Here is a 60,948-nt window from a genome sequence, read left to right as displayed (position 1 = left end):
CGGCCCCACGTCGCATAATTAAAAAAATGATGAGTACCGTGACGTCGCCCGGTATGGCGCAGCCGGGGCCCCACCCTGAGCCCGGCCGGGCCCCATGGGGGAAGGCCCGGCCACCAGGCGCTCGCATACGAGCCCCAACCCCGGGCCTGTCTCCAGGGTGGGGCCCCGGCTGCGCCATACCGGGCGACGTCAAGGTACTCATAATTTTTTTCATCATTAAGGGGGGTTTGAACCGCTCTTAGTCTGACCCGTCGCCTAAGACCTGTTTGCCTTGGGAGACCCTACCAGGGGTATATAGCCCCAGACAACATAGCTCCTAGGGTCACTCGGGTACTCAAACCCCTCCACCACGTTAAGGTGGCAGTTCTTGGTTGCAGACCATGTGCACCATTTCATGGCAATGGTATTCCCTGATGGCATTGGTCTCTTTCACAGGATAATGCACTCTGCCACAAAGCAAAACTGGTTCAGGAATGGTTTGTGGAACACAACAACAAGTTCAAGGTGTTGAACTGGCCTCCATATTTCCTAGATCTCAATCAAATTGAGCATCTGTGGGATGTGCTGGACAAAGATGTCAGATTCATGGAGGCCCCACCTCGCAACTTACAGGACTTGCTGCTAAAGTCTTGGTGCCAGATACCACAGCACACTTTCAAAGGTCTAGTGGAGTCGATGCCTCGACATGTCAGGACTGTTTTGGTGGCAAAAGGGGGACTTGCACAATATTTGGCAGGTGGTAATAATGTTATGGCTGATCGGTATATGTTGACATTTTTTATAAGAAAAGGTTTGCTAAAAAAGTTAGTCATCCCCCGTTCACTACCACTTCCGCCCTGCTTCCACGTCTACAATTTCAGACGTATGTTGGATAAATCCAACACATACACAAGACTACAGGTTCGGCAACTGCTTCTGCACTGCAATGCTACAACCCAATCACAGCGTTCCATTTTAAATGAATTTACTTCCAATGTATCACAGTGCATTGACTCTGTAAGTCTGATCGTGGCTTTACTCTAGTTTGCTATCAAATGTCAGCTAACCGCTAGCTAATAAAGTGTGACCTGTAATTTAATGCAGCGAAAATGAAGGCTGGTGACATTTAGAAATGTTGTTTTATTTTATTGAGTGGTAGAAGTAAAATGTCTAACATATCCTTTGTTTGAACTACTTACTGAATGTCAGCCTTCAACTGGTGGGGCTTCAATGATTCTCCGTACCTGGTCTCACCTCCAGTGGTGGAACCCCTGGCCAGCCTGAAGCAGCCAATGCCTGCGCCTCACCCGGTGCCAGCTCCAGGGCGCCGGATTTTTCCTGCTGCCCAGGAGCCACAGCCAGCGCCCCCCGCTGCTCAGTGGTTGCCGCCGCCAGCTCCTCCCGCTGCTCAGTGGTCGCCGCCGCCAGCTCCTCCCGCTGCCCAGTGCTCGCCGCCATCAGCTCCCCCCTGCCGAGGACTGGTTGCCGCCCTGGCACCCTCTCCAGTCTCGCCCGCCCCGCCTCCTCCGCCGTCCCGGCCGCTCAGCCAGCTCTCCCAGTTCCTGACCCTCTGCCGGTGGCTGTCCCTGCTCTTGACCCTCCTTTGCCGGCTCCGGCTCCTGGATCTCCACAGGTCCCTGGTCGGTGCGCCACGGGGGTGCCTCCACCTGTTCCTGTCCCTGGTCCCCGTCCCAAGGCGGAGCCTCCGCCTTGGTGCCCCTGCTCACCCTCCCCTTTGTATGTTTTGGTGCGTCCGGGTGTCCGTGACTTGGGGGGGGGGGTTACTGTAATGGTCCCAGCCCGATGAGACTGTTCCGCTTCGTGTTTTCTGTTTGTCCTTGACTTGTCTTGTCCTTGTATGTTCCTTCCTGTTCTTGTTTCAGTTTATCAGTCTATTCCTTTCACCTGCGTTTAGCCCCCACCGGTTTCTGTTTTCCTCGTTAGCCTGTGTATTTAGTTCAGCCATGTTCTCCCAGTCCTTGTTGGTCATTGTTTCCCTGTCTCTGTTTACGTTGTATGTCAGTGGTGAGTGTCTTTTTGTTCAAACATTTGCTTTACATTCAGTTTGTTTAATGGTGCTCAATGTTTATTTTCCTTATTAAATATTACGTCGACTGCCACTCCACCTGTGCCTGGTTCCTCCTCTCCATCATTACATCAAACCGTGCCAATTTCTCAGAAATTGTAGGGACAAATTTATTTACATCTCTGTTAGAGAGCATTTCTCATATGTGAAGACGATCAATCTGACACCATTAAACAGCATGATCATTACACAAGAACACTTTGTTGTGAGGACAGTAAATGGCCAAATGTGCTGTTTTTCAACACAACAAAATGCCATCGATGTCTCCGGCATCCAGAACTATTGCCAGCTGATTTAGTGTCACTTTTCTACTATAAGCCGCCATCAAATACAGACTGGTTTTATCATCCATGGCCCTTATTTTTTTAACAATGCATATCTGTATTCCAATTTAATAGGAAATCTATATATTAGGGACTAATAACTTCATTTTAAATGACTTATTTCCTTATATAAACTTTAACTCAGGAAAATATTTGAAATTGTGAAATTCTTGTGTCATGGCATTCAACATCTTTAATTAAGATATTCAACATAATTAAGATATATACAGGTGCTGGTCATAAAATTTGAATATCATCAAAAAGTTGATTTATTTCAGTAATTCCATTCAAAAAGTGAAACTTGTATAATGTATACATTCATTCCACACAGACTGATATATTTCAAGTGTTTATTTCTTTTAATATTGATGATTATAACTGACAACTAATGAAAACCCCAAATTCAGTATCTCAGAAAATTTGAATATTGTGAAAAGGTTCAATATTGAAGACACCTGGTGGCACTCTCTAATCAGCTAATTAACCAAAAACACCTGCAAATGGTCTCTCAGTCTAGTTCTGTAGGCAACACAATAATGGGGAAGACTTCTGACTTGACAGCTGTCCAAAAGACGACCATTGACACCTTGCACAAGGAGGGCAAGACACAAAAGGTCATAACAAAAGAGGCTGGCTGTTCACAGAGCTCTGTGTCCAAGCACATTAATAGAGAGGCGAAAGGAAGGGAAAGATGTGGTAGAAAAAAGTGTACAAGCAATAGGGATAACCGCATCCTGGAGAGGATTGTGAAACAAAACCCATTAAAAAATTTAGGGGAGATTCACAGAGTGGACTACAGTTGGAGTCAGTGCTTCAAGAACCACCACGCACAGACGTATGCAAGACATGGGTTTCAGCTGTTGCATTCCTCGTGTCAAGTCACTCTTGAACAAGACATAGCGTCAGAAGCGTCTCGCCTGGGCTAAAGACCAACTGGACTGCTGCTGAGTTATGTTCTCTGATGAAAGTAAATTTTGCATTTCCTTTGGAAATCAAGGTCCCAGAGTCTGGAGGAAGAGAGGAGAAGCACAGAATCCACGTTGCTTGAAGTCCAATGTAAAGTTTCCACAGTCAGTGATGGTTTGGGGTGCAATGTCATCTGCTGGTGATGGTCCAATGTGTTTTCTGGTGATGGTCCAATGTGAGGTCCAAAGTCAACGCAGCCGTCTACCAGGAAGTTTTAGAGCACTTCATGCTTCCTGCTGCTGACCAACTTTATGGAGATGCAGATTTAATTTTCCAACAGGACTTGGCACGTGCACAAAGTGCCAAAGCTACCAGTACCTTGTTTAAGGACCATGGTATCCCTGTTCTTAATTGGCCAGCAAACCCGCCTGACCGTAACCCTATAGAAAAACACAACATGACATGGGTGGCTGTAGTATTTTATGAGGTTCCGTGCTTTTCTAAGGCATTGTGTATGGTAGATGCCTTGCACAGAAGGGAGATGACAACCTATGATGCACTCCATTGACATCACCACCCTCTGGAGGGCCTTGCAGCCAGCAGTGAAGCAGCTGCCATTCCAGGCAGTAATGCAGACTGAGAGGATGCTCTCAATGGTGCACCTGTAAAAGTTGGTGAGATTTTTAGCAGACATGCCATACTTCTTGAGTTTCCACAAGAAGTATAAGCGCTTTTGGGCTTTTATTTCTTTTGGGCTTTTATAGATTTTACCGCAGAGTCTGCTTGCCTGGACCAGCTGAGGTCATCCTTAATGAACACACAGAGGAACTTGAAAGTCTCTACTTCAGCTCCATTGATGTGTGTGGGGGCATGATCCCTCCACCATTATCTCCTTAGTCTTGCAGATGTTAAGAGAGAAGTTGTTGTCCTGGCACCATGTAGCCAAGCCATGTACCTCCTCTCTGTATTCGGAGTGAATTATAGAGGTGAAAACCTCCACTAGCTGGCCAGCGCACCCCCTGAGGACACGGCCTGGAATGCCATCTGGCCCTGGTGATTTCCGAGGGATCACTCTTTTACAAGCTCTTCTCACATCAGACGTGGCTTGGGACAGAGTGCAGTTCTGGTCCTCAGCAAGCCTCACTGAAGGAATTGTGCTGGTTGCCTCAAACCGTGTACAGATGGCGTTGCGCTTGTCAGGGAGCGAAGTGGCAGGATGAGCATCACTGCTATTTCTCAGTTTGTAGCCTGTGATGTGTCGCAGTCCACACCACATGCATCTCAGGTCAGAGCTGTGGAAGTAAGACTCCAACTAATCCCTGTAGTCTCTTTTTCCATCTCTGATAACCTTCCGTAGGTCATATCGGGATCTCCTCAAAACCTCCAGGTCCCCAGGGCTATAGGCAGGGGTTGAACAAATATATTGTATTAAATGTTTAGGGACTGCAACCATTTTCATACACAGTCCCCTTATTTATTTATTAAGGGCTCAGATGTAATTGAACAAATTAACACAATCATATTTTTTTACATTTTCAATACAGACAATGACTGCTTGAAGTCTGGAATGCATTGACATCACCAAATGCTGGGTTTCCTCCTTTGTGATGCTTTGCCAGGCCTTTACTGAAGCTGTCTTCAGTTGTTGTTTGTTAGTGGGTCTTTCTACCTTAAGTTTTGTCTTCAGCAACTGAAATGCATGCTCGATCAGGATGAGATCAGGTGATTGATTCGGCCATTGCAGAATATTCCACTTCTTTGCCTTAAAACACTCCTGGGTTGCTTTCGCAGTATGTTTTGGGTTATTGTCCATCTGTAAAGTGAAGCATCGTCCAATCAACTTCACTGAATTTGGCTGACTCCGAATCCCTATACACTTCAGAATTAATCCGGCTGCTTATGTCTTTTGTCACATCATCAATAAACACAGGTGACCCAGTGCCATTGGAAGCCATGCATGCCCATGCCATCACACTGCCTTCACCGTGTTTTACAGATAATGTGTTATGCTTCGGCTCTTGAGTCGTTCCAAGCCTTCTCCATACGTTTCCCATCATTCTGCTACTGATCTTGATTCCATCTGTCCACAGAATGCTGTTCCAGAACTGGGTTGGCCTATTTAGATTTTTTTTGGCATAGTCTAATCTGGCCATTCTATTCTTGAGGCTTATGAATGGTTTGCACCTTGTGATGAACCCTCTGTATTTACCCTTGTGAAGTCTTCTTATTATGGTAGAATTGGGAAATGACATGCCTACCTCCTGGAGAGAGTTCTTCACTTGGCTGGATGTTGTCAAGGGGTTTTTATTTACCATGGAAAATATCCAATGATCCTCCACCACTGTTGTCTTCCATGGATGTCCAGGCCTTTTATGTGTTGCAGAGTGTTCTTTTTTCTCTCAGAATGTACCAAAATGTTGATTTGGTCACTACTAATGTTCCTGCTATCTTGCTCATGGATTTATTTTTGGTTGTCCTGTTTCACTTGCATTGAGAGCTCCTTTGACTGCATGTTGTGGGTTCACAACAACAGCTTCTAAATGCGAATGCCACACCTGGAATCAACTCCAGACCTTTTACCAGAATTAACGAAGGAATTGCCCACACCTCTATATGAAACTGCTTTTGAGTATTGTCCGATTACTTTTGGTCCCAAAAGAGGGGGCTACATTTTAAAGAGATATTATCCCTAAACGCTTCCTCCAGTTTGGATGTGAATAAATTTACATCCCACCCTGAATGTAAGCCAGGCAGCGGCTTCCCGCATGCGCAATTCATTTGCAGTCTCTTGACGTGGAGGGGTGAACATCTCCTGCTCTGACTGCAGCTGGGAGGGACTGCTGCATGAGGACTGGGGGATGGGGGATGGGGGAGGGGCCCAAAGCGGCACCCGCTGCTCGTTGAGAAGAGTAAGAACTATACGTGCTTTCACGTCAGAATCTCCAAAAGTCTCCCATAACACCAGAAAAAGTCGCTAGATTCATCGCTAGTCGATTTTTGAAAAAGAGTCCCCAGAGGGGTCTGAATACTCACTAAATATAGACAAAGTCGCTAAGTTTGCAATACTGGCTGAGACAGTCTGTGAATTCATCAATGTCTCCATCAGCTGCAACAGAAAATATGCCTGTTTGTGGTCTCGAAGTAGTCCTGGAGAGTGATAATGGATTCCTAACTCCAGCGTGGAACTTCCCGAAAAACAGGTTCTTCCTGCTTTAGTCGTTGTCTGTAGATTGGAATGAGAAGAAATGAGGTGTGATCTACCATACCAAACGCCAAAGGTACGAAATGTTGTGTGCTGGTGGTATTTTGGCAAAAAGTTCCTCATATTAGCCCTATTGAAGTCGCCAACAACAATAAAAGCTTCTTATAGGTCCTCTAGTGCGCCTTTGATCCGCATGCGGGGGTATGTAGACTGCTGTGATAATAGCAGAGCTATATTCCCACGGAAGGTAAATGGGCCTTACCGTTACAGTTATGAGCTCTAGGTCTGATGAGCAGTGTGTGGCAAGTACTGCAACATCCGAACCCCAGCGAGAGTTAACCATAATGTAGACCCCTCCGCCTCCACGTTTACCTAATTCCAAAGTTATGTCCTGCCGGAAAATGGAAAAACCAGCTGGGCTAATGGCCGAGTCAGGCACCGTACGGTTTAACTATGTCTCAGAAAATGCCAAAACGTAACAGTTCTCAATGTCCCGCTGGAAATTAATCCAGGCGTGTAGTTTGTCCATTTTATTGTCCAGTGATTGAACATTGCAAGTAAAATAATCAATAACAGCGGATTGCAGTATCTCATCTGAGATCTACATATGATACCGGAACGTTAGTATACAAATCAGCAGCAGGACAAAGGAGTCGCCGCAACTACTCCGGTAAATTGAGAACAATCCGTTTCCAGTAATGAACGAAATTCCATAAGTGCTGCTCATCATAGTTCATGTACAAAAATAAAGTATACGCAAACAGTAGTAAACAAATAACTTTGTAGTGAATGCAAAGCCATTGTAAGTGAAACCTTCCTCTACGACCCCTTGCTGGAACTAAATATGATCCAGCAAGGCAACTAAGACCTAATCAACATCCAGAAAGAAACAGATTATTGGTTGACTGTGACCACAATCAACATTCTTTGAACTGACTTGATGGTATACATTACCAGTACTTCCTTAAGAAATCTATATTTTGGACTTTAAATGTGGTCAAAAGTACTGTAGTACCACTGCCAATGTTGAAATGTTGCCCTTAAATTAAATGAATTGAATGGGTCTACATTTAAAACAATTACAAAGCAATAACTGACAGTTTTGATTGAAAGGAAGGATTTGGATAAATGTAACTACTAGTATTGACGCAAAGACTGACCATCCATTCTTTTAAAATCACATTTAAAATCAGGGATTGTTTAAAATATTTTTTTGAGAATCCAGTTACACAAACAGCACACCAACATATCTTTAATCTCAAATTCAGTGAGCAAAATACATTCTTAATTAATACCAGTGGGATTTAAGAAATCACGTTCATTTGGAACACCCATGTTAGTTATGGTATTGTGGAAGGTATTAAAAGCGATGAAACACCTCATGCCACCCATTTCACTTGAAAGACTGTTTATTTTAATATGATCTGAAATATATCCTGTCAGTGACTTATCCGTTCAAGGGTACTATTCTAATGGTAAAAAATAACAAATGTTTTACTTTATTTATGTGTAAAATGTTTAACTGCTGATTATAGTTAACATAAATTCTATTTTACTCCTAGAAAATATGAACCACACTGTCTTTAATACCATGTTTTTCACTGCATATGGACCTCCAGGAACACTCAACTATGGACTTTTTTTCTTAACATTTTTTCTTTTTTTCATTACAATAATTGCCAACCTCACCCTCATGCTTATCATCTGCTTAGAGTCAAGCTTACATAAACCCATGTACATATTTCTGTTCAACTTGGCAGTGAATGGACTGGTTGGGTGTTTTTCTGTCTGTCCGATGATAATGGACTATCTTCTTAAAGATATTAAGGACATCTCTCATGAAGGTTGTATTTTGCAAGTGTTTTTCAGCAGTTTGTATGGAGCGTGTGCTTACTTTATTCTAGCAGTGATGGCCTATGACCGGTATGTCTCCATTTGTAAGCCACTGCAATATCATAGCATTATGACCCCATCTAAAGTGAAGATGTTGTTAGCCTTGATATATTTTATTCCTATAACCAGTCTCTCTTTTCAAATGTGTATCACTGCAAGGCTTCCTGTGTGCAGGTACAACATCAATAAGCTTTTCTGTGATAACTTAGCAATTGTTAAACTCTCCTGTGTTGAAAGTCCTCTGAGCAACCTGTATGGTATATGTCTCATAGCAAGCCAAGTAGTTTTACCTTTTGTGTTAGTTGTGCTGTCGTATGTAAAAATATTACTAGTTTGCTTGAGAGCCTCAAAGGAGTCACGAAAGAAGGCTTTAAACACATGTACTCCCCACTTGATCACTTTCATCAATTTCTCTGCCGCCATCCTTTTTTCTGTTGTTTACAACAGGTACAGCACAGTTACCAGAGGGGTTAATGTATTCATTTCAGTACAGTTTATTATGTTTCCACCGCTGTTACATCCTATTATATATGGTATTAGGACCAAGGAGATCAGGACATGTATTTCAAAAATGATAAGAACACACATTAATCCACACTATACTGATTTCCCTCATCTAAAATCTGAACCAAAGATAATTTCTTTAGATAGAACAGCAGCAGGGCACTGGATTCAAGTTTGAATCCCAGGGTTTACAGGATAATCTGCCAGCATGTGAATTGCCAGATCTGAATGCATTTGTTTCTATCTTCAACCAAATCTATTGTTAAAATACAGCTCCGGAAAAAATTAAGAGACCACTGCACCTTTTTCTTTCCTTTCCAGAAAAGTGGTCTCTTATTGTTTTCCATAGCTGTAGTTGTTTTGATTGTTTTTTATTTATTTAACTGTCTTATTACTTCATATAAATACTACAATAAATGTATTGTTTTTATAAAACAGTAATTTCTTGGTTTCCTGTCTAAGGTATAACAGCACAAAAAAAATAATAAATGGAACTATGTTGGATAAATTGGATTTACTGTATATCTTAAGGAATACATTTGTCACATTTAAGCATTTTTAATAAACCTTATGTTTAGTCAATAGGAAATGTATTTATGCTTCAAGTAAGGTTTGAGGACTTCAGAGAATAGGCACAATTTTTTGAATGGTTGATGACTGAGATCAACGCCCAACAATTTATACTGTGGGCCTAATTTCAGGTTTACATAAATGTTTTGGATAAATTACATAATGTCAGTGAATGCCACTGAATCCTCATCAAGGGCAGGGTTTACAGCTTGTTTTAACATGTGGTTGTCATCATAAAATGATTTGATCTCATTGAGATTTATAGCATCATGGCCCACTTATTGTCGGGGTCTCTCTCTATATGCATGTTATTCCAACATGCCTTGTGCCTCTTTTTATGAAACAAGCTGAATTAAAATAGTTAGACTCTCATTATTAATGCTTCTGTTATCCAATGATTTTAAGACTAGGTGGCATAATCTCCAAACATAATAATCCCAACCTATTATAATACTACTGTTAAGCTACTATTGTGATGAACAATCCGTATTTATTACATAGAAAAAGGAGTTTGGTAAGTCGTTGCCCATCGGTCTCATGTCAATCAAACACATGCCCTTTGTTCTATCACATGTCCTGGGCTTGACACAAGGGACATGTTGTCTTCCCCCATCTGGTTAACTTTCTCAACCCTTGAGGGAAACTTAAAGCATCTAGACAACCTACAGGTCGGCAGATGATTAACCCTACAACCTACTGTGACCAATCAAGAATGAAACCAATAAATCTGGAAATCATGTTGACATTCTTTTAATGGCAAATTCTTTGTGGTGCACTTTAAAATCAAGCTCATATTGTTTTGTGCACTAATGATCAGATTTTATGAAGTTTGACAATATCATGCCAGTCAATATAACTGTCACAACTATTTTTTCAGACAGGAAATATTTCAGAAAGAAAATCTCACATATTTGTTTAACCATTTATTAGAGAAACAGTGCACAATGCACATACGAAGTCTTGGTGATATCTCTGTTCCTTTGGGGTAACTCACTGTCATTGCATGATCGTGCATACAATAATACTACCAACAACATTTAATACAGTAATATTATTACAGCAATACCTATGGCAATGAGCAAGGTATGCAATACCAATCCCCCGCAGAAGGAAACACAGAACCAAACAGATGGATGCTGGGGTGGTGTGTGGGTTTAGCAACCGGATGCTAAGATGACCAGCAGAGCAACAAATTGAGTGAGTACTCTGATCGAGTTAAATAAACAGGACAGTCCAGGTTAAGTGATTATAGGATGTTGGCCGATGGTAGCTAGTAGATCGGAAAGGCCGAAAACCGAAGGGGCAGGGGCACCTGAGCAGACTTGACAGGGCATTAAAAGGCATGGCTGTATTCATCCTCATCCACGGTTGTGTGAGTGTGTGTTTCCTTTCGTGTTGCACTGTAATGAGTGACCAGAGGGTACAAATGTTTCTCCAAAATTATACTTTTTATCAGCTGTGCAGAGCAGTAGTAGACACAGAGGTCTATGGGCAATGCAGCAACAACAGCAATAACAATATGTTAGTAGTTCCTAACTTAGCAACGGTAGTTAGCTAATTTGGTGGAACATATTTAACTTTGTGTGCACTGGTTAGCAGCATACCTTTGATTAGGTGCAGCTGGCTCCGCCAGGGAAACCCAAGTGGACAATGGCTTAACGAATCATCAACTGATGTTGGGATCGCCACTACCATAGCCTCAGGATTTCCTTATCTAATATGGGGGTCTACTCCCCCTGGTTTCCCCAGTTCAGTGTGTGTTATTGTCTCTTTGTATATGTTTTTGTGTACGTGCCTGCTCTCTAAGGTGACGACTGTGCCCTCTGCTGCCTCTACTCCCCCTGCAGCGGGCAGGCTCCAGCAGTCGGCGTCACCGGCTTTCTGACACCACCGCCCATCTCATCAGTTCATCTCACCTGTTGTCTTGTTTAGCACACACCTGGTCCTCATTTACAATGATTCTCCCCACAGGCAGGTGGCACCCATTGTGTCACTTGTGGTGCCCTTGCCCCAGCATTCCCTCGTCTCTGAGAATGCTTTGCTCCTGCCACTCCCCCTCAGTATTAGCCTGGCAGCTTTTACCAACCAATGGCAAACATGGACCCTGTGAGACACCAGTTCAGACTTTTGTCTTTGGATCACTCCCTTGGACCACTCCATGCTTGTTGCAGCATCCTTTCCAAGTATTGAGGGCTTAAATTGCTTCACCACTGCAGAAGCAGGTTGTGTTGGTTGTTGCAACGTCCCCAGTGCTTTCTTTTGCTCTGTGTTCGTATGTGGTTTTGTCCCTTGGTGTTCTATGTGGTGGTTGCAGGCTAATTGGCTTCCTGATCGCCGGTTGCAGCTGATTGGTCAGTTTTGGGCTGATTGGAGAGCCCCTACGCCAGCTCGTCAGTGGTTACAGCTGGTTTAGCCTGCATATAAGCCACAGTAGGCAGGCGTGCGTACATATGGCTGCCTCGGCCATCTCTAGCTTCTGTGAAGTGCCTTCTGTTGGCCAACTGGTAGGGCTGCGGAAAGCGGATCTCTTCGCTATAGCTGACCGTTACCATATTTCAGTGCCGAAACAGGCGCTAAAGGCTGAGCTTTTGGTACTAGTTAGAGAGGGTTTAGTGGAAAAAGGCATGCTGACCTTAAAGGACGAGGAAAGTGAGGGCTTGGACTCCGGAGAGGAGGCTGGTGAGAAGGGAGCTGCTGTTTCTGTCTCCCCTGCACGGTCGGAGGACGGTGCACAGGAGGGAGTTGTTGGCGCCTCCCTGACACTGCCTAAGTTTGACCCGTTGTCTCCTCAGTCGAGTGGTTCCGGATCTGATTCAGCAACCGCCAGGCTCAAGGTGAGGGTAGCCCAGTTGGAAAGGGCGCGAAAGACAGGGAACAGGCCAGAAGGATGGAGTTCGAATTAGAGGTACGAAAGAAGGAGAGGCTGAAGCTGACAAAGAGGTGAGAATAAGAATTCGACAGCTGGAGTTAGAGGCAGGCTTCAGTATGTCACCTTCCCGTCAGCAGGCCCAGTTTGAGGTCAGCAAGAATATTGCTTTGGTGCCACCCTTTCGGGAGGCCGAAGTGGACAGCTACTTCTCTGCATTTGAGCGCGTGGCCGCTGCGCTACATTGGCCACAGGATGTTTGGCCTCTCCTCCTCTAATGTAAATTGTCTGGGAAAGCCCAGGAAGTGGTAGCCACACTCTCCCTGGAAGACAGTTTTCAGTATGATTTAGTAAAGGCAACAGTACTGAGGGCGTATGAATTGGTTCCAGAAGCCTATAGGCAGCGATTTAGAAAAAAAACAAAAAACTCTAATCGCACCTTTGTAGAATTTGCTAGAGACAAATAATCTATTTGATCGCTGGTGTGCAGCCAGCAAAGCTACAACTGTCACAGAAATTAGGGAATTAATCCTGCTGGAGGAATTTAAAAACCACCTTCCTGACCGCATTGTTGTTCATTTAAATGAACAGAAAGTGGCGACATTGTCCCAGGCAGCCGTATTGGCAGATGAGAACTGTAAAGCCAGTAATAACGCTAGCATCTCTTGTTCAATGGTAGAGTACTTTGACTGACACGCGTTGAACTTTCTTGAGAAGAAGCTGACTGGCCTATCAATTCCCTCCTCATCTTCCTGCAGGAGGACTGCACCCGCCCCTGTCATGCTAGCATCCACCTCCAACTTAAAAGGTTTGTCGAATTTAGGGGCAGCTAGCACTGGGGCACTACAAAGCAGCGCTTTAGCTGACTCGAAGGCCGAGTCACATTCTGCAGACCATTTATACGGCACTTTGGGACTAAGCAAGGACGTCAGGGGAACAACTACCGCTGAGAAGTTCTTGCAGTAGTACCCCCCCATTCCTAGGAACTGACGCAACTGAGGGTGAGTTGTAGGAGCAGGAAAAGTAGCTATCGCTTCCACCTTGCAAGCAATGGGGCGCACCTGACCACCTCCCACCTGCTTCCCCAAATAGGTTACAGTAGCCTTGCCGAACTCACATTTGGCCAAATTAAGGGTTAGCGAGGCCTTCTCCAAGCGCTGAAGCACCATCTTCAACGTAGAGAGATGGTCAGACCAAGTAGGCGAATGGACTACCACATCATCTAGGTAAGCAGTACAATTTGGTACATCAGCAAACACAATGTTAACCAACCGCTGAAATGTTGTCGGAGCGTTGGACATACCAAAAGGCATTACAGTGTACTGCACGAAGTTGTCAGGTGTCACGAAGGCTGAAATATCTGAAGCACGAGGGGTCAGAGGCACTTGCCAGTAACCTTTCAGCAAGTTCAACTTACTCACGTATTTAGCGGAGCCTATCCTGTCGATACAGTCCTCCATCCAAGGCAGTGGGAATGAATCCGGTACCGTGACAGAATTCACACGACGATAGTCCATGCATAAGCGGGACGTACCATCTGGCTTAGGAACAAGAATACATGGAGAACTCCAGGAGCTGTTACTGGGCTTAGCCATGTCATTCTTTAACAAGTACTCAACCTCACCTTCCATTATTTCTCTTTTTCAAGCGTTTACTCGATAAGGATGTTCCACAAATGTGGTTGCTGACATGTTATCGCATACTCACTATGTGTAGGAATTGTGCATGTTTGCTATAGTTGCAAACTGAGGGTTTGCATCTTTTGGGGTGGGCGTGTTAAGTCCCCAGTGCTTTCTTTTGCTTTGTGTTCGTATGTGTTTTTGTCCCTTGGTGTTCTATGTGGTGGTTGCAGGCTAATTGGCTTCCTGATCGCCGGTTGCAGCTGATTGGTCGGTTTTGGGCTGATTGGAGAGCCCCTACGCCAGCTCGTCAGTGGTTATAGCTGGTTTAGCCTGCATATAAGCCACAGTTCTGGTATCTCACGGGAGAGTCACACCTGCTGTTGCTTTCGGTCTGTGAGGTAGAAAGACCGTTTGTGATTAATGATTAAGTACATTGTGTGTTGTGGCAATTGTTTGTGTTAAAATCTTTTTCATTTGTTTCCAGGGGGAAGGGGAAAGCCATTGTGCTTTAGGCAAGAGGCCCTGGGGCATACACCTCCCGTAGCTTTACTCTCTCTAAAACCACTAGGTAAGACCTGGGCGGCCAACCCCCTGTAGTTTGATTAGAGCACCAGCGCAAGAGGTGCTAGTTAAGTTAGATCTCAGTTTGGCAGGTAAGGTAGGGTTAGAGGGTTTGGGTTTACTTTTATGTTCTTTGCTTTGGTTCCGTCCAGCCCCTTTTTCCTGAATTACCGTTGTGTTAATTAAATAGTACTGTGAACGGTAGTCCTGCCTCTGTCGTCCATACTCGCACCCACGACCCCATTCTCATTCTGTCAAGTCCTAGGGTGCTTTACGTGTAGCGGGGTGTTGCGCTCTCTCCTCCGGGAGGCGTGCGTAACAGTTGTGCTCCGTTTGGAAGATTTATGCAATTGATACAGCCACTTCTTAATGCTCAGCAGGGGCAGGATCTTATACAGTGGGGAGAACAAGTATAGTGGGCAGAAAAAGTATTTGATACACTGCTGATTTTGCAGGATTTCCCACTTACAAAGCATGTAGATGTCTAATTATTATCATAGGTACTCTTCAACTGTGAGTGACGGAATCTAAAACAAAAATCCAGAAAATCACATTATGATTTTTAAGTAATTCATTTGCATTTTATTGCATGACATACGTATTTGATACATCAGAAAATCAGAATTTAATATTTGGTACAGAAACTTTTGTTTGCAATTGCAGAGATCATACGTTTTCTGTAGTTCTTGACCAGGTTTGCACACACTGCAGCAGGGATTTTGGCCCACTCCTCCATACAGACCTTCTCCAGATCCTTCAGGTTTCGGGGCTGTCGCTGGGCAATATGGACTTTCAGCTCCCTCCAAAGATTTTCTATTGGGTTCAGGTCTGGAGACTGGCTAGGCCACTCCAGGACCTTGAGATGCTTCTTACAGAGCCACTCCTTAGTTGCCCTGGCTGTGTGTTTCGGGTCGTTGTCATGCTGGAAGACCCGGCCACGACCCATCTTCAATGCTCTTACTGAGGGAAGGAGGTTGTTGGCCAAGATCTCGCGATACATGGCCCCATCCATCCTCCCCTCAATACGGTGCAGTCGGTCCTGTCCCCTTTGCAGAAAAGCATCCCCAAAGAATGATGTTTCCACCTCCATGCTTCATGGTTGGGATGGTGTTCTTGGGATGGTACTCATCCTTCTTCTTCCAAACACGGCGAGTGGAGTTTACACCAAAAAGCTCTATTTTTGTCTCATCAGACCACATGACCTTCTCCCATTCCGGAATTCTTACTGGTTGGTAGGTGATCAAATACTTATGTCATGCAATAAAATGCAAATTAATTATTTAAAAATCATACAATGTGATTTTCTGGATTTTTGTTTTAGATTCCGTCTCTCACAGTTTAAGAGTACCTATGATAAAAATTACAGACCTCTACATGCTTTGTAAGTAGGAAAACCTGCATATTTGGCAGTGTATCAAATACTTGTTCTCCCCACTGTATCTTATGCTGGACATAGCCTACATATTCTGAACCAAGATCTGCATACATTAATGTTCAGAATGCTCACAGTGTGTTTACTACTACAGATGATTCCGTCCCAATTGTTTACCTCAACCGATTTGAAAGACCCTTATCACTGTGCCCCAATCTACCCCCCACACAGGTTTTATTTAGAGGTAGGAGGCTACGAATTGCTGGTTCTTCCCTTAGGCTTCTCTGTTTTGTCAAATATTTATTGACATATTTGCATGATTGACAGTAGTGGAGTCATGCCAGCTGGTGGCATTGCACTAGAGCGGATGTTCTAAACTGGTTTTGCTTCTGACTCCAATTTGACTATGATTATTTAGTTAAACAGGCCATGGTGAAATAAATAAAAAGGCCATGGTTGTATATTTTTAGATATTAGAAACGTTGTATATTTTCACCATTAGAAACTTTAGTATTAAAGTATTAATCATCCATTTTAAATTATGCATTTTAAGAGGGAATGTAATAAAACCCTGTTTCCCAAAAAGTTGTGATGCTGTGTTAAATGCAAAGTTTTTACTTGCATTTGTGGATGTGGCGATGTACTGTATTCACAGGGGATGGTTTTCAGAAGTGTTCCTGAGCCCATGCAGTGATTTCCACTACCAAATATAGGGTTTAAATGATTTTCACATGATTGCATTTTACACAGTGTCCCAACTGTTTTGGAAACAGGGTTGTAATAGGCTTGGCTACATATGGGTTATTCAATATCAGTGAACATATTTTGGGTGTATATTAACAGTATTTTAATGCAAATATTCTTAAAGATGTATTAAACCATGTATTAAAATGTGAACAACATGAAAACACAGAACCTTGTTTTTTTTAACCACACGTGTCAATAAAAAAACAGAAATTAACCTAATTTATTGTCAGACTACTACAGTTAGTGCACAGAAACAGGTTACAATCAGTGGGAATTTATTTTGTCTATGGGGCTCCACTTTGGTTTCTTAAATATGGCAAGATTCCACTGCTCTAGATAAACATAGAAGAAATATTGACATAATTGTTACACTTGATTGTGAACCATCATTGCTCCTAACAAGCTTTTCACACTTCTCAAATCAATAAATAATCCTTAGCTAGTTAGCAACTGAGCTAGAATATAGTTAAACCTATGTTGTCTTTCATGAACAACTTGCTTAACTAGTCTTAGTAGTATACCATTAATGTACTTTTTTTTTTGATATTCTGCTCCTAAGCTTGGAATGACTCTTCTCTAGTAAACAATGTGTGTCTGAGGGCTTTCACCAGACACTCCCTACATCTCACATGACACTTTAGTGGTTCAGAATCTCAGATACCACCTTATAAAAGAGAGATAGAAGTAATGTCATACCCAGGTAAGATCTGGACTGCTCAGAAATAAGTGACTGACTGACAGAGACTATCAACAAAAGAACTAATTCATTCCTCAAAAGCAAATAATTATCAAACATTGTCTTTAAATGGACCTTACGTACATTACTTCAAATGTACTTTTTGTTTTAATTAATCATCTAATTTAATTCACTATTTTCTTCTCACTAATTTTGAGTTCAGTGATTTTTGATAATTGTTTTTAATGAAAGTGATGTACTGTATGTAAAAATGATTGACAGCCAGAATTATTGTTGTACTGTGGGTGGGTGCTGAAGTTGGTTGGTTCTGGGTTTTCCTGAAATCCAAATAATAGTTAATATCTGAATACCAATGACACGGTTTGAAGAAGTGTTATTTTGTGATACAGTCTAGCTGGCAGCGATTGTTCTGTAAATTACAGCTGTGCAGGTTGGTAATGAAGTTTAACTCCTCTCAGGAGATAGTGTTTGTGCTGCATGGACTGAACATGACACAGAAAAACAAATACATCTACTTTTCATTTACTTTCATTCTATACCTCTTCACCATTTTTGTGAATCTGACTCTGATCTTTACCATTTCTCTGGAGAAAATGTTGCATGACCCCATGTATTTATTCATCTGTAATCTGTGTATTAATGGTATCTATGGTGCCTCAACGTTCTACCCAAGGTTACTTTATGACCTTTTATTTGACTCTCATGTGATAACATATATTGGGTGTATGACACAGGTATTTGGCATCTACTCCTATGCTTTCTGTGAATTCACCAACTTGACCGTGATGGCATATGACAGATATGTTGCCATCTGTAAGCCTTTACTCTACCACACTATCATGACTATTCAAAAAGTGAAGACACTGATTTTTCTAACATGGCTTTTAACATGGCTAGAGAGTGGTGTTGGAGTGGCACTAACAGCTATGTTACCACTCTGTGGCACTGACATTGATAAACTCTACTGCTCAAACTGGGCAGTTGTTAAGCTCTCATGCATAGACACTACTCTGATTAATTCATATGGCTTTATTCTGACATTTTCTCATGTTTCTCAAATAATACTAATCTTGTTTTCCTACGTGAATATTGTCAAAGCATCATTGCGTTCTCGGGTGGAAAGAAGGAAGTTCTTGCAGACATGTCTGCCTCATTTAATCACCATGACTAACTTCACCATATCCATCGTATTTGATGTGATGTACGCTCGCTATGGCAGCAACACCAGCCTGCTGGCCCTGAGGAATATAATGTCTGTGGAGTTCCTAGTGGTGCCTCCTCTGTTGAACCCCATCATATATGGGATGACACTCACTCAGATTCGGAAAAGAGTTAAACAGATGTTCAACTGTAAAGTTGTGGCCTTAAGTTAAGCAGTTTGTGTTGATGCATGTGTATATCAACATGAATCTTTTTGTTGAACCTCAAGTAGAAAAACGGACCAATTTGTTGTTCTTGGTTAAGATTCAGCCTTTTGCCTAAACATTTCCTTGTTATATTAGACTATTGTTCTATTGTATATATAATGTACAGTATCCAGCAGCATTTAAACCAAACAAAAATATGAATGCAATGTTTTCTTGACATCCCACGCCTGTCAGGTGAATAGATTATCTTGGAGAAGAACAATTTTAATTAACAGGGATGTAAGCATTTTATGTGTACTGTATGTGCAATTTCTGGGGTCTTTTAATTCAGCTAATGAAACATTGGACCAACGTTAAATGGTGCATTCATATTTTTGATCAGTGTATAATCATAATACATTTTCACTTGTGTTAAACTTTATATATGTTATACTTATTCAAGTTTATTTCCCTACACTGTCTAGCTCTCAAAGTGATAAGCTGGCATGTTTTACTCTGTGGACCTTTATCCTAGCAATCAAGCATATAGAAAAGCAGTCCCTACCATTCTCTTATTTCTAATAAGCTAAACTCATAACTATAGATATACAACATTGTTATTGACTGAACTACATGATTTCAAATCTATTCCTCATTTTTAACATCCATATTCTCTGGATAAAATAAAAACTGACCATTTACAATACTAAGCAATTAAGTAAGGCTCAATCAGTCTAATCACATTGAAGACTTGAATATTCCTAAAACGGGGGAACAAGCTGTGTTTTTTCCTGTCAGTGTTTTCTCTAATAACAGGTACTACCTTATATCTGTATCACTATACAATATCCCATGTCAGGATGTCAGGTAGGAACTCTATTTCATTACATTTGTTTGTCAATATCCAGAATTCATAGCAAAGTCCAGATCTACATGTGACAAGGAATCATTAATCCAATTTATTTCAGTCAATCAAATGTATTTATGAAGCCCTTTTTGCATCAGCAGTTGTCACAAAGTGCTTATTCAAAACACCCAGCCTGAAACCCCAAGGAGCAATACCCCAAGGACTATACTGCAATGTCTTGGTCAATAGGACCATTGTTGAGACAAGTCCAATGGCTCAATTAAAAACAAGAACAACCACATCTACCCACCCCTAATGTGATCAGGCAATTGGTTAAACAAAAGGGCCACAATAATTGTTACAAAACATGACATTTACGCTGTTGTTTGATTGTGCTATTGGATTTTATGGTTATTTACATATGCAGTATCTCACAAAAGTGAGTAAACCCCTCACATTTGATAATATCCTTTCATGTGACAACACTGAAGGAATGACACATAGCTACAATGTAAAGCAGTGAGTGTACTGCTCTGTTTGAGGATGCCCCACAGATGCTCAATAGGGCTTAGGTCTGGAGACATGTTTGGCCAGTCCATCACCTTTACCCTTAGCTTCTTTAGCAAGGCAGTGGTCTTGGAGGTGTGTTTGGGGTCGTTATCATGTTGGAATACTGCCCTGGGGCCCAGTCTCCAAAGGGACAGGATCATGCTCTGCTTCAGTACAGTGGGGAGAACAAGTATTTGATACACTGCCGATTTTCCTACTTACGAAGCATGTAGAAGTCTGTAATTTACTATTATAGGTACTCTTCAACTGTGAGTGACGGAATCTTAAAAAAAAATTCAGAAAATCACATTGTATGATTTTTAAGTAATTAATTTGCATTGTATTGCATGACAGAAGTATTTGATACATCAGAAACCTGAAGGATCTGGAGAAGGTCTGTATGGAGGAGTGGGCCAAAATCCCTGCTGCAGTGTGTGCTAACCTGGTCAAGAACTACAGGAAACATATGATCTCTGTAATTGCAAACAAAGGTTTCTGTCCCACATATTAAGTTCTGTTTTTCTGATTTATCAAATACTTTTGTCATGCAATAAAATGCAAATTAATTACTAAAAAATCATACAGTGTGATTTTCTGGATTTTTGTTTTAGATTCCGTCACTCACAGTTGAAGTGTACCTATGATAAAAATGACAGACTTCTAAATGCTTTGTAAGGGGGATAATCTGCAAAATGGGCAGTTTTTTAAATACTTGTTCTCTTCACTGTAACTATGGCTTCCATAAACTGTGCATTGGTACTCTCATTAATGTACCTTTTCTTAACAGAGTTAAGAAACAGTTTACTGGAACATTTGGGGTGATAAATGATTAAAAAAAGACACAGAAATGATCAGACAGGGCCAAGTCTTTAACCATGATAGAGGAAATATCTAGATAACCAGATCTAGAATGTGGCCTTGAGTGTGTGTACGCCTTTTCACATGTTGAGTGAGAGAAAAGTGTCAATTAGTGCAAAAATGTATTTAGCGTTATTATCAGTACTATTATCTATGTGGAAGTTAAAATCCCCTGTAATAATGAACAAGTAATAATCAACTGTATAATCAACAGAGAGTAGTTCAGTAAAATCCTCAATAAAATTTGCAGAATATCGTGGAGGTGTGTAAATGGTTAAAAACTAAATTTTGGGGGTACCCTTCAATGTAAAACCGATGTATTCAAAAGAAATAAAATTACCAAGTGTTTTTTCTTTGCACTGGAACGTATCTTTGAATAGGGCAACCACTCCTCCTCCTTTCCAGCCATTTCAACACGTATTCATATAGCCAAATTTTCCAGTGCTGTCTCATTAAGAAAATTTGGTCTACAATCTTCTGCAACATTTCATTGAGAAACATAAAATCTAGGATATAGGATATTATAATGTCATTTACCAAGAATGATTTGTTGGTGAGAGATCTGATATTAAGTAAAGCCAGCTTAATAGATATAATAGGGGTTCCTGGACTAGTAGGTTGACGTGTTACAGTTAACAGATTAGACAGGTTTACTTTATAAGTTGCATGCACACTATTCCTTTTATTTCTAATCAACACTGGAATAGAGATACTGGGTCCTAGCTTGTACTCAAAACAGTTGGCATTGCTATTTTCACAATAGCCGGGACCCGAAGCACATCTCCAAGTATATTCTGTGTTCTGTGGATATAAAAGACAAGGTTGTTGACGATGTGGCAGTTGTCTAAGCAATCATTTTAATTGTGGGGGAGGAGTGGGACACAGGGAAAGATGAGCTCTGCTCTCTTTGGTTAGAACTAGCTCCCTGATTGGTGAGTGTGAGTGAGTGTGGTGGAGGGGGGGGAGGGGGAGTGTGGTAGAAGTGGAGAGGGTGGGTTTGATGGAGGTGGAGAGGGTGAGTGTGTTGGAGGGGCGGATGGGAGTTGTTGTGCCCGCGTTTGGGACAAGGACAACTTCTGGAAGTGTTGGGTGATTTTAGTTAGAGGGTCAGGAGAGGGGGGGTGGATACTCTGCCTATGAGTACTTTCCTTCATGCTTATCTTGTTTGGATATGGCATTCCCTAAAGTGTGACGTATGTTGGCACCAAGCAGCCGGCATCCCATGATGTTTGGATGAACTTCATCAGGTCGAAAGCGGTCTTTATAGTTCCAAAAAATATTGAAATTGTCAATAAACCCAATCCCGTGTTTGAGGCGTGCCGATGTCAGCCACGTATTCAGCCCAAGGACTCTAAAATTGCTCTGATCTGTTCACCAGTTTAGACTGCGTTCTGTCAACTATAGGGACATCTTTTGAGCTCCCTAGCCTTAGGTTAGCCTGTTATGCTATGTTAGCATTTGTTGATTCATCTACGGGACAGGACCCACAGTCCTGTGGTACAACCAACTATAAATGTATCTTGGTCCCTTAGTGGGTTAGTACTATTCCTAACAAAAACTACATCATGAAGAACAAAGCAAATCCAGATTTTTTTTTTTATGCAAAAGGCCCAATAAGGCGTAGGATATAAGTACAGTAAAGACCATTATTCAGAAAAGTAGAGAATATGACACAACTGGGAATCAGGCTGTCCTCAAAAATGGAGTATCCAGATGAGGAGGGTACAAGTCAGGGAGGCCATCGAGATGCCTATGGCAGCTCTAAAGGATTTACAGTTTTCCACAGCTGAGCTGGGAGACACTGCATACGGAACAGAAAACAGAGAGTTCATTGAAGAAAACCTGAGTCAGAGCACACAAGACTTCAGACTGGGGTTAAGATTTATCTTCCTGCATGAAAACCACCCAAAGCACATTACCAAGACAATGCTGGAGTGGCTTCTGGACAAACCTGTGAATGTCCATGACCTGGCCTGTCAATCTTGGAATTGCTTTTCACAAAAGGTCCCCATCCAACTTGGTGCTTTTTCTAAGAAGAATGGGCAATGTTTGTGTCAAGATGTGCAAAGCTGGTAGAGACTTATTCAAATAGACTCAAAACTGTAACTGCAACTGTAGTGGAGCAGAATACATTTGAGGTCTATTGTATTTCCTTGTGACAGTTTTGGTGAAACCCTAATGTATCTTCTTATAAACGGGCTGCGAGCTACCAGTAGCTCATGATCAACCTGTTGAGACCCCTTGGCTTAGGTTGTTACGAGTGAACTGAGTATATGTTGTTATTTTTCATTGCCAGGACATATTGATGTTTTGGATGATATATGCTTCAAGTTTCAAGGTTTATTTGTCGATTGCACCAAACAACACAGCATCATCCTGCACAGTGAAATCCTTGTGACTTGGCACCCGACAACAACATAGTGAGAGTTAAGAAGGAAAATATAATTGCAAAAAAAATGAAGCAATAGTATACATAACCAGGCAGGTGATGGTGCTGTCTGCAGACTATACTACCCTCTGGAGCGACTTGTGGTCGGAAGCTGCCGTACCAGGCAGTAATGCAGCCTAATGGTGCACGTGTAGAACTTGTTGAGACTTTACTGACATGCCAAATTTATTGAGCCTCCTCAGGAAATATAGTCGTTTTTGGCCAGTTTATACTGCCGAGTTTGCTTGTCTGGACTAAGTGAGGTCATCTTTGATGTATACACAGAGAAACTTGAATTGATTTTGAAGACTCTCTGCATTTCAGCTCCATCGATGTGTATGGAGCTGAAATGGAGAGAGCCCCCTCTGCTGCTTCCTGAATGCCATGATGAACTCCTTAGTCTTGCAGATGCAGTAGAAGTCAACACATCTCCTCACCTATTCAAAATGTATAAATGTCTTTAAAAGTGCTGCTAGTTTACATTATGTATATTTTTACTTAATATATTTCTTAATTCTTACTGCGCAGATGCCGTGTGCCATGTCACAAGAGTTTTATTGTTTAGAATGACTGTTAATGGCCTGCCATCCAACTGTCACAGAAGAGATGCAAGCATCAAGATAGCATATCCAGGATCTGTGGTGTAGTTTCTAATTGTTATTATTTTACATACAAAAGAAATTATGCCAAGTTATATGTATTGAAACATGACTTAATAAACAACCTTTCTACAAGGCAAAGGCATTTTTTTAATTTTATTTGACAGAAAATATTATATTGTGTATTTTACAACAAACATTTAAAAAGAATCAGCTAGATAGTTCACTGCTGGAAGAATACATTGTCTATTGGTGAAAAGAGAAGTTATTGTATACTTAATACCTTTTGCTCTTTCCCTAACTGCACTGAAATACATGTTCCTCTTGACAGGTTAAAAAGGGTTTGTGAAACAGCAGCATCTTGACGACTTCACTGGGGTTCTTTACAGAAATATAATAATAATTATTATATCACTGTAATAAAATAAATGTACCAGAAATACATAGGATTTCCCATAGATGCAATGCAATACAAAGTAGAAAGACATTCTGAGTTTGATAAATAATGTAAGCATGCACCTCCGGCAGCTCACATTCAGGCAGATATTCCTGTCATCCTGGCCCTGCTGCTGGACCCTCTAAAGTAATAATTGGTGAAATTTGAGGTTTATGCAGCTCTGGAAAAAAAATCCTCATCTAAAATACACCTCCGGAAAAAATTAAGAGACCACAGCAAATTTTTCTTACCTTTCCAAAAAACTTGAGAAGGAAAGTTTTGAGTGTGGAACAGAAGCGTTCAATTTGCAGTGGTCTCTTAATTTTAACCCATCTGTTCCTCATTCAAAATCTTCCTTTTCTAATTTTTTTGGAAAGGAAAGAAAATGGTGCAGTGGTTTTTTCTTAATTTTTTCTGCAGGTGTATTTTAGATGAGAAAAATTGGAGGTTTTGGGAAAATGTGTGTTCTTATCATTTTTGAAATACATGTCCTGATCTCCTTGGTCCTAATACCATATATAATAGGATGTAACAGTGGTGGGAACAGAATGAACTGTACTGAAATTAATACATTAACCTCTCTGGTAACTGTGCTGTACCTGTTGTAAACAACAGAAAAAAGGATGGCGGCAGAGAAATTGATGAACGTGATCAAGTGGGGAGTACATGTGTTTAAAGCCTTCTTTCGTGACTCTTTTGAGGTTCTCAAGCAAACTAGTAATATTTTGACATACGACAGCACAACTAACACAAATGGCAAAACCACTTGGCTAACTATGATAAATATACCATACACGTTGCTCAAAACACTTTCAACACAGGAGAGTTTAACAACTGCTAAGTTATCACAGAAAAGCTTATTGATATTGTACCTGCACACAGGAAGCCTTGCAGTGATATACATTTGAAAAGAGAGACTGGTTATAGGAATAAAATATACCAAGGCTAACAAAACCTTCACTTTAGATGGGGTCATAATGCTATGATATTGCAATGCCTTACAAATGGAAACGTACCTGTCAAAAGCCATCACTGCTAGATTAATGTAAGAACATGTTGCGTATACACTAGAGAAAAACACTTGCAATATACAACCTTCATGAGAGATGTCTTTAATGTCTTTAAGAAGATTGTCCATTATCATAGGACAGACAGATAAACACCCAACTAGTCCATACACCGCCAAGTTGAACAGAAATATGTACATGGGTCTGTGTAAGCTTGACTCAAAGTAGATGATAAGCATGAGGGTGAGGTTGGCAAAAATTGTAATTACAAAAAGCAAAAATGTTAAGAAAAAAACTCCATAGTTGAGCGCACCTGGAGGTCCATATGCAGTAAAAAATATAGTGATGTTTAATACAGTTTGGTTCATTTTTCCTATGAGTAAATAGGTGTGCTCTAAAATCAGCAGTTATTGTACTTCATTTTAATATGAAGTATGATGATTTATATCAAACAATAATTAATCTAGAACAAAACATTTGCAAACCTCGGGTCTTCACTGAATTAATTCAAAAAACATTCTAGAATGAACAGTCTTCCAAGTAGCATGTTGGCTGACACAATGTATCAGCCCCTTTTTATACCTTCCATCCAGCCATAACTCACACAATTCTTTCCTGCCAAATGAATGCAATGTCTTAGGTTGATGTCATCCAATGGTGTTAAAGAAGTATATATTTTAATTGACTTAATTGGAGATCAACGTTTTAGTATTGACGTTGTTTGATTCATTGTTTAATTTATTTGGTTCACTTAAAATATTTTTTAACTTAACAATATAAAGAGTAATTGAGTGAAAAATATGTGCATCATTTCAATTGTGTAATATGTGTAAATCAGTTTTTATCATGTACTCACTGCACACATCCCATTATATGCTCATCACCCACTGTATATAATTGAATGTAAACGTGGTGTTGATTTTGTGTGTTCTGTCAATATATTTTGTCTAGCACTAGCAGTAACATTACACAAACTACCATTTGAAGAACAGTACTGACCAAATGACTTGGTCATTTGAAATATGAACCAAAGCCATTCAAATAGTAAGTGCTTATTTATAAATATTCACTATCGATGTAGACACGTTTTTGGAAAAGTTGTAGAACATGCCCATTTTTTATTGAAATATATGCAGTTGAAGTTCATTGAATAACCTGAAGTGGTACAAAGGTAAGCAGTAAACTGCCAGAGGTTAACAAAAGTTTGTTACCAAAAAATTATTAACATTTTAAAGTTATTAAAAGAAAAAATTCAGGAAACACTTAATGGCAAATCAACATACTGATGTTCTGCAGTAGTGGAAGGAAATGAAACCTTGAAAGTCAATGTTAACAATTCCTACAGGTGTCCTAACTTTTGTTGATTACTTACAAACCCTCTGTATAACAGCAGTGTTTGAACAGATTGTGTTACTACACCCATCTAATCATTATTTGGACAGTATTGTACTGCATGAAGTGGTATACTGTTATCATAACAGTGAGAAAAGGGCAATTAACCAATAAAGACTGACAGGCCATTATAACCTTTAAAGTGTAGGTCTTTCCTTTAGAGAAATTACAGTGCTATGCTAAGTAACATGATTGCTTCTGTAACTATAAAACTGCTTTTAAAATGAGCCACGGTGCGGTACCAGGGACTAATGAGAATGGAATGCTTTTATATCACACATTTTAATGGCAGTTTTAAACCCTTAGATGTAAATCTGGGCTTGTGTGAATTTACTACTAAAATACTTTTGTAATCAACTTTTGAAATAGGATAATTTGTTTTTCATTATAAGTAAGCCTAAAACATCTGGTTTGGGCAGGACCCCAATTATAGATTTGGAACCCCAAGCTGCATTGGTTAGATCAAGTAGATAAGTACAAACCCGATTCCAAAAAAGTTGGGACACTGTACAAATTGTGAGTAAAAAAGGAATGGAATAATTTACAAATCTCATAAACTTAAATTTAATTCAAAATAGAATATAGATAACATATTGAATGTTGAAAGTGAGACATTTTGTAATGTCATGCCAAATATTGGCTCATTTTGGATTTCATGAGAGCTACACATTCCAAAAAAGTTGGGACAGGTAGCAATAAGAGGCCGGAAAAGTTAAATGTACAGATAAGGAAAAGCTGGAGGACCAATTTGCATCTTATTATGTCAATTGGCAACATGATTGGGTATAAAAAGAACCTCTCAGAGTGGCAGTGTCTCTCAGAAGTCAAAATGGGCAGAGGATCACCAATTCCCCCAATGCTGCAGTGAAAAATAGTGGAGCAATATCAGAAAGGAGTTTCTCAGAAAAATTGCAAAGAGTTTGAAGTTTTCATCATCTACAGTGCATAATATGATCCAAAGATTCAGAGAATCTGGAACAATCTCTGTGCGTAAGGTTCAAGGCCAGAAAACCATACTGGATTCCCGTGATTTTCGGGCCCTCAGACGGCACTGCATCACATACAGGAATGATACTGTAATGGAAATCACAACATGGGCTCAGGAATACTTCCAGAAAACATTGTCGGTGAACACAACCCACCGTGCCATTCGCCGTTGCCGGCTAAAACTCTATAGGTCAAAAAAGAAGCCGAATCTAAACAGGATGCAGAAGCGCAGGCATTTTCTCTGGACTATGGCAAAGTGGAAAAGTGTTCTGTGGTCAGACGAATCAAAATTTGAAGTTCCTTTTGGAAAACTGGGACGCCATGTCATCCGGACTAAAGAGGACAAGGACAACCCAAGTTGTTATCAGCGCTCAGTTCAGAAGCCTGCATCTCTGATGGTATGGGGTTGCATGAGTGCGAGTGGCATGGGCAGCCTACACATCTGGAAAGGCACCATCAATGCTGACAGTTATATCCAAGTTCTAGAACAACATATGCTCCCATCCAGATGTCGTCTCTTTCAGGGAAGACTTTGCATTTTCCAACATGACAATGCCAGACCACATACTGCATCAATTACAATGTCATGGCTGCATAGAAGAAGGATCCAGGGTACTGAAATGGCCAGCCTGCAGTCCAGATCTTTCACCCATAGAAAACATTTGGCGCATCATAAAGAGGAAGGTGCGACAAAGAAGTCCTAAGACAATTGAACAACTAGAAGCCTGTATTAGACAAGAATGGGACAATATTCATATTTAAAAACTTGAGCAACTTGTCTCCTCAGTCCCCAGACGTTTGCAGTCTGTTATGAAAAGAAGAGGGGATGCCACACAGTGGTAAACATGGCCTTGTCTCAAAGGGAAAAAAGTTTGAGATGTGTTGATGCCATGAAATTTTAAATCAACATATTTTTCCCTTTAAGTGGTACATTTGTTCAGTTTGAACATTTGATGTCATCTATGTTGTATTCTGAATAAAATATTGAAATTTGAAACTTCCACATCATTGCATTCTGTTTTTATTCACAATTTTACAGTGTCCCAACTTTTTTGGAATCGGGTTTGTAGAATCAGGTGGGTAAAAATCAGGTGACCAATCAAAGGAGATCTTTAGGAAATGATTTGGGCAGTAAACCTGGTCAGTTTGGGGTAGCCTACACAAGTGAATGCAAAAAAAAACATGCCTAATGGAAAGCTATCTTAAAGGATGTAAGGAAGAGGGTAGTGAGAGCATTCTGGGGAAGGCCATACACAGGGATTTGAGCTCCATCCATTTGAGCACTGTGAGGCAAACAATTTACAAATGGATAGCATTTAACACGACAGCAACTTGGCCTCGAAAAAAGATGTATTTCAAAATATTCCAAGAAGCCACAAATAAATAATAAATCAGACAAATGCCAACCCAAGCATAACATCTGGATATTTGCAGACCTCCCTTGTTGCATGCATCTCATATTACTGTGCATGCTTCAACAATAAGAAGAACAAATAATTGGCATGATAGGGTTGCAAGGAAGAAGCCACTGCTGTCAAAAACATTATGGTAACACTTTCCAATAAGGATACATGAACTACCATTAACAAATGCAGTAGTTAACATGAACGAACATACAAGAGCCGGCCAAGAAGAACAAATGTCTCTTACTGAGTGAGTGAGTGACTGACTGCTTCTTGTTAAATAACGTAGTGGTTAGAGAAGCGGACTTGTGAACTATAGGTCCCGAGTACGTGTCTCCTCGCAGGCGAAGTGAAGTACGCATTATGAATTATTCCGTATAGACGAAAACTTTGCTGGCTAAAACCTTTCATATCTACATTATAATAAGCCTAAAATAATACAGTTTGCGGTTATATTACGACTGTTTCTGGTGGATTTCCGAAGTATGCATCCATGCATGCGTTTTGGGTCAGGATAGACAAACATATTTGCTGGCTTAACATACAGTAGTTACGTTATAGTAAGCCTTAACTGAAACTGAATACGGTTATATTGCGACAGTCTCTGGCATGGAAACGTTCATCTTCAGTCTCGCTAGCAATTGCTCAATTCTTATGACTATTCCTAAGAAGTTAGTAGATACTAGAAAACCTATTACTGGCTAATAAGCTGTTAAAAAGGCCAGTGGCAAAAGTAATACAGTTCATAAACGCTATGGTGGAGGTAAACGTAATAAGAAACGTTACTCACAATCCTCAATGGAGTCTAACGACTGCTGAAACTTGTAATGCCGTGGCGCAGTGGTTAAAGACAGTGCCTCTCATGTGGAAGACCTAAGTTTGGATCTATTGAGAGCAACAACATTATTAATTATTTCTGGTAGATTCCACGATTCTCTCGTCTTTTCACTTGATGAAAAAGTTAGTTATCGTCGCCTTTATTGATAGTTATTGTATAAATGTCACTCACGAATGAAAGAAAAAAGTATATGTTCTTATGTCATGAGATGAAATAGCTTTGTCAGACTCGCTAGCAATTGCTAAATTCTTATGACTATTCCAGTAAGTTATTAGATACCGTTAAAGCTTATTACTGGCTAATACGCTGTTAAAACGGCCAGTGGCAAACGCCATACATAGATGCTATTTGTGGTGGAGGTAAACTTAGTAAGAAATGTTAGTCAGTTTAAATGTATCAATGTCATTCACGAATGGCCAATCAACTATTAAAATGGCCAGTGTCAAAAGAGGATTTGCACAGGATAGAGACAGGAGGCTATACTGACACCCAGAAATTGTACAGCTCTGTGGTGTTGTGGTTAATGACACAGCATTTCAGGTGGGCGACCCGGGTTCAAGAGGGTGAAGGCAGTGCTGGAAACACAAAATATTGACACTTTGGGCCCAATTTGGATATTTTCACTTAGGGGTGTACTCACTTTTGTTGCCAGCAAAGTGTAATTTATATTGTAGCAAAGTGTCATTTGTTCAGTGTTGTCACATGAACAGATATAATCAAATATTTACAAAAATGTGCGGGGTGTACTCACTTTTGTGAGATACTGTATGTAATGTATTCCCGTTTCAAACAATACATAACCCTAAATATGACCATACGTGTTATGCATTTGTAAATCATTAATCATTTGTGTTATCATTATGTCATTGTTCATCAATCGTTAATGTTAACTACTTTATTCGTTAATGGTAGTTCATTTACCCTTATCTGAAAGTGTTACCAAAATAACTAAACTCCCAGTCCTATCTTTGCCAGATACCACCTGGACAAAACTGAAGGAAAGAGGAGCCCAAAAGTGACCTATTTGGTCACAATCGAAACCTTGATGTTTGGCAGAAACGCAACACTGCTTAACACCAAAATAACCTTATCTCATGGTGGGAATGTCAAGTTCTGGGGTTGTTTTTCCTCTTCTGGACCTGGGCACATCATTACAAGAACCATGAATACTGAGGTATAAAAAAGATAGACAGGCCATCTGTCAAGGAGTTAAAACTGGGCCTATAATCGGTCTTCCAACCAAACAACCGAGAGAATGGCTCAGGAGAAAGAAGATAATTTTTTTGGATAGGTCTTGTCATTACCTTAATCCAATCAAGATGCTATGGACAGGACATGAAGCTGGCTCTACATGCCAGATTACTCTAAAACCTTACTTATTTGGCTGATCTCTGTTAGAAGTAAAAAATTCCCCAATAATTCCCCAAAAATATGTCAGATATGTTTATTACCTTGTATCACTACAAAAGGAGGTGCTAAAAGCTATTGAATGAAGGGGTTCACGTGTTTTTGCACATATGAAATATGAGTCTTTATTAAAGAAACCACTTTTGTTAAATAAACAAGGAAAATATATCTTGTTTTTCTTTGTGTTCTTTATTTGGAATGTCTTTATTACAAATTGAGGTTAAGATAGGGATAAAAGTTTATTTAAAAATATTAAAAATAATGACCATCCCACTAGGGTTCACAAAATTACAAGTCACACTGTAGTAGTTCAATATTACAATAAGAGTCATCAAAATGAAAGACAAAACATAAAAAAAGATCCAACATAAAAAATGTAAGGTAGTGATTCCAACCATACCTCTCAGGATTTATGTTTGTACTTTTTTAAGTTGACCTCAGTGTAAACCTGTTAATTTAGTTTAGTCTGTATTTTATCAGTTGACCATGAAAATCAATCAATTTGATTCAACCTGTATTTTTAAAATGTATTAGAGTTGATTCGGTAATGTCATTGATTCCAATTTGAATTCAGCTGAGCAGCAGTTGTAATATTATATTATATCAACCAGAACATGCATTCAGAATGATTACAGCACTAAAGTGTTTGCTGAACAAGACTAGGTAAAATATACGACATGTTGGAACTTGAAAAAGCATCTCAGTAATGGGTGCAATAAATCAAACTGCTTACATATTGGATAGGGTTACGTAATTAAAGACTATTAATTACTGTTTAAAATAAAAAAAGTAATTATTATGTGCATGGAAAACTGAAGATATTAAAACAAACTTCTTGCAACAGTGAATTCTGGGAAATGTTGACTAAGTTGCAAATCTCTTTAGACTTAAATTTTAAAACTGCATTGGAATGAAATATATAGGGTTACACTCTACAGGCCTTTATCAAAATAGAAAAATCTGGTTGTACAACTAAACTAATAATATTAAACAGAATAGAATTCAACTTAATGCTTTGGATGAACAACAGCTTGTCATTCTTTTTTCAGTGCAGATCATGATTTAGTTTATACGCTAAGTACCTTTTTACAAGCCTGTCTGATTTTAACCATCCTTAAACCATACATAACAGGATTGAGAAGTGGTGGACATATTAGAAAATAAACTGTTAAAATAGTGTGAAGTATAGGTGGAAGGTCTGCATTATTAAATCTGCTTTGTAGAATCACAAATATGCAACCAAAGGCAAAGTTCAACAAAGATGCTATGTGTGGTATACACGTGTTAAATGCTTTCTGTTTTGTTTCTTCAGGAGACTTTAAACATATTTGTATAATTCTTACGTATGAGTATATGGTAGGAAATATAGTACAAGATAAAAAAAGCATAGTGACAACAAGACCCCACATGTTAATCAGTGTAGTATTTGAACAGGCAAGCCTGACTACTGAGTAATTATCACAGTACACTCTGTCTATTATATTTCCACAAAATTGTAGTTGCAAACTCTGGGACATAACAGTGGCATGGCTCATAAAAGAAAGCAACCAGGGAAGCAGAATTAATACACAGATCTTTTGGGGTGTCATAATATTGTTATAATGTAAAGGATAGCAAATACATAAGTACCTGTCATAGGACATAACTGCTAAATTAATGAATTCCGTTAGACCATACGTATACAAAACAAAAATCTGAAGAAAACAGTAAAAGAGGGAAATATAATTTGTGTCAGAGAGCAGGTAAAACATGAGAGCAGGAAATAAACCAGTGCTGCCATACAACTCATTAACAAACAGAGAACATAGAAACAGATACATGGGTTCATGAAGGCGTCTTTCAATGCAGATAACTCCAATAAGCAGAGCATTGGCAACAATGATTAGAGAATATAATACAGTTACTACAGCAAAGTAGAAACTCTTCAATTGTGCGCTATCACCATATGCAGCAAGCCTAAAGACCTTGAAATGAGTAGTGTTCTCCATGGCCCTTAGAATTAAAAACATGTAAGAAAAATTGTCAATGCTCTTTGTTAGCTGAAATACAGTATGCCACAGCAATTAAATCAAAGAACAAACAAATCTGTTTGAATGATTGCTTGAATTGTTCATTCTATGCTAGATATTTCCCCAATCTATACTCACCAACAGACAACTTTACCTTCTCCTGATAATGATTGTTAAACCAGTTTAAACTGTAATAACTCAGCTCCTCACTAGGCTATTATACTACTGAGAAAAAAAACAAAAAAACACCAGTCATGATGCAATATGAAAATAGACACCAAGCCCGGAAGAAATTGTAAGAGTCTCAGTCAAGAAAACCATATAGAGGAAAATAGTAACACAGGTTATACCCGCCCCATACCATTTTTTTCAAATATGCTTTTCACTTCTTCCTTCCTTCGCCCAATGCATGAATGCAGAATAATAAAAAAAAGAATCTACAGTTGTGCTTATAAATGTGCTTACCCTGGCAGAAATTGTGACATTTTGGCATTGATTTATTTTAAACGTATTTAAATAATGTATTTAAATAAATGTATTTTATTTAAGGATAGTGATCATATGAAGCCATTTATTATCACATAGTTGTTTAGCTCCTTTTTAAATCATAACGATAACAGAAATCACCCAAATGGCCTTGATCAAAAGTGGATGCACTGAGCAGGCTAGATACTGAGCCATGGGGAGCAGAAAAGAACTGTCAAAAGACCTGGGTAACAAGGTAATGGAACTTAATAAATGGATATAAAAAGATATCCAAAGCCTTGCAAATGCCAGTCAGTACTGTTCCATCACTTACAGTGGGGAGAACAAGTATTTGATACACTGCCGATTTTGCATGTTTTCCCACTTACAAAACATGTAGAAGTCTGTAATTTTTATCATAGGTACTCTTCAAATGTGAGTGACTGAATCTAAAACAAAAATCCAGAAAATCACATTGTATGATTTATAAATAATTAATTTTATTGCATGATATAAGTATTTGATCACCTACCAAGCAGTAAGAATTCCGGCTCTCACAGACCTGTTAGTATTTCTTTAAGAAGCTCTCCTGTTCTCCACTCATTACCTGTATTAACTGCAACTGTTTGAACTCGTTACCTGTATAAAAGACACCTGTCCACACGTTCAATCAAACAGACTCCAACCTTTTCACAATGGCCAAGACCAGAGAGCTGTGTAAGGACATCTGGGATAAAATTGTAGACCAGCACAAGTCTGGGATGGGCTACAGGACAATAGGCAAGCAGTTTGGTGAGAAGGCAACAACTGTTGGTGCAATTATTAGAAAATGGAAGAAGTTCAAGATGACAGTCAATCTCCCTCGGTCTGGGGCTCCATGCAAGATCTCACCTCGTGGGGCATCAATAACCATGAGGAAGGTGAGGGATCAGCCCAGAACTACACGGCAGGACCTGGTCAATGACCTGAAGAGAGCTGGGACCACAGTCTCAAAGAAAACCATTAGTAACACATTACGCCGTCATGGATTAAAATCCTGCATCACACTCAAGGTCACCCTGCTCAAGCCAGCGCATGTCCAGGCCCGTCTGAAGTTTGCCAATGACCATCTGCGTGATCCAGAGGAGGAATGGGAGTAGTTCATGTGGTCTGATGAGACAAAAATAGAGCTTTTTGGTCTAAACTCCACTCGCCATGTTTGGAGGAAGAAGAAGGATGAGTACAACCCCAAGAACACCATCCCAACCATGAAGCATGGAGGTGGAAACATCATTCTTTGGGGATGCTTTTCTGCAAAGGGGCAGGACGACTGCACCGTATTGAGGGGAGGATGGATGGGACCATGTATTGCGAGATCTTGGCCAACAACCTCCTTCCCTCAGTAAGAGCATTGAAGATGGGTCGTTGCCGGGTCTTCCAGCATGACAACGACCCGCAACACACAGCCACTAAGGAGTGGCTCCGTAAGAAGCATCTCAAGGTCCTGGAGTGGCCTAGCCAGTCTCCAGACCTAAACCCAATAGAAAATCTTTGGAGGGAGCTGAAAGTCCATATTGCCCAGCGACAGCCCCGAAACCTGAAGGATCTGGAGAAGGTCTGTATGGAGGAGTGGGCCAAAATCCCTGCTGCAGTGTGTGCAAACCTGGTCAAGAACTACAGGAAACGTATGATCTCTGTAATTGCAAGGTTTCTGTACCAAATATTAAGTTATGCTTTTCTGATGTCATGCAATAAAATGCTAATTAATGACTTAAAAATCATACAATGTGATTTTCTGGATTTTTGTTTTAGATTCCGTCATTCACAGTTGTGCCTACGATAAAAAATACAGACTTCTACATGCTTTGTAAGTTGGGAAATCTGCTAAATCGGCAGTGTATCAAATACTTGTTCTCCCCACTGTACCTTTAATTGTTTGTGCTCCATTTGTACTGCTGTCATTAGTCCTAAAGAATATTTTATAGATCATTCTGAGGTCACTCAGCCCTCCAACATGCTACAAATTCACTCAAAATATACTTGTTTGTGTTCTATTTGTGCCGGTTAAAATATAGTTTTTGCAATGTTCTTACGAAATCAGTTGAAGTAATGACAGGGCTATAGTGGGCTATCCAGTAGACAATTAGGTTATACCAGAAACTGTATTAGCACAAACATCTGAGCCTATTTTGAGTCAATCTGGAGCAGGTTGGGCAGCTGGCACAAACTAAACTTTTAACGCACAAACGAAGCCCAAACAAAATAGACTATTTCGGATGAATTTGAAGTATGTCGGGGAGCTGAGCAATCTCAGAATGACCAATGAAATATCTTTTTATGTCCAAATAATTATAGCAGCACAAACGAAATTTTGAACAGGACAAACCAGCACAAACGGACCATAAACGATTGAGCCTATTTTGAGTCAGTTTGGAGTTGGAATCTATGCAAAACTTTTAACGCCACAAATGAAGCACAAACAAAGGATACTATTTTGACTTTGGAGCATGTTGGGGGGGGGGGGGTTGAGTGACATCACCAAAAATTTTATGTCTAATATATTTGACCTATGAAACATTATTTAATATATAAAACATTATAGCAGCACAAACAAAGGATACTATTTGGACCGATTTTGGAAGATGTTGGGGGTCTGGTGACACCTTACCCTATTATTAAATGTCTAATATTTAAAACACTGAAGCAGCCCAAAGAAACTTAGAATGGCGCAAACGAAACACAAACAAACAATACTTTTATGGGTGAATTTGGAGTATTTGGGAGGCTGAGTGACCTCTGAGTTATCTATCAAATATTTCTTTGGACTAATATCTAAAAAATTAGAGCAGCACAACTGGAGCAGAAACGATTTAACGTATTTTATCTGTGTAAAGATGGTCCCCCATCCAGCGCAAAACTACAGCAAAATAGGCTTAATCTTTCATGCTGGTTTGTGCCTAAAAATGTTTGTGGTGCTATAATTTATTTAGATATTAAATAATATTTCATTGGTCAAATTCACTCAAAATAGGCTCAATCAATTGTGCTCCTTTTGTGCCGATAAAGGTTTGTTTTTGCGACTGCTTTACTGATAGTGACAGAGCTATAGTGGAAAGAGAGTAAAGCCAGTGTGCTATCCAGTGGCAATGTATGTCATGGTATGGTGAGCAGCAGCGCCACCGTTCCGTACATTCTCAGCTTCCATCATCACATGAACGCATCCCAGACTTGTTGTGTCACATGTCGTCAATCATCGTTCACACCAGGTCCCTGTTTGCTAATTTGTATGTGTTTAAATGTTTCCCCTCTGCTCCCCACAGTGTGGATCATTGTTGCTGTCGTCGTCGTCGTCAACCACACAAACCAGCACAAACGGAGCACAAACGAATTAGCCTATTTTGACTCAATTTGGAGCGTGTTGGTGGGCTGATTGACATCACCAATAATTAAATGTCTAATATTAAAATATTCGAAGCAGCACAAACGAAACTACAGCACAAATGAATGAGCCTATTTTGCCTGGCCAGGGCGTTTATTAAAGGTTACATAAGGTTCTGTCAATCCCAGATGAACACACTTGAAACAAAAGCTCTACTATCACTTAGAGTCTAAACTTAAGTTTACTCGTACATACATCAAATAATCTAACAATACAGAAAAATCAGTCCGTAGGTTCGGGTGCTGGTGGAACATAGTGGCCTTCCACCACCAGGCCCATTAGGCCACTACGGTCCCTACAAACCTGGCTCCACCTTCGAACAGCATTACATGTACAGTCTTCAGTTTACACCTACAATGCTCACAATCCATACAGGACATATTTAAAGGACTGTGGCTGGATTGCATTTGAATTATATCTATTCTGTTAAATGTTGTAAAATTGTCACACATTTATACATATTTATACACTGCTCAAAAGATTAAGGGAACACTTAAATCACACATTGGGTCTCAAAGTACTAAATATACAGTATTAAAGATCAAAATTTACTGTACATTGTGTAATTAATTGAGAACACAATGACATAACAACGGTCAGTGGAAAAAAAACGATTGAGGGCTGGAGTCAAACTCACTCTGAAAATCTATGTAAACCATTGAAATCAAAAGCTGTCCAAACTTGCATGACTTTCATCGCGACAACTCATAATGTGATTCAGTGGTGTGGATGGCCCCCACGTGCCTGTATGCACTCCTGACAACATCTTGACATGCTCTTGATGAGATGGCGGTACTTAACAGCAGGCAGGAAGCATAACATTCACCACAGTGTCTCCAGACTTTCACATCTGTCACATGTGCTCAGTGTGAACCTGCTCTCATCTGTGAAGAGAGCAGGGCGCCAATGGCGGAACTGCCAATTCTGGTGTTCTCTGGCGAATGCCAATCGAGCTGCACAATGCTGGGCTGTGAGCACAGGTCCCACTAGAGGACCTCAGGCCCTGATGCTACCCTCATGGAGTCTGTTTCTGACCAAACTGTCCGCTGGAGGTAATTTTGTAGGACTCCTATTCCTCCTCGCACAAAGGAGCATTCTGACTAATTGTTTGCCCTCCTACCATTCGGCAGGCGGTACATGTCTCTTTGCTCACGCACCTGCAGGCTCAGGAACAGTTTCTTTCCAGCTACTGTAACCCTGATGAATTCTGTGACCCAGAACTAACACCTACCCACCGCTTTCTACTTCCTTTCAGGGACCTTGAACTTTTGACGACTTATTCGAGGGAGTTTTAAATGCGGTGACTAGAGATAATGAGTCATCAGCCCTCGTATTATGAAGCTCACAATCAGTCCGCCAGACTCACCTTAAAATAAAGAGTTGGAACTTTGCTATGCCCCGCCCCCGAAGTTACTGTCGCTACAACTATATAGTATTCTAATATCTTTGTCTCTGTACAAGCCACGAAACACGTCAATCATTTTAGAATTAGTTTAGTGCCAAAACAGTAAGGGTGCATTCAGTAGACTGAACGTTTGCCATCTGTTAGTGTGTTTTTATACATATTTCTCATGATCACTATTAAATACCACCAGTAGTAATATCACGTTCATTAGCCTACCAGCTGCCGTTAACGTTCATTGAATGTAAACATTACATTATCCTGAATGCAGCCTATGTTTGAGTGAATACAAGCAACTAGATGAATACATTTAGCGATAGCACAGCAATCTACAAGCCTTAAAATGCAGCTTTTTTTTCACAAATATCCCCCCACCCCAAGTCACCCTCAGCTCCAATATTGTTATGTGTCATTTGTATGCACTATTTAAATACAAATATATTTTTTGCTAATTACATTTGGTTGGATATTTTTGGGTAACTTACAGTTAAACTGTTCTCTCCATCTAAATGGTTATATAATACACTCACCTAAAGGATTATTAGGAACACCTGTTCAATTTCTCATGAATGCAATTATCTAATCAACCAATCACATGGCAGTTGCTTCAATGCATTTAGGGGTGTGGTCCTGGTCAAGACAATCTCCTGAACTCCAAACTGAATGTCAGAATGGGAAAGAAAGGTGATTTACGCAATTTTGAGCGTGGCATGGTTGTTGGTGCCAGACAGGCCAGTCTGAGTATTTCACAATCTGCTCAGTTACTGGGATTTTCACGCACAACCATTTCTAGGGTTTACAAAGAATGGTGAAAAACATGCAGTATGCGGCAGTCCTGTGGGCGAAAATGCCTTGTTCATTCTAGAGGTCAGGGGAGAATGGGCCGACTGATTCAAGCTGATAGAAGAGCAACTTTGACTGAAATAACCACTCGTATGCAGCCGAGGTATGCAGCAAAGCATTTGTGAAGCCACAACACGCACAACCTTGAGGCAGATGGGCTACAACAGCAGAAGACCCCACTGGGTACCACTCATCTCCACTACAAATAAGGAAAAAGAGGCTACAATTTGCACGAGCTCACCAAAATTGGACAGTTGAAGACTGGAAGAATGTTGCCTGGTCTGATGAGTCTCGATTTCTGTTGAGACATTCAGACGGTAGAGTCAGAATTTGGCGTAAACAGAATGAGAACATGGATCCATCATGCCGTCTTACCACTGTGCAGACCAGGTGGTGGTGGTGTAATGGTGTGGGGGATGTTTTCTTGGCACACTTTAGGCCCCTTAGTGCCAATTGGGCATTGTTTAAATGCCACGGCCTACCTGAGCATTGTTTCTGACCATGTCCATCCCTTTATGACCACCATGTACCCATCCTCTGATGGCTACTTCCAGCAGGATAATGCACCATGTCACAAAGCTCGAATCATTTCAAATTGGTTTCTTGAACATGACAATGAGTTCACTGTACTGAAATGGCCCCCACAGTCACCAGGTCTCAACCCAATAGAGGATCTTTGAGATGTGGTGGAACGGGAGCTTCGTGCTCTGGATGTGCATCCCACAAATCTCCATCAACTGCAAGATGCTATCCTATCAATATGGGCCAACATTTCTAAAGAATGCTTTCAGCACCTTGTTGAATCAATGCCACATAGAATTAAGGCAGTTCTGAAGGCGAAAGGGGGTCAAACACAGTATTAGTATGGTGTTCCTAATAATCCTTTAGGTGAGTGTATAATGCACCATATAAATTTAACATAAATACTGTAAAACATCCATGTATAAACAACTAGCCCTGTTTGTTACTCTGTAAATAGAGTTACAAACAGGGCTAGTAACATTTTTCCCAGCTAATGGAAATTTTGTCCTACTAGCCTGGCTGGCTAGTGCCAAACGGGTACCCCCTCATTCAACCAGTAGTGACAAGGACACTTGTCAAGGAGCAATTGTCTGTGGCCACCACCTGCAAAACCATTCCCTTTTTGGGGGTTGTCTGGCTGTTGCCTCTCCAGTGCACCTGTTGTCACTTTCATTTGCGCCAAAACAGGTGACACCGATTCACAATTGCTTATGCTTCCTAACTGAACAGATTGATATCCCTGAAGTTTAATTGACTTGGTGTCATATTGTGATGATTACGTGTTCCCTTAATTGTGTATATAATATAAATTGAATTATGTTAATCTACCAGGTTGTCAATTAAACAATTATGTACTTTTAGCCATACGTTCTGTAATTACCAGTTGTTTTTTCAGCATGCTTGAATGCTAATTTTTTTTTTGTGTACAATACATAATTATGTATATGTCATATTTCCATGTTGGCCAAAGAACAACAAAGAAGATGTGAATTATTGTTCAGGTAGATTGTTTTGGGAAGAATTGTAACTAGCTATCTTTAATTTGTCATGATTGTTTATGGTCTAATCTTTTGTTGCTTGATGTGAAGCTCCAATTTACATAACATTTTATTTTTGAAATTATGACACCTGATATCACACATTGTCTCCTTTTTTATAGAATGACCCATATACTGCATATACACATTAGGCCCAAACAAGTGTATTTCCCTCAGTTGGTTAGGGTAACAATGACTACATAAAGCTCAACAAAGAATCAAATTAATTCACAAGAGAAACAGTAATGGTGGCAAAGTTATTTCACATGACATCCCTAAAAAAAAGTATTAACACTGATTAACAAAATCAGAAATTATATAGATGAGTATTAAATATTAGATAAGTACCATGTTTTTAATGGTAAGTGACAGTTGCAGCTTTTCCATCCAAGTGTACATGAAAATCAGCACATAGCAAATTATCTATATCATTATGTACAGTACAAGTGCCAAATGTATACCAGAAATGTATACAGTGAAGAACATCAACAGAATACATTTAGCTTAGGACACAATCTTTACGGTTGAACATCTGTCCAACTCTGTTCCGAATCGGTGTGAGTTTCATCCCATATATTATAGGGTTTACTAGAGGAGGTACAACCAGGTACTCCACTGACATGATATTCCTCAGGGCCAGCAGGCTGGTGTCGCTGCCGTAGCGAGCGTACATCAAATCAAAGACGATAGATACAGTAAAGTTAATCAGGGCAATCAGATGAGGCAGACAGGTTTGCAGGGACTTCCTTCTCTCCACCCAAGAACGCAAAGACACTTTGATGATGTTCACATAAGAAATCAGGATGAGTGTCATTTGACAGAGGTGAAAAAATATGAGAATGAAACCGTACAGGTTGTTCAGTGCGGTGTCACTGCATGAGAGCTTAACAACTGCCCAGTTTGAGCAGTAGAGTTTATCTATGTCAACGCCACAGAGAGGTAACCTAGCTGTTAGAACCACTGCTATGGTTATTTCCAGCCAAGAGAAAAGCCATGTTAGAAGAATCAGTGTCCTCACTTTTTGAATAGTCATGATTGTGTGGTAGAGTAATGGCTTACAGATGGCAACATATCTGTCATATGCCATCACTGTTAAGTTAATGAAATCACAGAAAACATAGGAATAGATAACAAATACCTGTGTCATGCACCCAATGTACGTTATCACATGAGAGTCAAATATAAGGTCATAAAGTATCTTTGGGTAAAAAGCTGAAGCTCCATAGATGCCATTAATACATAGATTACAGAGGAAAAAGTACATAGGGTTGTGCAACATTTTCTCCAGACAAATGGTAAATATTAGTGTCAAATTCACAAAAATGGTGAAGAGGTATAGAATGAGAGTAAATGTGAAGTAGATATGTCTGTTTTCTTGCGTCACATTAAGTCCATGTAGCACAAATATCTCCTGGGACGCGTTGAAATCCATTGTCATTGACAAAAGACACACACGGCTATTACAGGACCTGAGAAGGTTCAGCTTATACAAGTTTTGTAGGTTGGTCTATTAAACCCGACCCCAGCTTCAGAAGCTACCTAAGGACAATAACAAAGCAGTGATAAGATAGTCCAATCTTTAACATACAACATTCTGGTTTGCACTACATTATTGTAGTAGAAATCATAAATAATTAAACTCAAAGTAAGAGAGCAACCTTCAAAACATTGATCTGAATTATTCAGTTAGATTATTCAAAACAAAGTAATTAAAATGTCTTCAAGGTACATTAAGGTACATTACCTTTTTAAGTAGTTAATTATGATCAATTGTACGATTATCTGTGCTGAAGTTCAAAGCAGACTACCTTCTTCTAAGCTATCCAGATCATGCCTGTGTTGTTCTCTACTCTTCACGACACTCCTTTATTGTATATGAGTATCTAAACTGCCATAGGAACATGCGAAATGTGTGTATTGACAGACTGGTAAACCCCTCAAGTGCACAGTGCTTTCTCTTGAGATGAGTTCATAAGTGGGACCCAATTATTCTACTTAAAGAAAAAAGTAAAACAACAACAAAAAATGGCAGAAATAAACATGAAAGCCACCCACTATAATCCATTTTAGTGTTTGTTTATTACCCAAAGGCCAAGAGAAGTATAATGCATGGTTTTTTTCACAAAGTGTACTTGCTTTCTACTTACAGGTGCTGGTCAAAAAATTTGAAAATCATCAAAAAGTTGATTTATATCAGTAATTTCATTCAAAAAGTGAAACTTGTATATTGTATTCATTTATTACACACAGACTGATGTATTTCAAATATGTATTTCTTTTAATTGTGATGATTATAACTGACAACTAATGAAAATCCCAAATTCAGTATCTCAGAAAATTTGAATATTACCTAAGACCAATACAAAAAAGGATTTTTAGAAATGTTGGCCAACTGAAAAGTATGAACATGAAAAGTATGAGCATGTACAGCACTCAATACTTAGTTGGGACTCCTTTTGCCTGAATTACTGCAGCAATGCGGCGTGGCATGGAGTCGATCAGTTTGTGGCACTGCTCAGGTGTTATGAGAGCCCAGGTTGCTCTGATAGTGGCCTTCAGCTCTTCTGCATTGTTGGGTCTGGCGTATCGCATCTTCCTCTTCACAATACCCCATAGATTTTCTATAGGGTTAAGGTCAGGCGAGTTTGCTGGCCAATTAAGAACAGGGATACCATGGTCCTTAAACCAGGTACTGGTAGCTTTGGCACTGTGTGCAGGTGCCAAGTCCTGTTGGAAAATGAAATCTGCATCTCCATAAAGTTGGTCAGCAGCAAGAAGCATGAAGTGCTCAAAAACTTCCTGGTAGACGGCTGCGTTAACCTTGGACCTCAGAAAACACAGTGGACCATCACCAGCAGATGACATGGCACCCCAAACCATCACTGCCTGTGGAAACTTTACACTGGACTTCAAGCAACGTGGATTCTGTGCCTTTCCTCTCTTCTTCCAGACTCTGGGACATTGATTTCCAAAGGAAATGCAAAATTTACTTTCATCAGAGAACATAACTTTAGACCACTCAGCAGCAGTCCAGTCCTTTTTGTCTTTAGCCCAGGCGAGACTCTTATGACACTGTGTCTTGTTCAAGAGTGGCTTGACACAAGGAATGCGACAGCTGAAACCCATGTCTTGCATATGTCTGTGCGTGGTGGTTCTTGAAGCACTGACTCCAGCTGCAGTCCACTCTTTGTGAATCTCATCAAAACCCATTCAAAAATTTTGAATGGGTTTTGTTTCACAATCCTCTCCAGGGTGTGGTTATCCCTATTCCTTCTACACTTTTTTCTACTACATCTTTTCTTTCCCTTCGCCTCTCTATTAATGTGCTTGGACACAGAGCTCTGTGAACAGCCAGCCTCTTTAGCTATGACCTTTTGTGTCTTGCCCTCCTTGTGCAAGGTGTCAATGGTCGTCATTCCCATGATTGTGTTGCCTACAGAACTACATTGAGAGACTATTTAAAGGCCTTTGCAGGTGTTTTGGGTTAATTAGCTGATTAGAGTGTGGCACCAGGTGACTTCAATATTGAACCTTTTCACAATATTCAAATTTTCTGAGATACTGAATTTGGATTTTTCATTAGTTGTCAGTTATAATAATCAAAATAAAAAAAATAAAAACATGACATATATCAGTCTGTGTGGAATGAATGTTTAAATTATACAAGTTTCACTTTTTGAATGGAATTACTGAAATAAATCAACTTTTTGGATGATATTCTAATTTTATGACCAGCACCTGTATAGCAAGGTACCTGTCATAAGAAATGACTGCTAAATTGCTGAATTCAGTAGTTCCATATGAGTATAAACAAAAAATCTATAGGTAAAAATAAGTAACGGAAACTGTATGAACATCTGACACCAAATTAGTCATGAGAGCAGCAAACAAAGCAGTGCTACCATACAACTCATTTACTTAGTAATTGCATTATTGGCACAGTATTAATCTTTAAAATGGTTACCATACGTTTCACCATGGACAATTAGCAGAAAATACAGCACACAATGAATCCATAGCATAGTTTCAATAAATACAAATAACACATCATTCAGTCTTTTCTCTACTGTTACTTACAAATGCTAAAATCCTAGTGAATCCAACAGGATGCTTGTTGTGAAGAGCTAGAATTTAGAAGAAAAAAAAATCCTACAGGATTGTTCTTACCACATCTCCTGCCCCTTCTGATTTCCTTACTCTCTGAATGATGTGCACGAAAACCAACACCAATATACAAAAGGAGTGTATATCAACCGGTGTCTGCCAGATAGCTGGGGACAACCAGAATTGATTGCCACGGTGGTCAACTTACTGTTAACCTCCCCCTGGCGTACATGTCATTGGCCTTTAGTGAGAGACTGAATCATTTTGTGAGTGTGAGTAAAGTATTTGTCATCTTTTGATTTTTACTGATTCAAATATTGAGGCATATAACATCTAGTCTAAAAAGAGACACTAACCAGCTATGTCCCACAATTCTAAGTACAATGTTATTCAGTAACTAGCTAACTACAGCAGTAAGAGAATTGTATACCAAATGACAAGTTGACAAAAATAACAGGAGCTTTGTTCTGCCCCCATTCATAGCACTATCTGTTGATACAACTCAGCCGTCCTACTGTATTTGCTCAGTTCTCTCTCAACAGTGTTAAAAAGTTACAACATAGTGAATGGCGTTTGGGTTCACAAGACAAGGGGAAAAGTGTTGTGGGGGAAGTGTTGTGGGGGAAACTAATACCAGTTTTTCTTGTAATTGCTTAGGTAATTTCAGTAAGTGGGAAACAACTGAAGGTGTTGTTTTCTCCGAATTTCACACACTAACAGGAAAAATGCACCCAACAACTGTTAAATAATAGCTATGCTAGCCCCATTGAAACATATGCCAACTAATGAGGTGACCAGCACAGGTTAAACACATGCTGACTAATGAACTGACCCGAAACTGTTCACAACGTTGCCTGCTTTAAAACAAATATACTATATATAATACAATATATTGTTGCATGCAAATTGTAATGCATATCCTATGCACATCTTGTCATTACTCAAATTATTGACTGCACTTGACTGTTTAGATCAATCGACATATGCCAAATAAATATCAATCAAACCAAAACAATGGAAATGCCCTAGCAAAACAACTCAAATGTTGCTCCTTGTGAGGAAAATATTTATGGCCAGACACCTCGACACCAAACTAATTGGAATTCCCCTGCCAATAACTTTTATTCAGATCTGTTTAATATAGTCCTAAATGCCCATGTAAACAAAGGGTCTGTGACAAATGGTAAGACTATAAGAAACCTAAATATGTCTTAACGAGAACAGTTTTGCAGACATGGATTAAGCCTTGTCTAGGACAAAAATATCAAGTTCAATAGAAAACTCAATTGAGCTTGTTTTTTTTTGGTCCTAGGCTGGCTTCATCTGTGTCTGCAAAACTGGCCCAAGATTTTTGAATTAAAGCATAGATTAACTTCCATGTAGTTCTCGTTAAGACATATTAAGGTTTCTTTTAAATTCCTGGATTTCTCCAGAACAGCAATCTTGTCATACTGTAGGAACTTGACGCCTATTGGCCTGGGTCTGTCACCTTGGCCTGTAGCAGGTTTTCCCATCCTGTGAAACCACTCTTCCTCTGAATCATCTTCAGCTGTTCAGTGATCATTGTTACGTTCTCTTCTGATTCAGTGCAGTACTTATGTGGAGACTGTTAAATATGACATTTGACATTGTCAAACTTCATGAAAGCTGATAATTGGTGCAGACTGTAACTTTACTAGGTTAGGAATAAGAGGGTATGTTTGAGTAATCACTGTGTAACAACTAAACAGTTTCTTTATGATGTCCATGAGTATTTAGACTGGACAGTTGAGACTTTGGGTTGTTTCTGCACATGCTAAGGGTGTTATGCCAGTGCAGTCTGTCTTATACTCATTCAGGCACTGTCAGTGTTAATAACTATTAAATACTTGCCTCTGTTGCATTTGGTTGTTTCAGTCCCTGACCTCATTCCTTCCTATCTAACAGGTTTAGAAGAAAAAGCAGATCAGAAAAATCTAATAAATCCAATAAGGATTTTTTTTAAAGTCTTCATTCCTCGTCTCCTTTTTTTAAATGGTATATATATCAAACCCTTTTAAAATTGTGACCTTCTTCACAAATTGGCCCCTTGATTTATCATAAGACTCATACACAATATATACAGTAGGCAGATATACAGCTTATTTCACTCAGGGTAAAAAGATGACATAATTAAAACCTGTCACTGAATCTCATTTATTGACAAGAAATAAAGGTGACAAACTTGTTTCCCATGATGTCTATCAAAAACAACTTTGACAAAGGCAATTGGAGGACGTAACCTGAACTGTACAATACGCTAATATATATAAGTGCATCACCACAACACATATAGCTTATGGCGGCAATTTTGTGAACATCTGTCCGACTCTGTTCCGAATCGGTGTGAGTTTCATCCCATATATAATAGGGTTTACTAGAGGAGGCACAACCAGGTACTCCACTGACATGATATTCCTCAGGGCCAGCAGGCTGGTGTCGCTGCCGTAGCGAGCGTACATCACGTCAAAGATAACTGAGATGACAAAGTTAGTCAGGGTTATCAGATGAGGCAGACAGGTTTTCATGGACGTCTTCCTGTCAGCCCGAGACCGCAAAGACACTTTGATGATGTTCACATAGGAAATCAGGATGAGTGTCATTTGACAGAGGTGAGATAAAATGAGAATGAAACCGTACAGGTTGTTCAGTGTGGTGTCACCACATGAGAGCTTAACAACTGCCCAGTTTGAGCAGTAGAGTTTATCTATGTCAACGCCACAGAGAGGTAACCTGGCTGTTAATAACACTAATATGCCACTTTCCAGCCAAGAGAAAAGCCATGTTAGAAGAATGAGTGTCCACACTTTTTGAATAGTCAAAATAGAGTGGTAGTGTAATGGCTTACAGATGGCAACATACCTGTCATATGCCATCACTGTCAAGGTGGTGCAATCACTTATAATATAAGAGTAGATTAGAAATATCTGTGTCATGCACCCACTGTATGTTATCACATAAGAGTCAAATAAAAGGTCGTAAAGTATCCTTGGATAAAACGCTGAAGATCCATAAATACCATTAATACACAGATTACAGATGAATAAATACATAGGATCGTGCAACATTTTATCCCAAAAAATTGTAAAGATCAGTGTCAGATTCACAAAAATGGTTAAAAGGTATAGCGTGAGAGTAAATGAGAAGTAGATCTGTTTGTATTTTTGCGTCATGTTAATTCCATGCAGCACAAATACTATCTCCTGGGAGGAGTTGAACTCCATGGCTGTTGGAAGCAGACACAAAGGGCCCGAGAAGATTCAGCTTATCCAAATTGTTTTACTTGCTCTAAATCAATCTGATGATATTCTAATAGTATTTGCCAACAGTACTCTCAGCCTCACAACAATTACCGCAATCTTATTGCAGGACAACTGAAAACCAAACAGCTTTTGCACTCGCCTACAGTAACAAAGCAACAGATGTGCATAATGTTTGAAAAATATATTGTTATCAATGTCTTTTAAATGTCCTCAATGTTAGCTTCCCTCTTAGATAATTATTGATGATCAATGGCAAGATTGATGAATGATCTAAACTAAAATCTAAATTCTTTTGACTGAAGTTGAGAGCAGATCACCGCCTTCTGAGCTGTCCAGATCATACCTGGGTATGACACATCTCTAGTCTTCACACCCTTCCTTTATTGGACAGTCCCTGAAAATCTACAATGCCATAGGAACATATGTATGGAGTGGCAGACTGGCAAATCCTTCAGGTCCACTCTGCTTACTCAAGAGGTCACTTCCCATTGGGTCCCAATTAACATAAGAAAACAATATACTTCAATAGAAATTGACTCAAGTAGAGGTAAAAGGCACCGACTAAAATATGTTTTAGCATTAGCTTTTAAAGATGTTTTCCTAACTTGTTATGTTGTTAGATTCTTTCTCACCCTATGGACCAAGAAAAACTCTGATCAATGTCTGGTTTTGAAAATGTGTACCTGTATTGTATTTAGAGAGTATAGCATGTAAAAAAGACATAAGTTGAGCCTGAGTGCAAGTTGTGCTCAAAGACTGTCAAAGCATATTCAAGTGTTACAGTACTTTGTGTTTCTTTAAGAAAACAACATTACTACAACAATGTTGTAATAACAACAAAATAATAATTTGTGTGTTCATGATTCTACTGTGGAACACTTTCCCCAGTATATGCCAATTTATACACACAGTAGGCTAATTTAAACCCTGTAATGGAGAAAGTTATGCGAGAACTCAATTAAATCATTTAACAGAAATCCTCAATTTTAAGATCAATTTCAAACCTAAAATTGAATGTACAGACTAACCTTTTCAGATGTTCTGTAGTGCACTTAGGAAGTCTGGAAACATAGCATGCACCAGAGCATATTATAATGAATTGGTGGTGTGAAAGAAGAGAGAGGGACTTGGCTGCCAGAAATAGCCTACTCTACAACTGTTTAATGAGGGTCCCAAACAACCATTGATAGGCCGCCACAGAGACAAAGCTGCCTCCCTATGAATATGGTTTGTCTTTTGATTTTGATTTCACCATCACCACCTCCTCTCACCCTGTTCTTTTAGTTAATCGGCGCCCTGAATACACTCTCTGTGTCCGTTCCCTGTGTCAATCCCCGTTAGGGTTTTTAACAAGATTGAAGAACAAAGATCACATAACACCACTCAAAGAGAATACAGCAGACCACATGAACTAGAACGGTCTCTACCCCTAGGCATAAAATTAAACAGAGACTTTAATGTATGCACCAATCAGCCATAACATTATGACCACTGACAGGTGAAGTGAATAACAGTGATCATCTCATTATCATGGCACCTCTCAGTGTGTGGGATATATTAGGCAGCAAGTGAATATTCGATCCTCAAAGTTGATGTGTTAGAAGCAGGATAAATGTGCAAGCATAAGGATCTGAGCTACTTTTCCAAGGGCCAAATTGTGATGGCTAGGCGACTGGGTCGGAGCAACTCCAAAACTGCAGCCCTTGTGGGGTGGGGTACCTATCAAAAGTGGTCCAAGGAAGGAAGAGCAATGAACTGGTGACAGGATCATGGGCGGCCAAGGCTCACTGATGCATGTCGGGAGTGAAGGCTGGCCTGTGTGGTCCGATCCAACAGAAGTGTTACTGTAGCTCAAATTGCTGAAAATGATTGAAAGGTGTCAGAACACACACAGCATTGCAGTTTGTTGTGTATGGGGCTGCGTAGCCACAGACCAGTCAGGGTGCCCATGCTGACCCCTGTCCACTGCCAAAAGCACCTACAATGTACACGTGAGCATAAGAACTGGACCACGGAGCAAAGTAAGAAGGTGGCCTGTTCTGATGAATCACGTTTTTTTTTTACATCACATGAATGGCTGGGTGTGTGTGCATCGCTTACCTGGAGAACACATGGCAGCAGGGTGCATTATGGGAAGAAGGCAAGCCAGTGGAGGCAGTGTGATACTTTGGGCAATGTTCTGCTGGGAAACCTTGGGTCCTGCCATTCATGTGGATGTTACTTTGGCACGTACCACCTACCTAAGCATTGTTGCAGACCATGTGAACCCTTTCATGGCAACGGTATTCCCTCATTGCATTGGCCTCTTTCAGCAGGATAATGCGCCATGCCACAAAGCAAAAATGGTTCAGGAATGGTTTGAGGAACACAACAATGAGTTCAAGGTGTTGCCTTAGCCTCCAAATTCCCCAGATCTCAATCCAATTGAGCATCTGTGGGATGTGCTGGACAAACAAGTCCGATCCATGGAGGCCCCACCTCGCAACTTACAGGACTTAAAGGATCTGCTGCTAACGTTTTGGTGCCAGATACCACAGCACACCTTCAGAGGTCTAGTGGAGTCCATGCCTTGACGGGTCAGGGCTTCTTTGGCGCCAAAAGGGGGACCTTCATAATATTAGGCAGGCAGGGGCGACTGGTCATTAGGGGCAGATGGGGCACAGCCCCACCAGGTATTTCTCGAAAGATTACTTATAATTTATTATCTATGAATATAGCATCTTCCTAAAATGCATATCATTTTGGTTAGGATTTTATTTCATGTTCATTGGTCCCTGTCTTGCGGCTTCAGACTGCGTTCTGCCGATTCAAATTCGCAGTAGTAGGCCATAGGCTAAGCGGGAATGTGGGGCTAGCCCCTCTCTCACAATGCAATGTACATTGTATGTGAGAAAATATTAATATGCATGCTCAGAATGTTAGTGTGATCAATGTAGATCACACTAATTTCATGCCATGTGGGGTTGACAGGTGGGCGAGTCGAGACTTCAGAGGCACTATGACGCTCAGACCATCTTCAAAGGGACATCTAGCACTGTATAAAACAAACTGTTAGACTATGTATGAAGTGTACAGGGAGGAGATTGCCAAGCAAGTGGACGAGACATCATTTGTTGCAATACAGGCAGTTGAGACAACTGATGTCTCCTGTAAATCACAAATGGTGGTTGTGTTGCGATACATGTTGCCTGACAATACAGTGACAGAGAGGTTTTTGGAGTTTGTGTTATTCAAAGATCAAACTGGACTCGGCCTCTCTAATAGCATCAAGGGTGTGCTGGAACCACTGAAGTTGGGAGAAAAGCTGATCGCTCAGACTTATGATGGTGTTGCTGTAATGAGTGGAAACGTCAGAGGGGTACGAGGGGTAGGCTAATAAGAGAGACATACCCACATGCCCAGTTTGTTCACTGCTATGTTCACCAACTGAACCTGACCTTGCAGCAACTTGTTCAGCAAGGATGAGCATTCTGAAGGTGATTTTTGCAGATTTAACTGCTTTTGCCACCCTTTTCTCTGGTGCTCCAAATCGTGTTGCGGCACTTGCTGAGGCAACACAGAGACGCATTCCAAGACCACCCGCTGTACGATGGAACTTTAAAAGTAGAACTGTCAATGCAGTTTGGGAAAACCGCGCTGCGCTGCTCCTGTGTATGGAGGACATACGCACACAACCAGGATGGGATGAGGCCACCATAAGTGAGGCATACGGCCTGTCAAAAAAAATAACTGCAAAAACTGAGCATCGATGCATCTGGGATTAGCAGTGCGCTCACCCGTTTCAAGGAGAATGTCCAGAACATGCGGAAGCAAACTGATGAATGGGCTGGCGCCGTTCATGATGGAATAGACGAGCCAGGCCGATGAGTAACCAACACATCGCCGGTGATGAAGGAGGCATGCAACACAGTCATCTCTCAGGTGGAGCAGAGGTTTTCACAAAGTGATCACTTGATCGCTGCCAAGCTGGTTGACAGCTCGCTCTTCCCACAATTTGTCCTGTCATTCCCTACATCTGAGCTTGACTGTGCGGTGAAACTATGGCCTCTAGGAAACGAGGAAAAGTTTAAGTCTGAGCTGATCACTCTGTACCGCCACACTGAGCTTCACACTGGTAAGACGGCCCTGTCTCTGTTAAGATCCATCCATGAGAACAACCTAGAGGATGCTTTTGCTGAGACCGTCACTCTGCTGCAAATTATCATAACAACACCTATGACGACATCCGAGTCAGAGAGGAACTTTTCCACCTTAAAGAGGGTAAAAACCTTCACTCGCAATACCATGGGACACCCGCGACTCAACGCATTGGCCTTGTTGTCCATTGAAAGCCAGCTGATTCAGCAACATTACTTCATTCCCAAAGTCATCGAAAAGTTTGCCCAGAGGAAGAACTGCCGTGCCACCTTTCTCTTCAAGTGAGCCCTCAGCCTTGGTGAGTGAAAGCATATTTTATCATCCTGCCTTTGTGGTGCTGGTCCGTGCATTGGTCATATTTTTGTTCTGGATTGATTGATATAGATGGTGACGAGTGTCAGTGTGTCCATGCTTATCTATTAAGGTTGTTGTCATAGAATGGATCTGTATCCCTAAAAAGTTGTTGTTCCGCTTCGTTGTTGCCTTCGGTGGTGTTGAGCTCATTGCTGTTCGCATATGGCCCTGTAGGCACATTGGTTCAGAGCTTGGTTGCATTCCCAATTTAGGTTTGTAAATGGGACAGTGGTAATTTTACACGTGTGTGAGAGAGAAGGAGAGCAATTACACAAGGTCTCTCTCTCTCCAGTATGTGGATTACAACACCTGGTAGAAGCAAGCCACTCTGTGGTTAAATGTTTTGTGGAGCCACATTGTTTGTTGATGTGTTAAATAAACACATCAGTAGGAAGAAGGAGTTTTGTAGCTTTATTGGTATGTATCCTATATTTTGAAATGGTTTGTGCCCCACCAATTTTTTACTCATAAAAACACCACTGTAAGCAGTTGGTCATAATGTCATGGCTGATCAGTGTTTAATCTCTGTTACATAAAGGAGGGAAGAAGGTATGATATACACTGCATTCAAATTTTCTTTAGACCCCTTTACGTTTTCTACATTTCATAACATTACAGCCTTATTGTAAAATGTATGTAACGATTCCAGCCATCAGGATAGTTACAGTCCCTGTTTTAATATAGGTTCCTGTCCTTGTTTGTTTCCTGTCCTTGTTTGTTTATTAGTCTCACCTGTTCTGTTTTGTCTTGTTAGTCCTTGTGTTTTGTAGGTTCTGTAGTTTGTTCAGTTCTTGGTTGGTTAGTGTTTGTCATTAGACACTGTAGGTGTGTGTGTAGCAGATAAGATATGAAAAGAGCATCTCAGAGAGGATGAGTCTTTCAGAGATATAGATGGGGAGGGTTTCAGCACTCTGTGAAAGACTGCAAAGGCAAATAGTGCAACAATTTAAGAATAAAATTGCAAAACATTTGGGGATCTCATCATCTACAGTACGTAATATCATTAAAAGATTCAGAAAATCTGGAGAAATCTCTGTACACAAAGGACAAGGACAAAAACTCATATTGGATGGCCGTGATCTTCTGGTCTTCAGGCTGCACTGCATTAAAAACAGATATGTTCCTTTCACTGCTCAGGCTCAGGAATACTGTCAAAATCATTGTCTGTGAACATTTCGTCGCTGCATCCACAAATGCAAGCATAAACTCTACCATACAAAGAATAAACCATACATAAATAAGACCCACATACGCTGTGGAAATCTGTCCTGTGGTCTGACCAATCAAAATTTGAAAATATTTTTTGGGAATCATGGACACCGCGTCCTCCGGACTAAAGAGGAGAGGGACCATCTGGCTTGTTATCAGCATACAGTTCAAAAGCCAGCATCTGTGATGGTATGGGGGTGCATTAGTGCACATGCATGGGTGCCTTACACATCTGTGAATTAATGCTGAACAATATATAGAGGTTTTGGAGCAACATATGCTGACTTCCAGACAATGTATTTTTCAGGGAAAGGCTTGCTTATTCCAAAACACATTCTGCACGTATTACAAGAGCATGGCTCTGTAGTAAAATAATCTGGGTGCTAAACTGGCCTCATTGCAGTCACATTGCATGTCACATTGAATGTAGTGTTGCAATCCTGTTTTACCTGTTGTTGGTTTGGATGTTAATAGGTAATGTGGGGAACTAGTTTCAAGAACTGTTGAGTTTTGACTAATTGGTTTGACAATGCAGGAAGTAAACAGACACCAGATCTTTACACACATATAACATACAACAACAACCTCTGTTTAAATATTGTAGTGGTTAAAGATACAATCTGGTACAGGAGACCACAGCTGGAATACAGCCAGGGCAACAACATTAATTCCTTCTAATCGTGGGCAAGCTGAACTAGGCTTACCTGGTTTCTTGTTTTAGAAACAGGGTTGTATGTGCAACTGCATTAAACCTAACAATCAAGAAACAAAAACGTCACACATGTTTAGCTTATGTTTTAGCTACCTTTAGACTGAGAGGTAGTATGTTTTTACTGGGCTGTCTGATTTGAAACATCTTAATTCCATGCACAATAGGGTTAAAAAGTGGCTGTCAGATCTGATGGTATACTGATAAAACATTCAATATATACAGTGGGGAGATCAAGTTTTTGATACACTACCGATTTTTGCAGGTTTTCCTACTTACAAAGCATGTAAAGGTCTGTAATTTTTTATCATAGGTACACTTCAACTGTGAGAGACGGAATCCAGAAAATCACACTATTTTAAATAATTAATTTGCATGTTTTTGCATGACATAAGTCTTTGATCACCTACCGACCAGTAAGAATTCCGTCTCTCACAGACCTGTTAGTTTTTCTTTAAGAAGCCCTCCTGTTTTCCACTTATTACCTGTATTAACTGCACCTGTTTGAACTGATTACCTGTATAAAAGACACCTGTCCACACACTCAATCAAACAGACTCCAACCTCTCCACAATGGCCAAGACCATAGAGCTGTGTAAGGACATCAGGGATAAAATTGTAGACCTGCACAAGGCTGGGATGGGCTACAGGACAATAGGCAAGCAGCTTGTTGAAAAGGCAACAACTGTTGGCGCAATTATTAGAAAATGGAAGAAGTTCAAGATGACGGTCAATCTCCCTCGGTCTGGGGCTCCATGCAAGATCTCACCTTGTGGGGCATCAATGATCATGAGGAAGGTGAGGGATCAGCCCAGAACTACACGGCAGGATCTGGTCAATGACCTGAAGAGAGCTGGGACCACAGTCTCAAAGAAAACCATTAGTAACACACTATGCCGTCATGGAATAAAATCCTGCAGCACACGCAAGGTCCCCCTGCTCAAGCCAGCGCATGTCCAGGCCCGTCTGAAGTTTCCCAATGACCATCTGGATGATCCAGAGGAGGAATGGGAGAAGGTCATGTGGTCTGATGAGACAAAAATAGAGATTTTTACAACCCCAAGAACACCATCCCAACCGTGAAGCATGGAGGTGGAAACATCATTTTTGGGAATGCTTTTCTGCAAAGGGGACAGGACGACTGTACCATATTGAGGGGAGGATGGATGGGGCCATGTATTGCGAGATCTTGGCCAACAACCTCCTTCCCTCAGTAAGAGCATTGAAGATCGGTCGTGGCTGGGTCTTCCAGCATGACAACTACCCGAAACACACAGCCAGGGCAACTAAGGAGTGGCTCCGTAAGAAGCATCTCAAGGTCCTGGAGTGGCCTAGCCAGTCTCCAGACCTGAACCCAATAGAAAATCTTTGGAGGGAGCTGAAAGTCTGTATTGCCCAGCAACAGCCCCGAAACCTGAAGGATCTGGAGAAGGTCTGTATGGAGGAGTGGGCCAAAATCCCTGCTGCAGTGTGTGCAAACCTGGTCAAGAACAACAGGAAACGTATGATCTCTGTAATTGCAAACAAAGGTTTCTGTACCAAATATTAAGTTCTGCTTTTCTGATGTATCAAATACTTATTTCATGCAATGAAATGCAAATTAATGACTTAAAAATCATACAATGTGATTTTCTGGATTTTTTTTTTAGATTCCGTCACTCACAGTTGAAGAGTACCTATGATAAAAATGACAGACTTCTACATGCTTTGTAAGCGGGAAAACCTGCAGAATCAGCAGTGTATCAAATACTTGTTCTCCCCACTGTATATACATACATAGAAAATTAAGAGATCACTCCTAATGTTTCTTTAATCAGCATCTCTACATGTATGGCAGCCATTGCATTCCAGTGTCTGTTAAATTCCAACACAGGCACAGCTCATTTTACTTAATTAGGTACTGAAAAGGTGATTACCTTAACCAAATCTAATTTAACGAGGAAAAGTATAAAAACCACTGCTGTGGTCATCACTATCCTCTTGCAATAGGACCAGCTGGATGTCAAAAACAGTGCAAGTAGTACCTCAAATGTAATTGGAATTAAAAACTAACTATTCAGCATGACAAAAGCGTTAAAAAGAAAAGCTTTGAGTGAGGAAAAGAAGGGTTAAATTCTGGTTTACTGGCAGAGGGATACAGTGAGCGTCAGGTTGCTTCCACCTTAAAAATTTCAAAGACGGCGGTTCATAAGAACAAGCAACAGACATTGGGAACAACAAAGCTACAGACTGGTAGTCGAAAACTACTGTCTACTGACCCAAGATGACCGTCAACTCATTTGAATGTCACTTTACAACTGTAGAATGACATCAAGTGACCTATAAAAAGAATGGCAAACAGCTGCTGGTGTGAAGTGCACAGCGAGTTGGTTCGAAACTGGCTCCTAGGGGCAGGGCTGAAGTTGTGCAAAGCTAGAAGAAAGCCCTTCATCAATGAGAGTCAAAGGGCCAGGCTGAAGTTTGCAAAAGATCATAAGGATTGAACGATAGGGGAATGGAGTAAGGTCATCTTCTCTGACAAGTCACATTTTCTGCTTTGCCCAACATTTGGTCGTCCAATGTTTAGACGGAGACCTGGAGAGGCCTACAAGCCACATTGTCTCGCACCCACTGTGAAATTTGGCAGAGGATCTGTGATTACATGGGGATGCTTCAGCAAGGCTGACATCGAGCAGATTTTTCTTTGTGTCAGACACATGAACGTAATGTCATCAGTAGTTTATAGAATAAAATAAAACTGTTAATTTTACTAAAACACATACCTATGAATAGTAAAACCAGAGAAACTGATAATTTTGCAGTGGTGTCTTAATTTTTTCTGGAAATGTATTGGCCTGGTCATTACTATCAAGCCTTAGTGTATGTATAAAACATGTTTGCTGTGTTAAAATAACTTTGTTCAATTTTTGTTTAATCTTTCAATTCCCTTTGTTCAATATTTGTAAATCCCTTGAAAGCAAGTTAGTAACCAGGTAGCCATTGGCCGCCACCTCTTGCCTCTCCTTAGACCAATTGAAGTGTGAGTCCCAAGGAGATACAGAGTGGCCTTAGGCTTAATTGTCTCCCTTCGGACTGGTCTGATGTGAATGATGCAACAATATCAAACTGGGCCTGACAAGTTCCTGTCAATGGAACAAACATATATTGTTGATCATGTTATGTTGGCTCTGGACCTGAACTGAAAATGAAGACATGGTCAAACACATTAAATGTTCTAAGATTCACAAAGTTTGCTATGGTAAATGAAGCAAACAGCAGAACTACTCAGCGGTGAAATTGATAGATATCTTGTTAACATAAACACTTGGTGGGGTGTTTCGATTGCCCTCACAGTAAAGATATACTGCGATTGTTTAGAATCCATCATTACATCTAAATGAGAAGACTGACCACAAAATAAGTTCCCTTCTGGGTGGTTACTTTGGTGCAACATATAGAGAAGATACATAAGGCAGCTAAGCCGGGACAAGCCTTTAAAAGCTGTCCAGGAGGATGCCACCAACCTGGTGGAGTGAGCACTCATAGAGCATGCGGACAGACAGTAGGACAGCTGGATAGATGACACGGGTAGGGAGGGGAGGGAAACTTTAAGCACCACAGCCTGGTAGGCCTATGACATGACCTTGAGTACAAATGCTTGGTAAGGGTGTAGCATTCCCTCAGAGATGGCTTACGTTTGTATGATTGAAAGGCCCGGAACAACGCTGTTTTAAAGAAAATCTTACACCACCAGATCCGGTTTCTAGGATCTCAAATCCCAGGTGAGCTTTTGAACACAGCTGTATTTTGTATTTTTCAAAAATACAGTTGAGCTCCAAAAGCTCATGCATAAAAGTCCAAATGATTGCCATCGAGCTCTGGGGCAGAGGAAAACCCTACACCTATACCACACATCAAAGGTCTCTCCCTCGTAGATAGGGCCTGGGCAGCTTGAGTCTTAACCCTTATGCCATCCTCTGACATTTTTGTCCTTTTTGCTAAATTATTTTTGATTTGGTGATCATTTTGTCTGTGTTGCAACTAGGGGCATGATTTTTTGCTAGAATTCTTATATTTAGTTAAATCTTTTAAATCCAATGTCTTAAACTCTCATACTCTTTTTACGAATTTTGCACCCACTTGACACCTTCGTGGACAAAAATGTCCCATTGACTTCCATTAAAAACAATTTTTTTTATCTCACTGCCTTTACAGTATGAAACCATGCATTCTGTAATGTAAGCATTCCATTTTGAAGAAAAGTAGTGATATTTGAAATTTTTACTGTATTCCACCACGCGCACACACGCGCACACACACACAAACACACAAACACACACATGTTCACGTGCGCGCGCACAAACGCACACACACGCACACACACACGCGCACACAACCCACAGGTCTAACCCTTGAGGTAGAAGTTGCACAGAGTAATATCCAAAAATGACCACATTTTACTCAGTAAGGTCACACCTATATATTTTTTTTCCCTCTCTAAAGGCGAACTTGTGTCTGGCTCATGTTTGTGTGGAATAGCTTAGGGACAATGTTAATGCTGGTCTGACCACCATAACAACACCGTGTCATTTGAGTTCAAGTAATCACAATGCCTTATACATTTTTTTTTTTTTTTTGTATAAAAGGTCAATGATGTTATGGAAGTTTATTGTGAAATAGCCCACTAACAGAGAGAGGACAATCACAGCCATCTGAAGAAGGGTATCAGGTGACATAGACATTAATTTAAATTGCTGTTGCTGTTTTTTATACGTGATAGGAACAGAGAAAAAAAACGAAAATTATTGCATTACATTAAATATGAATTGTTTGATATAGTTTCTGCTTGTTGTCCATGGTGATGCCCGTGGCAGTAAACAATTTAAAGAATAATACTCTGACCAGGGATGGGCAGTTTTTATGATACATGTATTTAAATAGGATTTTGTCATTTGTATTTTGTAGGGTTGATGACAATGACTTGTTGAGATCAGAACAGAAAATGAATCCTTACCCAAAGAAGAAGGTCAAGGTGAGAAACATGTAGGTTGCCAGCTTTCCATCGATTTTTTGCATAAATTCGTTACATTTTTAACAGCTTATGTTTAGCCTAGGCTAAATAAATAGTTTTCCAATTTATGTGATGTTCTAGCAAACTATTTTTTTTTGTCATTGAGTCAGTGTTACTGATGGTAAGCCCTTCATTACCAAACACCAAGTAAGTAAATTATGCAATTATGAGTAATAGTTAGTTAACCATTAAACCTTTGGTTACTTTAAAACTGTTGCTATCAAACATTGTCTACTTAATCAACTGAGTCAGTGTACTGGTGAAGGGATAGATCAGATAGGCCGATACGTGGAAGGTTTGCGAAGTGATTTCATGCTTCCTTGTAAAAGTATTTTTTGTTTTTTTAAAATACAAATATACAATAGTTTATACTAATACATGGTGTGGCTGTTGTATTTTGTTGTTTATTTTGATACACTTAAAATTTTGGTGTTTGGTAACTAATTTTAAAATAAGTTTTGATATATCTTTGCCCATCTCTGACTCTGACAATAATAAAATGACTAAGAAAAAACCTATTACATGATCTTAGAGATTGATGATTGACTGTTATCAATGTGCTGTAAAATAAATATATCCACAACTTTTATTGTTACTATTAGGAAGAAGATGAACTCAGTAAACTCAACGCAGTTCACATCGTTTATTCTAAGTGGTTACACTGAAAACGGACCCTTAAAATACTTGTATTTTATTATAGTAACTGCATTGTACATCTCCATAGTATTTGCAAACACATTGCTTATTGTGGTTATATGTACGGAGAGAAGCCTTCACAAACCCATGTATCTATTCCTGTGCAGTTTGTTTGTAAATGAGTTGTATGGTAGCACTGCTTTGTTTCCTGCTGTAATGACTAATTTGATGTCAGATGTTCACGTAGTTTCCATTATTTACTGTTACCTACAGATCTTTTGTTTATACTCATACGGTTCTATTGAATTCAGCAATTTAGCAGTCATGTCTTATGACAGGTACCTTGC

The 60,948-nt window shown here is 40.2% G+C and overlaps 7 protein-coding genes across 7 annotated transcripts in view; 3 read left to right on the top strand and 4 right to left on the bottom strand.

Annotated features, from left to right (window-relative positions):
• Positions 1-8,063: 8,063 nt before the first annotated feature.
• LOC105010925 (olfactory receptor 52E4-like) lies at positions 8,064-9,071 on the top strand. The gene has a single exon (XM_010870615.2). It carries the CDS (start codon positions 8,064-8,066, stop codon positions 9,069-9,071), a length of 1,008 nt encoding a protein of 335 aa, XP_010868917.2.
• Positions 9,072-17,900: 8,829 nt separating this feature from the next.
• Positions 17,901-23,192, top strand: LOC105010936 (olfactory receptor 8I2-like). Its single transcript, XM_020045598.3, has 2 exons — positions 17,901-18,659; positions 23,145-23,192. Exons 1-2 carry the CDS (start codon positions 17,922-17,924, stop codon positions 23,190-23,192), a joined length of 786 nt encoding a protein of 261 aa, XP_019901157.3. The 5' UTR covers positions 17,901-17,921.
• A 1,626-nt stretch (positions 23,193-24,818) lies between these two features.
• LOC105010945 (olfactory receptor 52E4-like) lies at positions 24,819-25,766 on the bottom strand. Its single transcript, XM_020045606.2, has one exon. The coding sequence runs from the start codon at positions 25,764-25,766 to the stop codon at positions 24,819-24,821; it is 948 nt and encodes a 315-aa protein (XP_019901165.2).
• A 6,726-nt stretch (positions 25,767-32,492) lies between these two features.
• LOC105010951 (olfactory receptor 11A1-like) lies at positions 32,493-33,413 on the bottom strand. The gene has a single exon (XM_010870651.1). The coding sequence runs from the start codon at positions 33,411-33,413 to the stop codon at positions 32,493-32,495; it is 921 nt and encodes a 306-aa protein (XP_010868953.1).
• Positions 33,414-41,620: 8,207 nt separating this feature from the next.
• Positions 41,621-42,553, bottom strand: LOC105010960 (olfactory receptor 142-like). The gene has a single exon (XM_029120964.2). The coding sequence runs from the start codon at positions 42,551-42,553 to the stop codon at positions 41,621-41,623; it is 933 nt and encodes a 310-aa protein (XP_028976797.2).
• A 4,987-nt stretch (positions 42,554-47,540) lies between these two features.
• On the bottom strand, positions 47,541-48,467 carry LOC105010969 (putative olfactory receptor 7A2). The gene has a single exon (XM_034293518.1). It carries the CDS (start codon positions 48,465-48,467, stop codon positions 47,541-47,543), a length of 927 nt encoding a protein of 308 aa, XP_034149409.1.
• A 12,107-nt stretch (positions 48,468-60,574) lies between these two features.
• The window catches only part of LOC105010976 (olfactory receptor 11A1-like), a 957-nt gene continuing 583 nt past the window's right edge, over positions 60,575-60,948 (top strand). The window contains exon 1 of the mRNA XM_010870685.3: positions 60,575-60,948. This exon is cut by the window's right edge and continues 583 nt beyond it. Coding sequence (XP_010868987.3) covers positions 60,575-60,948 — 374 coding nt within the window.

The sequence above is a fragment of the Esox lucius genome, chromosome 1 (assembly GCF_011004845.1).
Source record: "Esox lucius isolate fEsoLuc1 chromosome 1, fEsoLuc1.pri, whole genome shotgun sequence".
Lineage (NCBI taxonomy): Eukaryota > Metazoa > Chordata > Actinopteri > Esociformes > Esocidae > Esox > Esox lucius.
This window is presented reverse-complemented; position numbering and strand designations above follow the sequence as displayed.

Excerpts from the sequence above, each read along its gene's own strand:
- LOC105010925 (XM_010870615.2), top strand. The coding sequence starts at position 8,064 with ATGAACCACACTGTCTTTAATACCATGTTTTTCACTGCATATGGACCT.
- LOC105010936 (XM_020045598.3), top strand. The coding sequence starts at position 17,922 with ATGTTGCATGACCCCATGTATTTATTCATCTGTAATCTGTGTATTAAT. Across the intron at positions 18,660-23,144 it reads TCACTCAGATTCGGAAAAGA|CTCATGATCAACCTGTTGAG; the intron begins GTTAAACAGATG and ends AGCTACCAGTAG.
- LOC105010945 (XM_020045606.2), bottom strand. The coding sequence starts at position 25,766 with ATGAACCAAACTGTATTAAACATCACTATATTTTTTACTGCATATGGA.
- LOC105010951 (XM_010870651.1), bottom strand. The coding sequence starts at position 33,413 with ATGGAGAACACTACTCATTTCAAGGTCTTTAGGCTTGCTGCATATGGT.
- LOC105010960 (XM_029120964.2), bottom strand. The coding sequence starts at position 42,553 with ATGGATTTCAACGCGTCCCAGGAGATATTTGTGCTACATGGACTTAAT.
- LOC105010969 (XM_034293518.1), bottom strand. The coding sequence starts at position 48,467 with ATGGAGTTCAACTCCTCCCAGGAGATAGTATTTGTGCTGCATGGAATT.